The 71546-nt window shown below is 43.6% G+C and overlaps 2 protein-coding genes across 3 annotated transcripts; one reads left to right on the top strand and one right to left on the bottom strand.

Moving 5' to 3' along the window:
• The first annotated feature begins 14237 nt into the window (after window positions 1–14237).
• Cyp27a1 (cytochrome P450 family 27 subfamily A member 1) lies at window positions 14238–49658 on the top strand. Of its 2 annotated transcripts, none has more exons than XM_027941785.2 (9): window positions 14238–14926; window positions 44239–44429; window positions 46971–47170; window positions 47298–47495; window positions 47645–47817; window positions 48385–48551; window positions 48750–48828; window positions 48914–49126; window positions 49281–49658. In XM_027941785.2, the coding sequence occupies exons 1-9, from the start codon at window positions 14663–14665 to the stop codon at window positions 49398–49400; spliced, it is 1605 nt and encodes a 534-aa protein (XP_027797586.2). In that variant the 5' UTR covers window positions 14238–14662; the 3' UTR covers window positions 49401–49658. The 2 variants fall into 2 exon arrangements, with proteins under 2 accessions (XP_027797586.2, XP_071475710.1); XM_071619609.1 differs by lacking the exon at window positions 14238–14926 and adding an exon at window positions 17002–17020.
• Window positions 49659–59017: 9359 nt separating this feature from the next.
• Prkag3 (protein kinase AMP-activated non-catalytic subunit gamma 3) lies at window positions 59018–66090 on the bottom strand. The gene is made up of 13 exons (XM_027941863.3): window positions 66058–66090; window positions 65694–65733; window positions 65129–65284; window positions 64374–64780; window positions 62969–63050; window positions 62786–62844; window positions 62624–62669; window positions 62361–62415; window positions 62055–62181; window positions 61740–61905; window positions 59764–59801; window positions 59453–59599; window positions 59018–59134 (listed from the first exon to the last, which is right to left on the bottom strand). The coding sequence occupies exons 1-13, from the start codon at window positions 66088–66090 to the stop codon at window positions 59018–59020; spliced, it is 1473 nt and encodes a 490-aa protein (XP_027797664.2).
• Between the last annotated feature and the right edge of the window lie 5456 nt (window positions 66091–71546).

Raw genomic sequence — 71546 nt, 5'->3', positions numbered from 1 at the left:
ATAAAAGAATGTTTTTTCTAGAATCCATCTCTATCCTAAACAAATGAACTTTCTAATGAGCTGTGACATGGACAAGAACTTTGGCATTGACAATCTCATCATGATATATTTCAGAAGTGAAATAGGAGTCATTGAAAGAAATATTATCAATAAAAGTATAGTTCTCTCTGTACAGTGGTTGCTTAAGCAAAACAAATAATCGTGCTTAAGCTATCATGTAGGAGTTTCTATTCTAGATTCAGACACTGTTCTCACTATAGATGCATACACTCATTCTTCCATAAAATTCCTTCAATGTTGGTGTTGTCCAAAGTTACCGAATGGCGGCTATTATGAAGACAAACAGCAATAAGTGTTGGCGAGGACTTGGGGAAAAAGGTACACTTATACACTGCTGGTGGGATTGCAAATTGGTGCAGCCAATATGGAAAACAGTATGGAGATTTCTTGGAAAAATGGGAATGGAACCACCATTTAATCCAGCTATCCCTCTCCTCGGTCTATACTCAAAGAACTTAAAAACAGCATACTACATGGACACAGCCATATTAATGTTGATAGTGAATTTGCTTTTTATACATTTTCTTTCACTGGGAATTATGAAATAGTATGTGTCTGAATAAAAACCTCTGTTAGTTCTCAAGTAGGGTTTCCAACATTATTCTTCAGGTATTTCTGTACATCCCCAAATTGTGGACCTGGAGATGGAGGTGGGTCCCTTGGTTTTATTCTTAACCTCTTATTTGCTCTAGTGAGTATACTTTGCCTGGGTCTAGCCAAACCACTCACTTCATTTCTAGCACTAGCTTCACCCATTTGTGGTGCTACAACAGAACACCATGTTCATTTATAAAGAACAGGAGTTTCTTTCTCACTGTTCTGGAGGCTGGAAAGTCCAAGGTCGGGTATAAGGAAATTTGTCTATCTGGTGAGGGCTGCATTCTTCAGAGGAGAGGAAAGCTGTGTCCTCACATGACAGAAAGTAGAAGATCAAGAAAATGAACTCCCTCTGTCAAACCCCTTTAATCCCATTCAGGAGAGAGAAGCCCTCCTGGCCTGATCACCAAGTAAAGGGCCTGTCTCTTACTGTTTCATTTGCAACACTGAATTTTGGAGGGGACACATTGAAATAATAGCAAGTGCCATACATTACTTTCATATTTTTAGACCTTACTTTTTTTGGGGGGTGCAGGATACTAGGGATTGAACTCCGGGGCACTCAAACACTGAGCCACATCCCCAGCACTATTTTTGTATGTTATTTAGAGACAGGGCCTCACTGGGTTGCTTAGTACCTTGTTATTGCTGAGGCTGGCTTTGCACTCCTGGCTTTGTTCCTCCTGCCTCAGCCTCCTGAGCCAATTGGATTACAGGTGTGCACCACTGTACCCAGCTAGCTTTTAGATAAATGGAATTATATGGCATGTAGTGTTTTTGTGTCTGGTTTCTTTCACTCCATATTATGATTAGGAGTTTTGTCTAAGTTGTGTCTAATACTTGCAGTTCATTCATTCCTGTCACTATATATAATATAAAATTCCATTGTGTAGATAAAGCACAATTTGCTTTTTCATTCTACTGTCAAGTATTTGAGTAGCTTTTAGTTAGGGCTATTATAAATAATACTACTTATTGTTTGGTGAGCATAGGTGCACATTTCTGTTTCATTTGTACTTACTTAGGAGTGGAATTTCAAGGTTATAGGATAGGCATATGCCCAGCTTTCATAAGTAGGACTGGATCTCTATAGCACCTGTAGCATTTGACACTCCTAGCAGCCATGCATGAAGGTTCCATCAGAAGTGGAGAAACACTTGCATGTTTTGTAATTGTTATGCTTTTAACTTTACTCATGTGTCTATACTTTTAGAATTAAGTTACATTCTAGTGGAAGTGTAAGGTTTTCTCATTATGGTTTTACATTGCACTTCCATGAAGGCCAGTGGGGGAGATGGGATTTTCCAAAGGTGGCTGCAACTCACATGCAATTCTATAACTGGCCTTGCCATTAGGAATTAGAATCTAATTTTCCTTCCTTTGAATCTGGGAGGGCATGTGACTCTTCTGACCAATAGAATAGAGTGGAATTGATACTGTGTCCCTTTTGGGTCATGGAAGACCAGGTACCTTCTGCCTTATCTATTGCAACATTCAAGCTGGAATCCTAAATTGCCATGTGGTAAGTCCTACCACCCTGAGGCTGCCATGCTTTGAGGAAGCCATGCCACATGCAGAGGCCATGTGAAAACTCCCAGAGAGTGATCTTAGTCTCTGGGTTATCTAGTGCTTCCAGAGTTTTCTAGTCCTTAAGCTGGAAGTTATTTGAATTTTCCTAGCTGAGGTCTCAGAATTAGAGAACAAGTCATTCTCACTGTGTCCACTCTAAAAGTCCTTATTATTTTAAGTCACTAAGTATCTGGATAGTTCATTATGCCACAATAGCAAAAGTCTAATACAAAGGACTGGTTTTAGGACATAATGCTAGAATGTTAGATCACTGCAGCCCCATTTAATTCCTTCTTGACTTTTGCATCATCAACATACATTTTAATTCTAGTTAAATTGCAAGATTAATGAAAGTGCCACTCTGCTCTTTGGAGGCTCTTCTCAGATTTTCAGTCTTTTGCTCTGTGTAACCACAAAATTTGGCAAATGTCCTGAGTAGACACCTGGCTGGATACTTGAGGTCTCCCAGATTTCTGCCAAAATTTCTTCTAGCTTCACTGCCTCCTTGAAATAAAGCCTGCACTTTTCACCTCCTGCTCTCCCCAGAATTGCTAAACATTTTTTGCATGAAAATGCCTATAGTAGTCAGCTAAAAGTTCTTTCTCTTCTGTGCCTTTGACTTTCTAGATCCTTGTTCATCACACTGTGGTCCCTGGGCCATATGTCTTGTCATTAACCAGGAGCTTGTTAGAAATGCAGAATTTCAGGCCGACTCCAGTCTTCTTGAATCATTATTTTCCATTTATTGTTAAAAACAATAGAAACAAAGTACTGGTTATAGATTAAACAAGACACCTAGGTGCATTATAATCATGGCCACTTATTAAGTGAGGAAATTTACTTATATTATGTTTCATTCTCACAGCAACTCTATTATTTTTGTAAGAGTTGAGAACTGAGGCTTATTCGATGCCTTTCAAAGTCTCACAGAGAGTAAGCAGAAAAGCCAGGATTAAAACTATGCTATATGACTTCAGGTCCATACAGTCTATGTTCTTTCCTGTTGGGAATACTTTTTTCTTATTCTAAGGAAATTCATTCAATAAATAAATAAATAAATAAATAAAAAGGGCCGACTGTGGTGGCGCATGCCTATAATCCCAGCAGCTCTGGTGGCTGAAGCAGGAGGATCGTGAGTTCAAAGCCAGCCTCAGCAACTCAGTGAGGCCCTGTCTCTAAAAGAATTACAAAAAGAGCTGGGGATGTGGCTCAGTGGTTGAGTGCCCCAGAGTTCAATCCCTGGTACCAAAACAAACAAACAAACAAACAAACAAAAACAACAACAAAAAGGTTTAAGACAACATCAGGAAAACATTAAAAAAAAAAAAAAAAGAAAGAAAGAAAAGAAACATGGTGCCATGGTAATCTCAGGGACTGGAAGGCTGAGGAAGGAGGATCACAAGTTTGAGGTCAGGTGAGGCAGACCTGTCCCAAAATAGAAAAATTAACAAGAGGGCTGGGGATGTATCTCAGTGATAGAGCACCCCTGGGTTCAATCCCCAGTATTGAGAAAGTAAAAGAGAGAGAGAGAGAGAGGAAGGAGGAGGGGGAGGGGGAGAGACACAAGTCATATAATTTATTACCATATTAATTTTGATACATATCCTTCCAAATGTGGTGGGGGGTGTTGGGGGAGGATCAACAGTTGAAATGGTTTTGTAACTTGCTTTTGTTTTTTTCTTTTTTTTAAGTTGTTGATGGACTTTATTTTATTTATTTTTATGTGGTGTGCTGAGGATCCGTGGCAGTGCCTCACATGCCAGGAGAGGCTCCAACACTGAGCCACACCCCAGCCCTGCTTTTGTTTTTTCTTAATGAAACATTGTGAGCATTTGGCTAAAGCCCCTGCTCTTTCCACCAGAGGGCACAGCCTCAGGAGGACACATGGTGGGAGTACTTCATTTCATTCCCTTTTGGGAAAAAGATAAAAAATGGACCAGTGTTTTCTTTGTAGAAATTGAAGTCAGACACATGATGAAATATTTAGAAAAAAATATTTGATTACTAGCAGCCAGTTTCCCCTGCTTGAAGAGTAGAGGAGTTGCCTCAGGTGGAGGACGGAGAGGCCATGGAGCTGGGATCTACTGAAAGAAAATCAGTGTAGCTCACTCAAAATCATGGAGACTCCTGGGACTTCATTCCTGACTCTGACCTTACTAGCTCTCTGACTGGAGAAAATGAAAAAAAAAAAAAATTAATCTCTGACCCTATGCATTTCATTCTAAGATATTGGGATAATAATATTATTAACTCTTAAAATTGACACAGAAATTAGATGAGTTAATATAAGGAAAGTGCTCAGAACAGTGCCTGGCACATAGCAAGACCTCAAGTGTTAGTTCTTCCTCCACTCCTTATTTATTTATTTTGTGTGTGTGTGTGTGTGTATGTGTGTCCTGGAGATTGAACCCAGGGCCTTGCACATGCTAAGCCTGTGCTTGACCATTGAGCACTGAGCTTTGCCCCCAGTCCTCCTTCTTTCTCCTATTCCTCCTATTCTCCTCCTTTTCCTTCTTCTTCTAGGCAGGTGTGTGTTCCTGAGATAGAGGCTGCGTCCTATACTTCTTCCTCTGATAACTCTGAGGATATGAGAACAGCCTGAGACTTCTAGGCAGGTAGGCCTGAGGTGACTTCGAACTTTTCCACCAGATGCTCCTAGGAGCCCAAGAAGGATGTGGAAGTGAAAGGAGGGGTGGAGGGGGGCGGAGGGAGAGAGAGAAAGAGACAGACAGAGAGAGACAGAGAGAGAGAGTGCACTAAGAGCTCTTTGGTCAAAATAGGGGTGCAGGGTGAAGCCAGGCAGAATCAAGGATGTTTCCATTAATGGCAGCATGAGCTAATAGCAACTGAGGACCAGGTTGTGACCCTCACATCCATTAGACACAATGTAATTCATCAGAATTACACCCGACCACAAGGAAAGGAAAAGGGAGATGCCATGGTGTCATGCTCACACTAACTACCTGGAGTTTGCAGAGACTGCACAGGTTAAGGGCACAGTCCCCATCAAGACTGCCCTTGCTTCATATCATATACTAATCCCAAGCCACTCACACCTTCAACAGATTGGCTACAAATTTGAGGGTACTCATAAACCCATCAAGTTGGATAATAATAGAATGACTTACAATTTCAGAAAAGTTCTGTGATTACTGCTATGATTTAGATGCAGTTTGTCCCCAAGAGATCATATGTTCAAAGTTTGGTCCCCAGTGTAACAATATTGAGAGGAGGTAGAACCTTTTTTTTTTTTTAAGAGAAAGAGAGAGAATTTTAATATTTATTTTTTAGTTATTGGCAAACACAACATCTTTGTATGTGGTGCTGAGGATCGAACCCGGGCCGCACGCATGCCAGACGAGCGCGCTACCACTTGAGTCACATCCCCAGCCCCAAGAGGAGGTAGAACCTTTAAGATGTGGGGATTAGTACAAGGTAATTAGGTCATTGTGGGTGTTCACACAACCTTCAGTAGAGGTTGATACTCGCCTCATGGAGTGAGTTCATTGTTCTTGGAGTGAGTTGTTATAAAAGGGAGAGTATGATGGCGGCATTACTTTCTGGCTTCCTATCTCACCATGCAATCTCTCCCTCTCACATGTGTGCCCACCATGTGCATGTGCATGTACAAATGTGTAACAACAAATCCTACTATTATGTATAAGATACCAATAAAATATGGGATAAAAACAAAAACAACTCATAGAACAATTGCATTAAATCAGAACCACTTTCAGATCAGGTCAGAATCAGACCAAATACCCCAAAGGGTGTGGCCTTGCTAGTCAAAGAGACCTCCAGCCATGTGACATAAGATAGAATTTCTGCAGCCCCAGTATCCAATAGGGGCTCTTATTTCATAGATGCCACTCAGGGACACCCTTTTGTTCCCCCTTTCTTTTATCAAAAAGGATGTTAAGATGAAGAGCCCTAGAATCTGAGAAGTGATTGCACAGAGTTTAAGAAAGGAAACAACAGGAGAGAAAGTTCTTAGAAGATCTTCATCAAGGGTGACAGGAAGCCAGTATTTACAATACTTTTATTTATTTATTTATTTGTATGTGGTGCTGAGGATCGAACCCAGTGCCTCATGTGTGCTAGGCAAGGACTCTACCACTGAGCTACAACCCCAGCCCGGGAGCCAGTATTTGAGTCAAAAGTGCACAAGGAAGAGAGACACAAAGAAAGGACATACACAAATTCACTTTACCAGAATACACAATTAAGGTCAGAACCAGTAGACACAGGTGAGACCTGTGGCATCCAAAGGGTGGAACAGTGAAGAGGGCAGGATGACTGCAGTCCAGGAACCAGCTGCAGAGAACAACGGATGAGCAGTAGCAGAAACTCAGGGTGGGAACAGGACACACACCTTACCATACCAGGAAAGTCCTTAGAGAGTAGAGCCAATGGCTCCTAGGTCCCTATCAGGAGCTCTGGTCTCACCACGGAGATAATCTTGCAAAAATGTCAACCTCTCCAAAGAGCCTCCACCACTCCATGGTCTGTCTGTTTGGGCAAGTGTCTCTGCCTTATTTAAAGTGGATCCCAGGAACCAAAAATCAATCCCCCAACATTACTTGGCTGGTGATCAGTTAGTTCTGTCCCCCAACCCCCTTTCCCAGTACTGAACACTGAACTCAGGGGTGTGCTACCACTGAATAGGGTCTTGCTAAATTGCTCAGGCTGCTCTAGAACTTGTGATCTTTCTGCCACAACCTCCTGAGTAGCTGGGAACACTGGTGTGCACCACTGTACCTGGCTCTAGCTGCAATTTTAAAAACAATAAATAGAAACTATGAACAGCATTTGTTTTGAGGGGTTGTAAGTGCAGGGGTCTTTGACTTTGTTGCCTAATTTCAAGTGGTGGAATTAGGGGTGATTTTTGAAATATTGAAAATGTTTTGCTGTGTACTTGAATACTTTAGAAATCAATGAAAATATAAAATCTCTACTCCCAAGAGGCTTGGAAAGTTTTGGTTTAATTTTCAAAATTGCAAAAATGTATGAGTTAGTTGATAATTAAAAAAAAAAAACAAGGGCTGGGGTGTAGCTCAGCGGTAGAGTGCTTGCCTGGCATGTGCAAGGTCTGGGTTTGATATCCAGCACTGCAAAAATGAGAAAAAGATACTGGGTTAAGTGGTACTTACTTGTCATCCCCGCCTCTCAGGAGCCTGTTGAAGCAGCAAGATCCCTTGACCCCAGGAGTTTGAGGCCAGCTTGGTCACATAGTAGGATCCATATCCAAGAAAAAAAAGAAGGAGAAGAAGAATGAATGAATTTGAAGAGCTTCACGTACTTCTATTACTCAATTTTTATGTACACTGTTTTATATTTATTAGATGTATTTTTTCAATTATATATTTCATGCATTGCCTGATATCACATCCCCTCCAACAGAGAGGAAGAAAGAAGTGTGATGTATATGTAAAGATTTAATTGTTTTAATACATTATTGTTGCTTTGGTAAAGTTCTGAGTTCTGTGAGGACCCAAATGACCAAGTTCATGGACAGCTAGGTATCACATTGGGAAACTAGTTTTTAGAAAGTTCAAAAGAAAATGTCCTCATGGCATTCTTTTGAATGAGCCACTTTGATAAAACAAGATATTGTGTGTACATGTTACAAAATTCAGAGTCCATAGGTCATGCTGTGAAGATATGTCTGAGTTCTTTGTCCTAGAGGCAGCTACTATCACAAATTACTTGTATACCTCCAGACATGCTCTGTGTCCATGCAGGCATTGGCCTAACTATATGGTAGTCTACCATACAGTATTATGCATATTGAATTTTTCATTTAAAATACATATCTTGAAAATTGTGGCATATCATCATGTTTGGGCTGAATTGTATAATGCTTTTTTAAATCTCCAAATTATTTCAATGTATGGATTGACCACAACTCATTCCATTAGTCCCCTATTGCTTCCAGTATTATCTTTGTATGAACAAACAATGATATGTACAAATATCCTTCTATATTTGTGCTTTTGCAAATATGCATGTATACATGTACAATAAATCCCTAGTAGTAGGATTGCTTGTTCAAAAGATGAGTATAGTTAAAAGTTTGAAAACTCTGTAGCAATTTCATTTTGCTTTCCTACTCTGAACTTTAAGATGGTATCAAATTTGTTATTTTTTGCCAAACTTATAGGTGATACAATTTTTAATGCAATTTTGATTTGTCTTTGTCTTACAATAAGGAAAGTTGAACATTTTTGTATATGTTTAAGAGCCATAGACAGGGCTGGGTTGGAGCAAGTCCTATGTAATTCCAGTGACTCTGGAGGCTGAGGCAGGAAGATCACAAATTGGAGGCCAGCCTAAGAAACTTAGTGAGACTCTGTCTTAAAATTAAAAAAATAAGGGGCTGGGGCTGGAGCTCAGTGACAGAGTGCTTGCCTAGCATGTGTGAGGTCCTGAGTTAATCCTCAGCCCTCCATAAAAATAAATAAATTAATTAAATAAAGGTATTATGTCCATCTACAACTAAATTTAAAAAAAAGAAAATAAAAAAACCTAGACTGATGGAAAGAAGATGATAAATACATATCAAATGCATGAAGGATAAAATAGGAATAAAATATTAAATCAAACTAAATCCAAGACAATTAAGTATTTCACATTTATTTTATTTTTAAAGTTATGTTGTGGGAATTAAACTCAAGGCCTCATGCATGTTAGTCAAATACTTTACCATTAAGCTCCATCTCCAGCCCAGTGTCTCTAATTTATAAATGATGACATCCATCAGGAATATATAGTAGCCATTAAGCTTTATGTACCTAACAACAGATCTTCAAAATATAAAACAAAAGCTGTTGAAAATACAAGAAAATTTGAAAAAATCCACAATTCTATAATATTTTTAGAATACTTGTACCTCTCTCAGAAATTAACTAATCATTTAGACAAAAATAAGTAAAGTTATAAAGGATTTTAAAGCAAAATTGATAAATTAATAAAGAGAGACTACATATTTTTTAAAAATACACATGAACCAGGTACCGTGGTGCACAACTATATTCCAAGCTACTGGGAAGGCTCAGCAGAAAGGTTGGAAGTTCAAGGCCAATCTGGCAATTTCGCAAGAACTTGTCCTAAAATAAAACATAAAATACACATGGAACATTTAGAAAAATAAGCAAGTTCTAGGCCATCAAAAACATTTCAATAATTCTAAAGAGTAAAACATATGTATTATCACCATAATGTAATAATAGTATAAATTAATATCAAGAGTGACCCCCTTTCAAAACAAACAAAACCCCCCAACTGTTCACATTTAAGTAAAATCACTTTCTATTTTACTCTTAGAGTAAGATACAAATCACAAACTGAAAATGAATGTAGAAGGAAATGATACATTAAATTTTGTTGCATGCATCCAAATAGTATTACATGAAAATGTACAGCATTAAATGCATTTGTTAGAAAATAAGAAAACTGGGGCTGGGGATGTGGCTCAAGCGGTAGCGTGCTCGCCTGGCGTGCGTGCGGCCCAGGTTCGATCCTCAGCACCACATACAAAGATGTTGTGTCCGCCAAAAACTAAAAAATAAATACTAAAAATTCTCTCTCTCTCTCTCTCTCTTTCTCTCTTAAAAAAAAAAAAAAAAAAGACAAATTCAGTGCAAAAGCCCTGCTCAGTAAAAAAGCAAGTTTCTGGTTTCAGCATCTTTCTAAAAAAAAAAAAGAAAAGAAAAAGAAAATAAGAAACCTTTGGGCTGGAGTTGTGGCTCAGAGGTAGATCGCTTGCCTAGCATGTGTGAGGCACTGGGTTTGATTCTCAGCACTGCATATAAACAAATAAATGAATAAAGGTCCATCAATGACTAATAAAAATTTAAAAAAAAGAAAATAAGAAAACTTCATTAAGCAGTCAATTCTTTGAAAATATTTTTAAAATGTAAAATACCTGCTGGGTGCAGAGATATACACCTGTAATCCCTGCAGGAGGATTGATTGCAAGTTTGAAGCCAGACTGAGCAAATTAACAAGACTCTATCTCAAAATAAAAAGGCTGGAGATGTAACTCAGTAGTAGAGCATTTTCCTAGCATGTGCACAGTTGTGGGTTCAATACCCACCCCCACCCCACCCCACCCCCCAAAAAAAGAAAGAAAGGAAGAAATGAATCCAGACATGGTGTAGGCTGGGTAGGGTAAAGGGAAGACTAATAAAGATAAAAGTAGAAAATGGATTTCAACTGTTGATACTAGAACTACTTTCTGGGAATAACTTGATAAGCTGAATAAAATACGAAAAACTTTTACTTGAAGACACCAGCATCAGAGAACAAACAAGGTAATGAAGAATTACCAACAATTATCAGAAAAACCCAGAGATAAATCAGGCATCTGGGAGAACTTTTCTATTTGTAGTATTTCCCATTTTCAGAAGAGGAAGCTGAGGGCAAGAACCTCTCAGGTGGGGTGAAGAAAAGCTGGAATCCAGGATCTCTAATATTTGAACTTAGGGTGGGACCCAGAAGGATGAAGGACTGAAGCCTCCCTCAGCTTTAAAGCATCGCAGGCCTGAAACTACACCAAGGGGTCCTGGATTGCAGTACCTTCAGACAACTGTCTGAAGCAGAAGTAAGTCTTCCCCCAAGGAAAACGAAGTTACCTTAAATCTCAGATAATTTCTACTAGAAACTTGAGATGTGGTGCTGAAGATCTAACCCAGTGCCTAGCACATGTGAGGCAAGCACTCTACTACTGAGCTCCAGCCTCAGCCCCTTGAATTATATTTTTTAGATACAATCAAAAGTAACCAGGCCTGGAAGAAATATGGCCATGTGAACAAAAATCCCCAGAAATGACGAACAATACAAATAGTCTTACATGGATTCCGGATATTGGAGTTATTGGTCATAATTCTTAAAACAACTGTGTTTACAAAATTAAAGGAGATATAAAAGAGAAAATTAGGAATCTTGCCCTAAAACTGAGACTATAAAAAAGGACATAGGCTTTAACAAACTAATCTAAATTGAAAACTGAAAAATACAAAAATGGAAATTAAGAATTCAAAGGATATGTATTTTTAAAAGCTGGGAGAAAGGATTTTGAATGTTTTTGCCATAAAGAAATGATAGATATTTGAGGAGATATGCTACCCTGATTTAAACATTACACAACATATACATGTATCAAGACATCACATGGGACATATGTATAATTTTTTAAAAATTTTCTTAGTTGTTAATGGACTTTATTTATTTATATAAGGTGCTGAGAATTGAATCCAGTGCCTCACACAAGTTAGGCAAGTGCTCTACCACTGAGCCACAGCCTCTGCCCTAATTTTTATGTTTATTTCTTTACTTATTTTTATTTTGGGACAGGGTCTTGCTAAGTTACCCAGGCCATCCTTGAACTTGCAATCCTGCTGCATCAGACTCCCAGGTAACAAATATATTCTACAGCGTCCGGCTAACAGGTGCAATTCTTATATTTTTATGCATCAGTTAACAATTAATTAATTTTTAAAAAGAATTAAATGAACATTGTCTCATGCCCCAAATCCCAGCTACCAGGGAATCTGAGGCAGGAAGATCACAAGTTAGAGGCCAGTCTCTGCAACTTATTGAGACCCTGTCTCAAAAATTTTAAAAAGAAAAGAGGGCTGGAATTGTGGCTCAGTGGTAGAGTGCTCACCTAGAATGTATGAGGCCCTGGGTTCAATCCACAGCACCACATAAAAATAAATAAAATAAAAGTATTGTATCCAATTACAACTAAAATAAATAAAATAAATATTTTTTTTTTTTAAGAAAGAAAAAGGTCTGGGAATATAGCTCAATGGTAAAGTGCCCCTGGGTTCAATCCCCAGTACTGCAATCAATCAATCAATCAAAAAATTAATGAACTAGAAGAGAGAAAAGGGGTTGGGGTGTAGCTCGGTGATAGAGTGCATACTTGGCATGTACAAGGCCCTGCATTAGATCTCTAGCACCACACACACATGTACACACACAAATAATAATCATGATAAAGAAGACACAGACACAGTGAAAAAGCTCTAACACAAGTATAGGTTGAGTCATAGAAGAAGAGAAAGAATAGGAAAAAGCAATGTTTATACAGAAAAAACTCCCAAAGCTGATGAAAGACGTTTAGACACAAATTCAAGAAACTTAGCTGCTAGGCAGGCATTTTTAGGTGGAAGCCCAGAAGAAGGCCCTTCAGAGAAGTTTACAAGGAACCAGCCTAAATTCTAGAGTCCTTTAACTCAACACCACCCCCAAACCTCTCACCCGGGCCACAAATAACCTGGGAATGGAACCCAGGGCCTTGCTCATGGCTCTTGCTCTACCACTGGGTCAAATCCTCACCTTTTTATATTCATTCTTTTTAAGTGACCTAATATGTCTTTGCTCATCATAATACTAAATTCTCTGCCCAGAGGTGTGACTGGGGGTGGGGGGGTTGCACTTTTTTTTTTTTTTTTTTTTTGGCAGTACTGGGGATTAAATCTAAGGATGCTCTATGTCTGAGTTACATCCCCCTCTTTTCTTTTCTTCCCTCCCCCTCCCTCCCTCCCTCTCTCCTTCTCTTTCTTTCTTTCTTTTTTCTTTCTTCTTTCTTTCCTTCTGAAGTGGTCTCACTACATTGGCAAGCTGGCCTCCAATTTGCAATCCTCCTGCCTAAGTCTCCCAAGTTGCCAAATTGCAGAGTTCCTGACTACAGCATGTACCACCGTACTCCCCCCTTTCTTTTTTGTATTAGAGATTGAACCCAGAGGTACTTAACCACTGGGTCAAATCTTAAGCCCTTTTTCTGTTTTTTATTTTGAGATAGGGTCTTGCTAAATTGCCCAGGCTGGCCTTGAACTTGCAATCCTCCTGCCTCAGCCTCCTGAGTCACTGGAATTGCAGGAGGCACCTCCACATCTGGTGGCATGTTTTCTTTTAAATATGTAGTATGATCTCAAATTGAACACGCTAAATAATGTTCCCAACTCTACATGGGATGATGAATCTTTCCTATATGTGAAAATGTATAATTTTCCCTAGTAAAAAATCCCTTGCTTTCTAAAATTGTTTGGGTAGAATACTGCTTTGAGAGTTGTCTCTAACACTGTCATTACTTGCTGCAAAAAGTCTTTGTTTATCCTTTTTTTTCCTCCTGGTTGTGCTTATTGGCTTTGCAACTCACCCTGGGGTGAACTTGGGTTACAAAACTATGCACCCTAGTATAAACAAAAAGTTTACAACCAGTCACATCAACTGTCGGTCTAATTGTTTGAATTTAAGAGGTCCCTTTTTCCTCTGGCTGGCTACAAACAATTCTTTAGATGTCTTTAAAGCCAGTTTTATTATCCTGCTGCATTCTTCATTCGTGGGCTAAATAACCTTTGATTCTGTTCTTATTTAATATTTATATGAGGTGTTTCTTCTTTGCAGTCCTGGGGATTGAACCCAAGAACTTTGCTTAGGCTAGGCAAGTGCTCTACCACTGAGCTACATTCCTAGACCTTTTAATTTTGTATTTTAAGACAGGATCTCCCAAAGTTGTGGAGGCTGACCCGGACCTTGTGATTCTTCTGCCTCAGCCTCCTGTGTAACGTGCCTGGCTGAAAACCATACTTTGAATATGCATGAAACAAAGGATTCATTAAACAAAACTTTTTCTTCTTACAGTTTTTTTTTTTTCCTTTTTGGTACTATTTTATTCTTTTCATTTTATTGAAAGTAATCTTTGTCACAACCCACTAATGCTGGTCTCAATTTGTAGTTTGAAACATCCTGCTTTAGCGGATGGGCTGGGGAGGTGCATTTTAAAACTTCACTAATATTTCATTTCTTTGTTCGTTTTCCCAGCTCCAGGGGTCAGATGACCTTGGCCGCTGGACCTTTTTGGCTTTTTCCTAGCTCAGCGCTCCGATTCCAGGATCTCTGCTGGAGACCAATAGGAAAAGCCAACGGGGCAGCCGAGCCTCGGAGCCGGTTCCAGGTCGGTCCGGGAAGTGCGGACCGCTGGGGCGATGGCGCCCGGCCCGCCGGCGAAGGCGGATCTCACGGGGTGGGGCCTGCAGCTCCTGGAAATGGAGGGCAGGACTCCCGCCCACGGTTCAGAGCCAGTAAAAAGTTTTCCTCGGGCGTCTGCGGCAGCGTGGGCTAGGGAGGAGGTGGGGGAGGCAGGCAGCGCCGGAGCGAGGTGGGTCCCGCCAAGTCACCTTGTCCCCGGGCCCGGAGCTTCCATCCGGAGAAGGTGGCTGCAGTGTGTTCGCTAGGCTGCCCTTTGCAAGGGTGGGGACCGCGACAAAAGTGAACAGGAAGGAGCCTGGCCCGCCTTTCCTTGGCCCGTCCCCCACCCCCACCCCCACCCCCGACCCCCACCCCCCGGGTCACCCCTGCCTTTGAATCCGCCCCTCAGTTCAGCCTCCCAGGCTGGCCCGGGTGCCCGGCCTCCCCAGTACCATCCATGGCTGCGCTGGGCTGCGCGAGGCTGAGGTGGGCGCTGCTGACCACGCGAGCGGCCGGCCGTGGCCTCTGCCCACACGGGGCCAGAGCCAAAGCTGCGATCCCTGCCACCCTCCCGGCGGACGAGGCAGCCGAGGGACCAGGAGCCAGTCCTGGCGATCGGCGGCGGCTGCGAAGCTTGGACGAGCTCCCAAAGCAAGGGCAGCTGCGCTTTTTTTTCCAGCTGTTCGTGCAAGGCTATGTACTGCGCTTGCATGAGCTCCAGGTAACCAGGTGGGGACATGAGACCTGAGGGTGGGAGTGGGGCAATGGGACCCAGAAGCTGAAGGTGAGGGAGACGTTGGACAAAAGTAAAGGAGACTTAGTTAAGGAAGTTAACTCTGGGCCAAAAGAGGCACGTCACAAACTGGAAGTTTGTAGGGAAAATGTGCGCATGAGTGGTATGCATAAGAAAGGCATCAGCAAGGAGGAGACTTGGAGGCTAAACTTCATGTGGATAGGCAAGGTAGCCTGTAATGCCAGCTACTCTGCAGGCTGAAGCAGGAGGATAGCAAGTTCCAGGGCAGCCTCAATCACTTGGTGAGAACCTGTCTCAAAATACAAAATAAAAATGTCTGGGGGTGTAGCTCAGCGGTAGAGCACTTTCATAGTATGTGTGAATGTTAGGTTCAACCCCTAGTACCCTCCAATAAAAGAAGGGGGACAGAGGTTGGGAGTGAGGAGAGCTGTCTTGGGAAGAGAATGACAGATGGAAGTGTACAAACTGTCAGAGGATGCAGAATCATCTGCAGTGATGTTGGCTGCCACAGTCTTCCAAAGCAACTAACTTAGGGAGGATCACAGCTGCATCCTCTGCACTTGCCCATGTGGCTGTGTCTCTCTTGAGGTCCCTGTTGGATTCACATTTCTAAGGCTTGGGGGACAGATCAGAAGGTACTGAGAGAGGGTTAAGAAATTACTCCCTGTGGATCTGACTCCTTTAAGCCCAGAAACCAGAGTCCCATGAAGTTCCCCTTCAATTCAATTCTCTAGAAATATGAAAGGCCCAGTGAATGCCCAAGGCTATGGACTGAGAATTTCTCAGAGGGAGATTGGCTCTAGATGAGCAGCTACCAAAGAAATTCTAGATGGCCTTGGGATGAGGAAGAGGAAGCTGGAGAAACCCCAGGATGTGTGGTCTTTTAAAGGAGAGCCCCCAAAGATCTTGGATCACTCGAACCTGAATTGCCCCATGGAAAATAAATTAGCCCTCCCCGTTACAAAGGCTGGTGTAAGTAAAGAGCAGAGTGTTGTACATCTGCAAAACCCAATTGCTCTACTGAGGAAGAGGATGTGTTTCAGTGACATACATGATACAAATCAGTTAGAATTGGTTTGGTTACTATTCATACTGGCTTAAAATCTGAAGCACTTTTATATGCTCATAGGATGAAAAACTTCAATAATTGAATGTCTTTCAAGGGTAATTTCTCTAGAAATTTGTCTTTGTCTTGTGTTGTTGTAACAAAGTATCCAAGTCTGGGTACTTTGTAAAGAAAAGAGGTTTACTGAGCTTGCAGTTTGGGAGGATAAAAGTCCAAGGTCTGCAGCCCCATCTGGTCAGCTCTGGTATCTCTGTGTATGCCACGGCAGATGGCATCACATGACAGGAAGGGTATGCCAGAGAGAGGTCAAATAGTGAGAGGATGCAAGAGACTAGGAAGGAGCCAGGCTTCCTCTTTCATAAAAATTCACTTTTGTAGGAACTAATTCCCCCTGTGAGAGCATCGTTTTGTAGGAACTAATTCCCCCTGTGAGAGCATCCCCCTGTGATAGTCAGGACCCAAACTTCTTCCACTCAGCCCCTCTTCTTAATCCCACCACCTTTCAGTACTGCTACATTGGGAACCAAGTTTCCAACACACAAACCTTTGAAGGGACAAAGCACACCCACTACTGGCCCGTGAAGTTCATGTCCTTTGCACAATGCATTCATTCAGGCCAATAGTTCTCGGAATCTTAATTTGTTTTGAGTATCAACTCAAAAAAGTCTGAAGTTTCATCTGAGACACAGGCAAACTTCTTCCAGATGTGAACCCGTAAAATAAAAAACAAGTTTTGTCTTTCTCCGATACAATGGCAGGGCAGGGATAGGATAAACATTTCTATTCTCTGGCCCCCAGCAAGACTGAAACTCTGCAGCATAGACATTAAGTCTTAAAAGCTCCAAGTCCTACGTCCTGTGCACACTGGGGTGGGGAATGGGCCTCTTAGGCAGCCCTGCTTCCCCCTCCCCCTTTCCTGCCCCAGACTTCCTGAATTCCAGAGGCTGATGCAGGAGGACAGCTGGGTTTCATGTAGGCATTTGTGACCTTCTCAGGTGAGTGCTGCATGTCACTGGTTGCCCTGGCTGTCTTGGGTCCTGGCTATGGCTTCATCACTTTCGTGGCTCTGTTGAGCATTTTTTTTTGAGGTACTGGGGATTAAACCTGGGTTGTTCTACCACTGAACTACATCCCTACCCTTTTCCTTTTTGATTTTGAGACAGGGGCTTACTGTATATATATTTTAAAGTACCCACACAGCTCCTTCTGTATTTTGCTTAGAAATTTCTTTTGCCAGATACCTATTAAGTCATCACCCTAAATTTGGCCTTTCACAAAGCTGTAGGGCATGGATGCAATTCAGCTAAGTTCGTTGCTACTTAATAACAAGGATGGCCTGTTCTCTGATTTCCAATAAGATATATTTTTCCTTTTTATTTGAGACCTTGTCTGCATGTTCTTTACTGTCCTCATTTTTATCATCATTGCAGTCACAACAACTTAGGCAATCTCTAAGAATATCTAGCTCCTGGGCTGGGATTGTGGCTCAGTGGTAGAGTGCTTGCCAAGCATGTGTGAAGCACCGGGTTGGATCCTCAGCACCACATAAAAACAAATAAATAAAATAAAGGTATTGAATTCATCTACAACTAAAAAATATTTTTAAAAAAGAATATGTAGCTCCTTCCAAGTCTCTTTATTTGCATCCTCACCAGAATTGCCCACAGTGCTTTGTTTAAATAAAAGACCCATGGACGACTCCAAGCTCTTCCAACCCCTGCTCATTACCTAGTTCAAAAGCCACTTCCATGTTCTTAGGTATCATCATAGCAACAATGCTACTCAGTAATAATTTTCTGCCTTAGTCCGTTTTGTGTTGCTGTAATGAAATACCGGAGGCTGGGTAACTTTAAAGAAAAGAGGTTTATTTAGCTTATAATTCTGAAAAATCCAAAGAGTATGAGGTACCAGTGACTGGTGAGGGTCCTCTTGGCTGTGCCATAACATGGTGGAGAAGTAGGAGAGGAGGCAAGTATGTGTGCGGAGAGAGGTCACATGGCAAGATAAGAAGAAATAGAGCTGGGAGAGGCTAGCTCTGCTCACTGGAACTAAGCTGTTTCCATCATGAGGGTGGTTATGACCCAGTCACCTCCCATGAAGTTTTACTCTTTTTTAAAAAATATTTTTTAGTCGTCAATTAGTCTTTAATTTAATTTATTTACTTACATGCATTGCTGAGGATTGAACCCAGGGCCTCACACATGCCAAGCAAGTGCTCTACCGCTGAGGCATAACTCTAGCCCATGAAGTTCTATCCTTAAAGGTCCCACCACTTTTTAATACTATTAGTTTCAGAACCAGGTTTCCAGCACATGAATCTCTGGGGATCAAGATATAATCAAATCATAGCAAGAGGCATGAAGTCATCAAGCTACAGTTTATTTTTCTGCAGTTCTTTTGGCTCTGCTGTCTTGTAGAAGTTGGTTGACTAGGTTGGCCTGGGTTAATTGCCCATCCTGGAGTCCATCATAATGGCCAGAACAGAGAGAGAGACACATTTTAATTAGCTTAGCCCTATGCAGCTTCACTCCTAAAGTGAGGGTTGAGGCCCCCCCACCCAAACTGGGTGGCTCCCACCCAAAAGGGAGAAGAGGAAGGGGTGTCAGGGTAGCCAACTTATGAAGTCCTCTGCATCCTTATTTTTTTTTTTTAAAGCAGAGGTGCTGAGGGCATAGCTCACTGGTGGAGTACTTGCCCAGCATGTTCCAGGCCTTGGATTTGGTCCCCAACATGGCTGAAAAAAAAATCCCCCCAAAACCTCACAAAACAAACACAGACAAAACTCCCCACATTATCACACATAAAAATAATACAGTCATCTTAGGGAAGCATTGAAACATTTAAGGGAACTGCCAAACAATGATGTTAACAGTGCCAGAGGGACAGGGATATAGCTCAGTGGTAGAGTGTTTGCCAAGCTTGGGAAGGACCTGGGTTCAATCCCCAACACACACACACACACACACACACACACAAAAAAAAAAAAGTAGAAAAAAGAAACATTGACATATGTTAAATCTCTACCAAACTTTTGTCTTTCAAAGATGTTGTTCTGAGAATTGTGAGATTTATCTGTTCTATAGCTCTGATTGTGGGATTGTGGACTACCTGGACTGGTCCCTTCTGTGGACCCCGATTGCCTGAGCACATATTTGTCATTTCATGTATCATGTTTCTTGTCATCACCTGTTTAATGGCTTAGAGACTGGGCTGGTAAAGCTCTGGGAGCTGAGCCTACATCTTTTCCACCTGTGTCCCTGCAGCACCAGGCACGGTCTTAGGTTTCAGGAGTGGCAGTGGGCAGTGGACGCTCCTAGTGGTAAACTTCTGTGACACTTGTCTTCCCAGCTCCCTGCTCTGGGTAGTTTGACCTAAGATAGAGTGAAGGAGATACAGTGAAGGAGGAAGGCAGACCGGTTGAGCCTGGCCCTTCAGTTCTTAGTGTTTCTAGTGCAGAAATTAAATTGTCGGGGTGGGGGTGGGGGAGATTGAACCCAGGGGCATTCTACCAGTAAGCTATACTCCAAGCCCTTTTTATTTTTTTTTTTCTTTTGAGTCAGGGTCTCACTAAGTTGCCAAGGCCAGCCTCAAACTTGGCAATCCTCTTGCCTTGGCCTCCCTAATAACTTGCATTATAGGCACATGCCATCACACCTGGCTCAGAAGCTAAACTTTGTCAGCACAATCAGCATGGGCAGATTATTGGGGATTGACTCACATTGACCAAACCCACAGAAACAACTGTGTGGACTGGAGTGCCCCCGTGTTTATTTTGTGAGGTGATCAGTCCCCTCAGGGTCATATTACTCTGTCATGCAAACATGCCCTGTTCTGGTTCTGTATTATTGCATAATGAACTATCCCCAAATATAGTGGCTTAAAATAACAAACATTTTGCTGGAGTTACAATCTTGTGGGTCAGGAATTTGAGCAGGGTACCATGAAGAGGACTTTTCTCTATTTCATGAGGGAGTCGAGGGGGGTTCAGTTCAAATGGCTGAAGAATTGCTCAAGTGGAGCCTTATGTCTGGACTTCAAGTCTGACTTTTGACTGATATGTCACATCTGCTGGGGCTGGAATGACCAGAAAGCCTTCTTCCATGGCGTGATTGGTGGCCAGGCTGGTTTGGCCTAGAACAGCTGGGTCTCTGTCTCTCGCAGGGCTGGCTTGGGCTTCCTCACAGCATGGAGGTGTTAAGATAGTCTTCTTACATAGTGCTAGCAGTCCTGAGTAAGTGTTTAAGAGACAGAAAGTAGAATTTATCCATTTCTTAAGGCCTGGGCCCGGAAATGGGCACAACAGCATGTTCACTATATTTCATTCATCAGAGAAGTTGCAGCATCCACAGGCTCTAGAGAAGACGTAGACTTTCTAAGGGAAGAGATGTCCAAGAATCTGTAGCCATGTTTAATTCACTACATTGTCCCAAGGATCCAGGTACCTAGGGAGAAAAGTGAATGACTACATTAGTAGACTGCTTGTATGCAAGGACCCAGAACTAAAGGAGTGGAATTGTATGGAAGGAAATTCCACTTAGACCATGGAGAAACCTGGTTGAATGAGCTTCTCAGATGCCCCTCCCTTGGGTGAAGTGGGGCTCTCCCTTGGAGAGTGAGAGGTGAATGCTGCTACAGCCTTGCTGTTTGGCTCCCTGTCTTCTGCATTTAGTAATGATCACCTCTATTCTGTTAACACATTCTCTTTTTATTGATTGAATAGATCTTCTTCCCCGACACCTTTACGCCGACCAGAGCTTATAGGTGTGTTTTTCAGTGTCATTTGGCAGACATGAACAGGTTCTCTATTAGGCTGTGGGAGAATGGAATCCACTGCCTTTAAGCCTCAAGAATGGGAAATTTGAGGCTAGGTATGGAGGTAAAAAATGCAGGGCTCATACCAGCTTAACAATTGCGCTGCCAGGGTTTTATCTTACAGCACCACTGTGGTCAGTGAGGTACTGAAGAATGTTTAAGGCAGCATTCTATGCGGCTGGGAAAGATTAGAGTGACTTAAATGTTCCACAATAGAAGCCTAATTAAACTATGGCCCATCCACAAGATGGGGTTTTAGGCAACCTCTAAAAAGAATGGGGCAATCCATTGTACTACTATGAATTGTTGGAAGAAGGTAAGGTGCCAAAATATGTAATGTGCCATCATTTGTGGATAAAGAAAGAGTATGAGGCAGATATGATTATATGTATATTTGTGTATGCATGAAATACCTCTGGAGGGCTGGGGGTGTAGCTCAAGGGTAGAATACTTGCCTAGCATGCACTAGACCCTGCCCTAGGTCCTTGGCACCATGAGAACAACTACTAATGATGACAAAGAAAATCTCTAGAAGAACACACAAGAAATGGACAACAAGGGTTGCCTCTGTATAGGGGTTTTGGACTCCGGACATGAAAGTCAGGAGGAAGACATCCTTGCCATCAACACCCTTTTACATTTTTTGGATTTTAACTGTGTCCACATATTTATTACCTTTTGTGATTAAAAACAAAACAAAACAAAAACAATAGCAGCCAGGCAAAAAATCCCAGTGACTTGAGAGGCTGAGGCAGGAGGATGGCAAGTTTGAGGACAGCCTGGACAACTTAATGAGACACTATCTCAAAATAAAATTTAAAAAGGGCTGGGGATGTAGCTCAGTGGTACAGCACCCCTGGGTTCAGTACCCACGAGTGTAAAAGAAAACAAAAAAGCAAAGAAATTGAGAGCAGGAGATAAAACCTGGTTGACTATATGTATCTCTGTCCAACATAATATTTTGGGAATCTTTTGACACCCATTCCCATCCTGTATCCCTGTTGGGCTCTGAGTCTTTACTTTTGAATCCTCTTTTGACCTTTGCCTCTTTTTTGATATTCTCACTGATCAGCCTGGCAGGATTTGCAGGCCACGTTGTGTTGTTCTAGCCCCCTGAAGTTTCCCTTGGTTGCTGTGGGAGCTGGCCGCAGGGGTGGACAGTGCTTTTGGTTTTCTGAGGGTCTCCCTGAGGGCATCCCAGGTGCAGCTTCTTCTTGAATCACTTTGGGATGCTCCCCTACCTTCATCCCATTATATCCCATTGTTTTTCTAGGTCACAAAATCAGGGGAAATTATTATTTTTTAAAATATTTTTTTAGTTGTAGATGGACACAATATCTTTATTTTTATTTGTTTATTTTTATGTGGTGCTGGGGATTGAACCCAGGGTCTCACACATGCAAGGCAAGCGCTCTACCATTGAGCTACAGCCCTAGCCCTCAGAGGGAAATTCTTACTATCCACCTCTCTGGTACACATCTTTATATTCTTTCAGAGAAACAGAAACTTTTCTGAGTGTTGAAGTAATGACATACACAAAAATGTCTTTTTGTAAGCTTTGTTTATAAAATAAAATAAAAAATTATGGCTGGGCTGTGGTAAAGTCCTTGTCTAACATGCACGAAGCCCTGGGTTCAATCCCCAAACCAAGAAAAAAAAAGATCAGAAGTGTGAAATGTCCATCAACAATATGGAAAACTCAAAGCAAAGTTGAGTACAGAATAATATATACAATAGAAGACCACTTCTATGATTTATTTTTTGTTTGTTTGTATTTTGTAGTACCGGGGAAATTGAACCCAGGGGTGTTCTATCACTGAGCTATTCTTCCATCCTTTTATACTTTATTTGAGATAAAGTCTCACTAAACTGATCATTCTGGCCTTGACCTTGTGATCCTTCTGCCTTACTTATATGAATTATAAACCACATAGAAATTCTATAAGTTATCATTAGATAACTACATACATATCCATGTGTACCTACATGTTGATATGTATATGTGCTTTCTGTGTGTGTGTATAATAAAGTTATATAATCATTTACGGGAAGAATGCACTTCAAATTCAGGGTAGTTGTTACTCTGGGGAGGAAGGGCAAAAGGACTAAGGAAGACTAAAAAGGGGACTTTGTATGAAATTTTTCATTAAAAAATATTTGAAGAATATGGGCTGGTGATGTAGCTCAGTGGTAGAGCCCTAACCAAAAAAAAAAAAAAAAAAAAGAAAGAAGAAAGTTTCCACCAGATATTATTATATATGTATAAACATATATGTATAAAGTCTTTTTAAAATATCTAGTTTCTACTATGTAATACTTAAGTTCAGTAATTCATTTTATAATTTTAAAATAAATACATAAGTATTGAAAAATACTTAAAGCAAATATGATAAATATGAACTTGTCTTAATTTGAGAAAAGTGGGTACATGGGTGTTTTTGACTGAATTTTCAACACTAACATATTCATAATAAAGAATAGTGGGCTGGGGTCCTGGCTCAGTGGTAGAGCACTTGCCTAGCTAGCATGTGTGAGGTACTGGGTTCTGTCTTCAGCACCACATAAAAATAAAATAAAGGTGTTGTGTCCATTTACAACTAAAATTGAAAAAATAAAAAAAAGAATGTAAGTAATTCCACTCATCCTGAGTCCAAATTGCGCCACCAGCTTGCTCTGATCTTGGAGAGCTCCTTCACGGCAAGGTGCAGAGCAAGGAGAAGCTGGGAATGCTGTTAATTATTTGGCACCTCCTGTCACTTGGAGCTGTGGATTGCACTTGTGTGAGGGGTTGGGGTTAACTCCTGATGACACTTTGGCAGCACTCAGATGGGCTTTCCCTGCTGTATTCCCCTGCCTGTGACCCAGAATGGGCCTTCTTTCTGTCATCTGTCAGCCATATAGACACTGGTGGCCTGTGCCTGGAGTTAGGTCACTCTTGTTTATCCAACTGCTGGCTGCTAGCTTTGGGGGCCTGATTTGTTGACCCTGGCAGAACAGTGCTGGGCGTTGGTGAGTTCGCCCTAGTTGTCAGGGCTATTTCTTGTGCTTTTCGTGTTTAGCTGAGATGGGAGCTTCCCCAAGGAGCCTCTATTGCTAAACCAAACAAGCCCCCAATTAGTTTAACAACCAAGAGCAGTCATCAGATTTTTGGTGGGAAGTAGATTTCAGGTAACTTAAATGTTCCTTTTTGTGTTTTGTGGTAACAGATTGAGATAATTACATACTATGCAATTCACCCGTTTACAATAATAATTATTATTATTATTATTTTGTATTTAATTTAATTTTTTTTAGTTTTATTGATTTTAGTTTTTAAATACATGACACGTAATGCATTACAATTCTTATTACACATGTAGAGTACAATTTTTCATGTCTTTGTGTATAGAGTGTGTTCACGCCAATTCATGCCTTTATACATGTACTTTTTTTTTGCATTACAATTCTTATTACATATATATACCATAATTTTTCATATCTTTGTTTGTATATAAAGTAGGTTGACACCCAACTGGAGTCTTCATACCTGTACTTTGGATAATGATGTCCATCACATTCCACCATTCTTGCTAATCCCCTGCCCCCTCCCTTTTCCCTCCCCCTCTGCCCTATCTAGAATTAATCTATTCCTCCCATGCTCCCCCTCCCTACCCCACTATGAGTCAACCTCCTTATATCAGAGAAAACATTCAGCATTTGTTTTTTTGGGGATTGGCTGACTTCACTTAGTGTTGTCTTTTTCAACACCATCCATTTACCTGCAAATGCCATGATTTTATTCTCTTTTAATGCTGAGTAAAATTCCATTCTGTATATGTACCACATTTTTTCACCCGTTTATAATTAAATGTTTTTTAGTATATTTACACATTGTGCAACCAACACCCTAGAGAAAAACCTGGTACCCCCTTAGCAGTCACCCCTCATTTACTCATCTCTCTCCCAGCTGCTGGTGACCCCTAATCTACTTCCTGTCTATGGATTTGCATGTCATGAACATTGCATGGAAATGCAATCTTGCAGCATGTGGCCTTTTATGAGAAGCTTCTTTTACTTAATGTTTGCAACAAGCTTTATCCATATTGCAGCATCAATACTTCATTTGTTTTTATGGCTGGATAATGTTCCATTGTAGGGATACATCATAATCTGTTTAGCCATTGTCCATTGATAGACATTTGGGTTGTTTCCACTTTTTGGCTCTGTCACTTCTTGAGTTCTAAAAGTACACAGAATTCAGAGCTCAGTTGTCTAAATTTGGGGGTTCCCAACACTTTGAACAGCTGAAAGCTTTTTATTTTTCCTACATCAAAAAATAAATAAATAAATAAAATTTAAAAAGAGAGTTTGTGCGTATTACGTAAGATTTCAGTTCTACTCCCTGACTCCCAGCCTCTGCACCTCTCCGATTACAACCCTTTGCCTTGGAGGCAGATTAGTGCTTTCTGGACACCATCCTTATCATTTAGTTAACAGATTCCAGGGCCCACTTGGGATTATCTACCCTTAACACGTAGGCTAGCCACCATGTATCTTTGGGGTCCACTAGTATTATAATTCCTTCTTTTAACTGATGAGAAAATATAGGTAAGCTCATACACACAAGACACGTCAAAGCCAAGGCCTGAGAGATTCAGCCAGTAAAGATACAAAGAGCCACTCTTAGATTTAGACAGTTTATTACCTACATAGATAGTGAAAAACGAATAAGCCAAAGGGGTCACCCACCTTGTCCCACACACCCCAAATGACAACACCAAAACACAAGGAGACAGATGACTTCAGCATGGATTGTAGGGTGTCCTTGCTGCCATCAAGCCCCTTCCAGGCTGCAGCTAAGGGACTGTATGCTCTGTAGCTCTTTTCTGAGGCAGGCCGGGTTGGAAGGCTCATGTCTTGTGGGAACTCACAGGGAGGCAATGAGATGCAGTTTCATGACAGTCTCCCAGGTGAGATGAGGGTTGAGTAGAAGAGGTGGCCTCAAGCAGCTCTTTACAGACCTCCCATCTGTCTTGTTGCAGAGGATCTCAGTTCCCCACCCACTCACCACTGGGGATTGAACCTAGGGCCTCGTGCATGCTAGGTGAATGTTTTACCACTGAGCTATATCCCAGACTCGAGACAGGGTCTTGCTAAGTTGTCCAGCCTGGACTTGAACTTGCTATCCTGCCTCAGCCTCCTGAGTAGCTGGGACTACAGGCATGCACCACCGCACCCAGCTTATTCTGTTTGTTTTAGGCAACATTAGATGAAAGTGGGCACGGCCATGACTCCATGTAGGTTGGTCAGGCCTATTTGGAGGACAGACAGCAGCTCAGCACCATTTGGAGTGCAACGAAAGCTGTCATCACCTGCACCTAATCAGCCAGCCGGCAGGAACTGGCTGACAACCTTGGAACAACCTGTGACAAGTGTCCAAAAGAGGCCAACAATAACAGGAGGAGACCAAAGAGACCAAATCAGAAAGTTAATAATGTTCTTTTTTGGGGGAGGGAGGCACTGGTAATTGAAAGTAACTCACTTTACTTCTGAACTATAGCTCCAGCCCTTTTTATTTTTTATTTTGAAACAGGATGTTCCTAAGTTACTGTGGCTGGCCTTGAACTTGTGATCCTCCTGCCTCAACCTCCCAAGCTGCTGGGACTATAGAGGTGCCCCACTGCGCCCAGTACTTGTTCTGTCATCTTTTGCGAAGGGGACACTTTCTGTGGTCAGTGTCTGTAGGAAGTTTCTATGTATTCTCAGATTCACATTCTTTGTTTGCCAGCAATCAAGTTGAGAATGGTGGCAGAGTGTGTTAGGTACCCTGTGGATAAGAGCTGACTGAACTCAAGGGTGTTCTATCACTGAGCTACATCTCCATCCTTTTTATTTATTTTTAATTTTGAGACAGGATCTTGCTAAGTTGCTGAGGCTGCCCTGGAGCTTATGATCCTTCTGCCTTAGCCTCCCAAGTAGCTGGATCACAGGAGTGCTCCACTGCACCTGGCTCAGTAGATTCTTCTTGTTTGCCTTCTAGCATCTTAGATGGTCTCCCACCCTCTGATGTGTGGACCACATGAGGATCATCTTAGGAATTATCACCTTCTACACATGATCATTATCATCACTATCCATGATTGCCCAAGACAGCAAGCATAGCTGGTGGAAAAGAAGCACCAAGTTTAAGCCATTCACTTCTTAATTCTGTTTGCTACTTTGCAAATTCCAGTAGCTTAGTTTCCTAAGGAGAAGGAATGGGAAGAAAGATAGCAGAATGAGAGGAGTTAACTATCTGGTTTGTGTCTCTTACAGCCAATCAGGTTCTCTTTCCACTTCCTCAATCTCATACTTAAAAATCATGCTCAATGTGAGTTACTCTTATGATGAATTGCCACATTCATATCCAAATCGGCTTTCTTAAGCATGTGATCCAGTGGCAGTTGAGTCTTGGTGACCTAGTTAATCTTTTTTAGTTTCTCTTTTAACTCATTAAGTCCCAAGTTTTCAATTCTGCAGATATCTCAATGAAATTGACATGGATGCATTAAAATAGGTTGGAAATCATAATCTAGAGCTTATTGCATAATTTATTATCATTAATTATATCAATTATGTCATTAATATTATGTTATATGAATATTATCATAATCATTTGCCTATTTTCTCAAAAGAATAGAACTCTAAATACATAAATATTTATTTCAAAGTTATTATGTGGTATATTTGTTGCTCATTTTTAAGTTTTTTAGGTGTACCATGAATGAGATGATGAAAATAATGAGTTAAGAGTCCATTTGTAACTCTTAGCTCGAGGAGATAGTACATGGCTTAGAGTCCCCTGACTGTCCTCTGAAGATTCGAGGAGCAAAGGATGGGTGTGACAGGCTCAGGATTTCTGCACAAGTCATGTCCTTTCTTTGAGCTCTTCAAAGAAGAGCACTTGATATGATGATCTGCATATGCATTTTGGGTCCCTCTGCACTTGACTCTCAAAAGATGGTAGAGGTACTCACTAGCACCACTTTAGGAAGGTCATATATGGGTCAAGTTCAGGGATGTTGCATATGTTGTGGTTTGGGGAAAGCTTATAGGGAGGAGTCAGCAGCTCCTTAACCTGGTCATTGGTGAGAACTTTTTATTTTAAAAAAAATTTCCCTCAGGTGGAAACCTTGGGAGAATCAGGGTCCTACCTGCTCTGTCTTGCTGCTGCCCAAGGATAATATAGGGCATGAAAGGTGCAGTCAGTGTCTCAGATAATTGCCACTTCTGGATTCTTTTTGCTATCAAGGTGGCACCATCATCTGATTGGATGCTTTTGGAGAATCCACATATGTACTGTAGTCCATCTAAGGGTCTGTGAATAATTTGCCACATCTACTGTGTGGATGAAAATAATGGTGCCATATTTATAACAGTCAATACCCAGCAGTAATCTTGAGAAAATGGCAAGGGATCTAATAGTTTATTTACAGTACAGGTTAATGCCAGTGCCCTTCACTATGTGTCACAGGGTTTCCCTTACCACTGGCCTGTGTGGCTTGCAATCTGGTCAGATCTGCCAGGCTTTCTTGAACTCATGTGCCGTAACCATTAGATTTTGTTTTGGCCCCCAATCTTGAATTGTACATGAGTTACCATACCCTGTGATGGTGTATCCATGTGACTATTGTCTAACCAGCTTGTTGATTCCACTGATGTTCATCCCTAGGTGACTTTTTCTGTGGGCTTCTGTTTAGATCACGAAGGTAGGGAGAGGTGTGGTGGTCTTGTGTGATTTGCTGCCATAATGTTTATCTCCAGAGAGGCTGAGACTTGCTCAACCAGTTGATCCTGCTGCTAGGCACCAATCCATACTGCCATGAGTCAGTGAAAATGTGATAAAGTGCTTTTCAGTGTTTTTTCTTAAACCTAGTGCTACAGCTGTGTTCACTGAACAGAATTCTCTTTTCCATGCCAATTTTTTTTGGGGGGTGCTGGGGATTAAACCCAGGGGTGTGCTACTCAGCTACATCCCAGCCCTTTATATTTTGTTATTTTTGAGACAGGGTATTACTAGGTTGTTGAGGTGCAATCCTCCTGCCTCAGCCTCCCACACGGCTGGCATGTGCCACTGTTCCTGGTTTCATGCCAGTTTTGAACAGTTTTTGTTGGGACTGTGCAGTAGCAGTAACTCAGTATACCCCACATGCTTTCAACTTAGCTGATCCCTCCCTGAATCAGGCCCAGGAGCCATCAATAATTTCAGGGCAATGAAGTGCCCAAGAAACCCAAGGTGCTGACCTAGACCCTGAATCTGGATCAGCTCCTAGAAAATGACTAGCTAATGTTTGGTTTACTTCTTTTTTTCACATAATTTTTATTGGTGCATTATAGTGTACTTAATGATGGTATTTGTTACATGTTTGTATATGCACACAATATAACAATATAATTTGGCCAATATCACTCCCCAGCCTGTCTACCTCCCTTCCCCCACCTCTTGATCTCTTTCCTCTTACTGATCTCTCTCTTTGATTTTTAGGAGATCCACCCCAACCCGGTTTACTTCTTTCGTAGACATACCACTTCCGCTTAAGAAAGAGGCTTAATAATAGTCCTTCCTTATCTACAGGTATTCATTCCCAGACCCCTAGTGGATGCGTGGAACCACAGATAATGCTGAACCCTATATGTACCATGTTTTTTCCCATATGTAAATATCTATGATAAAGCTTAATTCATGAATTGGCACAGTAAGAGATGAACAACAATAAGTAAGATAAAAATATAACAACTATAATAATATATTGTAAAAAATTTATATGAATGTTCTTTCCACTTAATGTTTTTGGTCTGTGGGTCCACCATCAACTGAAACCATGGAAAGTATGGCTAAGGGAGAATTCCTGTGTGTGTGTGTGTGCGTGTGTGTGTGTGTTTTCATCATACATAAACATGCATTGCCTCCTTTGTTGGTATTCTCATTTCTGCCCATCCCAGATAGTGACATCAGGGCATGACAATACTTGAACATCATCAGTCTCTTGGTGTCTAACAGTGTTCTATAACAAGTCAGTTATTTTCTCTCAAATGCAGCATTTTGTGGGGGAAAGGGGTGACATCAGGCAAGATCCACCTCCACAACCTTAGAGAGCCATTAGGCTACTAGCCACATCTTTTTGTCACAGATTCCAGCCTCCAAGGTTGTTAGTCACTGACACATTAGAAGACAAAACTCTCTGGGGCTGAGTGACTCAAGTGGCCTGAGTCTCTTCACTCTGAGGGAGAGTGTCTCTCTTTTTTAAAAAAATACTTTCTTTTAGTTGTAGATGGACACAATACCTTTATTTTAGTTACTTTTTTTTTTATGTGGTGCTGTGGATCGAACCCAGGGCCTTACACGTGGTAGGCAAGCACTCTACCACTGAGCCACAACCCCAGGCCTGCTGGAGAGTTTCTTTAAGCATGATGCCTCTACCAGTTCTCTAACAAGGTGGTGGTCTTCCTTTTACCCTCCTCTCCCCGGCATCCTGTACTACTTTATTGATAGTTTATGGCTGTACTCAGGGATCTGAGTGGCCTCCCCATGGTTGACTTGACCCCCTATTACTGTTTTGTGACATTTCTCCATTAGGAACATCCCTTACAATCAAGTTCTGTATTCCATGTACTTAACATATCCATTCCATAGTACATTATATTGGCTCAAAAACACTTATCAGCTGTGTCCATTGATTTTATGTGTTCACTTCCATGGCAACCAATTGTTTGGTCAAATGCCAGTCTAGGTGCAACTGCAAAGTGTCTTTTAGATGTGATTAACCTTTAAATTGCTGGACTTTGAATAAAGCAGTTTATCCTTCATAAGGTGGGTGGGCCTCATCCAGTCAGTTGAAGGCCTTAAATGAAAAGACGGAAGTCCCAGAAATGAAATTCTGCCTCTGGACTGTTTTCAGACTCTGCATGGACTCCTGCTGGAATCCCCAGCCTGCCCTGCAGATTTCAGTCCTGCCACCTCCATATCATGTGAGCTCCTTCCTTAAAATAAACCTCTCTGTATGCAAACATCCCATGGGTTCTGTTTCTTTGGAGAAGAAATACCCCCAAATTATACCTGTCCATTGACCAATTGGAAGAGTTGCTTCCAAAATCAGTTAAAGTAATTTTTTGACGACACCTATGGAAATTTCTCGGCACCCTAGTGACTTGTGCCTCAGTGTCTGAAAAGGCTGAAAAGGTTTTTAACAACCTTGATTGCCCACAATTCCCCAGCATACCTTGATCAGGACATGAGTCCTCTGATCCTTCTTAGGAAAGGAGGGACTTGGGCCTTTGCTCTAGCACTGTTCATTTTGAAGGGAACATGAAGGGTCAGATCAATGCCAGTTCCAATAGCACAGGCCTCAGCAAGGGGATCTGGGTCCTCTGGGTCACCTTTTTTGTCCACAGTAAATTCCCAGCTGACAGGATTCTCACTATTATGACCCAGAGCTTTACATTGTGGGTCCTTCTCTTGGCCTGATAAAGGGAATTTCCCTCATAGGAAACCATCAGTCTCCTCTTCAGGGATCCTTTGGTGTAATGGCCAGGCCCTATAGTCTTGTAGTCAATATTTGTGTCCCCCTAAAATTCATATGTTGAAACTTAACCCCAAGGTGATGATATTTGGAGATGGGTCTTTGTGAGGTAAATAAGGGCAGACCACTCATGAATGGGATTAATGCCCTTTTTTTAATAAAAGGCCCAGAAAGCTAACATACCCCTTCCACCATGTGAAGACACAGCCAAAAGATAGAACCAGGAACCAGGAAGGCGGCCCTCACCAGACACTGAATCTGCTGGCACCTTGAACTTGAGTTTCTGTTGTTGATAAGACACCCAAGCTATGATTTATTTTATAGCAGCTCAAATAGACTGAGACAAGTCTGGATCCTCAGTTGGCCACTTTTCTCTCTGTTAATTTGTTCAGGTGGCCCTAACAGTACCACAAACTAAGTGGCTTAAACAACACAAGTGTGTAGTCTCCCAGTTCTGGAAGCTGGAAGACAAAAATCAAGGTGTTAGCAGGGTTGGTTCCTTGTGAGTGCTGAGAGCAGAGGGTCTGTTTCAAGCCTCTTTCCTGGGTCTGCGGATGTCTGTCCTGTTCCCAAGGCATGCTATCTGCATGCACGTGTGTCTGCCTCCAAATCTCCCCTTTTTGTGAGTGTGTTGGTCATACTAGGTTAAGGCCCACCCCAGGGATCACATTTTTACTGGTTACTTCTATATAAAGTTCCTATCTCCAAGGAAGATCATACTTGGAAGGACGAGGAGTTAGGACATCAACAAAGGAATTTGGGGGAGGGACACAATTCAGCCCATAATACTCTTCTTATCCTGAGGGGCACTCATTTTGTCCTGTGTTTTCCAGAGCCTATCTCTGGGATCTAATGTAGATTCAACTGTCCCCAATGTGCCCTTTGAACAGACTTGTCAGTCTAGCTGAGCATTTGAGTCCTTGTGTTTTCTATTACAAATCCAGATCAGATTACAGTGGCCTTAAAGGGAAGTCATGGTTTCTGTCTTGACATCCGAGGGGACTCCCCAGGTGCTGGACACTCCTCTCAGGTGGACTGCTTCCTTAGGTGTTTTCCCAGCATTTCTTGAAGCCTCACAATTAAGGGAAGAGGCGGGAGCAAGCGCTGCCCAGTCTCCTGTTCCTCCTCCACTCTCGCTTCCTCAGCTAAGGTGTTCCTGGCCAGGTGTAAAGGGGACCTCAGTGCATCTCTGAGGATCTGATTACCTTTGATGGCCAGGGAGGATTCTACCTGTGGTCACAGCCATGGATCCCAGCAAAGCAGTTTTACTTTCCCAGTGACATAGAAGGGTGCAAAACCACAGAATGCCCCTCCTGACTTTATAAGACCCTCTTTCTTGAACTCTAGACACCAACACAACTTATTGGTCATCTCAGGGACAATGGTCAAGGACTGCTAGCCCCTCTGGTCACTAAACGCATCAGCAACTGGATATGTGACTACCTGCTAGGATTCTGTCCCCTACCTTGCTAGTTGGTTTCTTGGGTTATGCTGTCCTTTTTCCAAAAGGACACTTCCCTCAGCCTTGGGGAAAGAGAGGGTCAAAAACTCCACAGACTTAATCTGTAGTAAATCTGTTAGGAGCAGGTGGGCAGCTCCCCCGACAGTGTGCCCCCTTTGGCAGGCACAATTTCTGTCTGAGGATCATACTAGGGGGTTCTTTCTTTCTTTTGTTTTAGTTGATAAAAGACAGCAATTTTCTTTGACTGCCAGAGATTCAGTGTCGTGACTCCAGCGTTGTTTAGACAACATTGACTTGGCAAGCAAGCCCTGAATCTTGGCAAGAAGCCTCTGTTTGCTAACAAGATATCATTATGCAGTGTAAACTTGGCACACCAAAGGTGTCTTCCCAGCATTTCTTGAAGCCTCCCAATTAAGGATTTCAATATTGATCATACCTTTTTGCAGAAGCGCACAGGTGGGATTGGCTCACAGGTCTGTCACTCAAAGACTTGCTTTTCCTTTGGGGTTCCCTTTACTGTTTTTACAGAAAGAGACCAAAGGGCTTTTGCACAGCCCCTCCAGGAGGTCTGCAGTGGCTGGAAGCTCAGGGAATTCTGGGGACCCAGGCCGGGAAGAGGCAACTCAGAGGGAGCAGGTCTACCAGCAAATGCAGATTGACACAGATTTGAAGTGGCAGTTTGTTCAACAAACTTAAGGTGCCATCATGAAGCTGATTTGATGCTCCTTTTGGCTGTGTTGACAGAGTGCGTAGGAAGTTGGAAATTCCCTACTCCTCTTCCCTCCTGGACCATCAGGGTCCTGTCTCCTAATCTGGCTTGTGCAGTCCCCGAGAAGGAGGACCCTGGCCCATCTCACTGTTCACCCCTCCTATCCACAGCATGTGCTACTAGATCCTGGGAATTTATCTCTTAACTTGGCTCACGTCTTCAAAAAGGACATAATAAGTTTATGGGTCCCACATTGGGCACCAGATATGTCAAGTTCAGACAAGCCAAAGCCTGAAGCGGTCACAAAAAAGATACCATGAGCACTTTGAGATTTAGACAGTTCATTATTTACACAGATAACAAAAAAGAAGCTAGAGACTACGGCTCTGCAAGATCCTTGTCCTATACACCCAGAAGGACAACACCATAACAAAGAGGGGCAGATGATTGCAGTGTAACTCCATTGCCAAGAAGCCCCTTCTAGACCACAGGCAAATGCTTTATATTCTGTAGCTCTTTTCTGAGGCGGGCAGGGCAGAGAGCCTGTATCTCCATCAGAACCCAGGAAGGAGGCAAGGCGTCATGGTGGTCTCCCAGGAGATATAGGGAGGCTAGTGGGGAGCAAGAAGCATCCTTGAAGCTTCTTGCAGGCCCTTCTCTCCTGTCCTAGGAGGATTGCAGGGTTTCAACCATCAAGACTCAGGGAGGCCTGGGTCCAAGTCTCTGTGTATAAGGACAGGTGCACAGTCCCGAGGGTGCCATGGAAAAGTCACGCAGGCTGGTAGTGCTGGGCTGGAACTAGAACAAAAATCTCATGCCAAGCACTTCCTGACCCTTTAACTGATACTGCCAGCTATGGATGACTGAGCTGAGATAAAAACACATGGTAATGACACAGGCACTTGTTGTTTTCTATAAAAATTACCCTTGGTTGAGGGTGTTGCTCAGTGACAGAGCCCTTGTCTAGCATATGTGAGGGCCTGGGTTCCATCCCCAACACTTTAGGGAAGAATATTATCTTTATTTAAAAAAAATATGTAAATATGAGTACAGGTTATTTTGTGCTTTTATACCACATTTAAGAGAAAATATATTTAGACTTATTTGAAATAACTTGCAGAAGTAATCCATGCCTATTATAGAGAAATCAGAAAATATAAAGAAACTAAAAGAAGAAACTCTAATCTTCCATAATTCCAGCCCCCAGCACAAAGCATAGTGCCTGTGTTTGAAGGTGCTTAATAAGCATTTGTAAAATGAGTACATAAACACATCCATGGTCTAGCTAACAGTAGTCGTTGCCCACTTCCCATGTGTTGTTGACATATATGTCTGAAGCTTGATAAATACATCTGTCACTCAATATTAATAATTCTCGATTATTTCCTTAGAATAAAACTACTAAATGAAATTGTGGTAAAGGATTTTCTTTGTGACTTTGATATGTATCACTGCCAAAATGTCCTCCTTAGGAGGATTTTTTTTTTTTCTTTTCTGAGATGGATCTCACTATGTCACCCAGGCCAGCTTTGAACCCATGGTCTTGCTTTGGCTTCCCAAGTAGCTGGGATTACAAGCATGCACCACTGCCCCTGGCTATACTTCCTTCAGAAAAGTTACAAAGGGAGTAGTTTAGTGTGTGAGAGAGAGCATGCTCATTAAAAATAAACCTGCAGAACTGCACATGGTGATGCATGCCTGTAATCCCAGTGACATGGGGGAGGCCGAGGCAGGAGGATTGCAAGTTCAAAGACAGCCTCAGTAACTTAGTGAGACCTAAGTAACTCAGTGAGACTATGCCTCTAAATAAAATATATAAAAGGGATGGGGATGTGGCTCAATGGTTGAGTGACCCTGGGCTCCATCCCTGGTACAAAAAATAAATAAATAAATAAACCTTCGAATATCATAGTTGAAATGCTCTGTCTTTGTGATACATATTCTACATGTCTTTGTGTGAAATTCACATCACCTAAAACTGACTATTTATTGATTGATTGATACTAGGGATTGAACCTAGGGGTACTGTACCACTGAGCTCATATATCTTCTGTTGAAAATTCACTATTCTTACTTTTATATCTACTTTGACAACATGTTTTTCTAATTTTCACATGGATTTCAGCTCTCTCTTTATATAGGAAAGTTATTAATCCTTTCTTATATAAAGTGCAAATATACAGTCCTGAGTCACTAATCACATGGGTACATTCTGAGAATTCATTATGAGGCAGTTTTGTGGTTTTGTGAATATCATAAAGTGTATTTACAGAAACCACAATGGATACTATCTCACTAGGCAATATAATTTTGTGGGACAGTGTCACCTATGCAGTCTGACATTGACAAAAATAATATGTGGCTCATGAATGTTTTCTTGGGCTGATGTTTTTATAATTTTCTCTCATCAGATCAATCTTTGTACTGTGTTCTTTGAATCTGGGTGTGGTATTACAAAGTCCTTGCCCATTGGAAGATTGTACAAATAGAATGTTCCTTTGCATTTCTTATGTAGTTTCTTTAACCCATCTGGGATTAATTACCAAGTTTGACCTGAGGTCTGCAGGGCGTAGGCTCCTGACCAAGAGGATAAAGAGCAGAAATGGAGTCTGCCCTGGGCTGTGGCCTGGATTACAATGGCATCCTGGCATCCTCTCAGATCAGGTGCCATCCCCCCTCTCCTTTTCTAGTGCTGGGCATTGAACCTAGTAGTGCAAGGTCCTGGGTTCCATCCCAAATACTGCAAAAATATAAAAAAATTAAAAATTACATGTCTGTAATCCCAGCTACTCAAGAGGCAGAGGCAGGAGGAGTTTAAGGCCAGACTGGCCACTTCAGCAAGACTGTGTCAAAAATAAAAACAAATTAACAAACAAACAAAACTCTGAAAAATTCTTCTAGGCTTAAAAAATGTTGGGAGTGAAACTCACATTATATTCAACTATTTATTTATTTATTTATTTATTGGTACTGGGAATTGAACCCAGGAGTGCTTTACCACTGAGTTACATTCCCAGTCCTTTTTATTTTTTATTTTGAGACAGGGTTTTCCTAAGTTGCTTATTTTTTTCCCTGAACTGCTGATGCAATCCTCCTGCCTTAGCCTCCGGAGTTTCTGGGATTACAGGCATGTGCCACATTTAGCAACAGTTGACCCTTTTAAAGTGTACAGTTAAGTAGCATTTAATGTATTTTCAATGTTGTGCAACCACAACTTTTTCAATACTTAGAAAAGCATACCATGTCCATGTTTTTAAAAAATCCAGTTTTTCAAAGAAGAGTGATATTCATCTAGGAAGAGCAGAGTGCTGCAGTAGAAATACTCACGCCACAGTAAACTAGGTATCTTCAAAGAGGTTGGGGCAAGAGGATTTGTGGGGAGGTACTGGGGATTGAATCTAGGGTGCTTTGCAACTGAGCCACATCCCTTTCCCTTTTTATTTTGAGATAGGATCTTGCTAAATCACCCAGGATGGTTTTGAATCTGTTACACTGCCTCAGCTTCCTGAATTGCTGGGATTATAGGCATGTACCACTGCACTTGGTCTTTTTGGCTATTTGTATATCGTTGCTAGAGAAATGTCTATTCAAGTCCTATTTTAATACTGGGTTGTTTGTCTTCTTGTTGTTCAGTTATAATTATTCTTTATATATTCTGGATATTAAACCCTTACCAGAAATATAATTTGCAAATATTTTCTCCCCTCCTATAGGTTGTATTTTTACATTCTCAAAAACGTCCTTTGATGTACCAGTGTTTTAATTTTTTTTTCAGTCCTCAGGGATATTTAACCATTGAACCACATCCCAAACCTTTTTTTTTTTTTTTAATATTTTTTAGTTGCTGATAGATCTTTATTTTTTTAATACGTGGTGCTGAGAATTGAACCCAGTGCCTCACACATACTAGGCACGTGCGCTACCACTGAGCCCCAGCCCCAGCCCCAGCCCCCAAATCCTTTTTAATATTTTATTTAGAGATGGAGTCTCGCTGAATTGCTTAAGGTCTCGATAAGTTGCTGAAGCTGATTTTGAAATTGCAATCCTTCTGTCTCAGCCTCCGGAGTTGCTAGGATTATAGGTGTGCACCACCACGCCCAGCCAGAGTTTTAATGTTTATGAAGTCCTATTTATTTATTTTTTTTCTCCTTTTATTGCTCATGCCCTTAGTATCAAGTTTAAGAATCCATTGTCAAATTCAAGGTCATAAAGATTTATTCCTGGGGCTGGAGTTATGGCTCAGTGGTAGAACACTTACCTAGCATGTTTGAGGCACTGGATTCGATTTTCAGCACCGCATATAAATACATGGTCTATCATATTACCACATATAAAGGTCTATCAACATCTGAAAAAAAATAAAAATAAAAGATTTATTCCTATGTTTTATTCAAAGAATCTTATAATTTCAGATCTTATATTTAGGTTATGTCTTTTTTTTTTTTAATGCCTGCTGGATTTATTTATTTTTTCTTTTAGTTGTCAATGGACCTTTTCTATATTTATTTATCTGCCGTGCTGAGAATCAAACCCTGTGCCTCATACATGCTAGTCAAGCACTCTACCACTGAGCCACAACCCCAGCCCCATATTTAGATTGTTGATCAATCCATTTAGAGTTAATTTTTACATGCGGTGTGAGGAAGGTTTCCGACTTCATTCTTTTGTGTTTGGTTAAACTGTTTTCTCAGTGCCACCAGTGAAAGAGACTTTTCTTTCCTCATTGAATTGTGTTGGCTTTCTTGTTGCAAATTAATTGGCTAGAAATGTTTGGGTTTATTTCTGGACTCTGAATTGTATTCCACTGGTCTCTATGTCTATCCTTATGCCAGTACCATGCTGTTTTTTTTTTTTTAATATCTTTTTAGATGTGATGAACCTTTATTTTATTCATTTATTTATATGCAGTGCTGAGAATTGAACCCAGTGCCTCACACATGCTACAATCCAGCCCCTACCATACTGTTCTGGTTACTGTAGTTTTGTAGTAAAATTTGAAATCAGAATGTGTGGGCATTCCAACTTTGCTTTCTTTTTCAATATGACTTTGGCTATTCAGGGATCCTTGCAGTTCCATATGAATTTGAGGACCAGCTTTTTCCATTTCTGCAGAAAGGTCATTGGAATTGTATGGGCTTTACACTGAATCTCTAGATAGCTTTGGAGAGCCCTGTCATCTTAACAGTATTAAGTCTCCCAGTTCTTTCTTTTATAGTTATCAGTGTATAAATGTTTTACTTCACTGGCTAAATTTATTCCTAAGTATTTGCTGTTGTCAAAGTTGTCAGAATCAAAATGGTGTCACTTTTGTCAAACCCTGACCAAAATAAATAAATGCAAAATACATGGAGGGGATCTCATGTATGTTTGCCTGGATAACAAGAGCTACTCATGAAAGAGTCTCCAGAACTATGCTGCCATTGCAACCTTATACAAAAAGAATACTTCTGTAAGAACATCTGCCCAACAACTGTCTGTTTAATCTTGGGCTGATGACACTTTATTTGTTTTTGTAGTCAGGATAATTATTTGACAATATCTTATGCAGTCCTCCCTATTTCACACCTAAACATTCACTCTTTCCTCAATCTCTTTGAGTACAGAGTAAACTGTGTGCAGCCCCATCACAAGGCTGTGCTGTTCCCAAATAGTTATTATTCTTTGGGGATCTCTCTCTGATTATTATTTGGGTTAACACTATGTATTTATCTGCCTGGGCTGTCATAACAAAATACCACAGACAGGATGGTTTAAATAACAGAAATTAATTTTGTCACTGGGGAAGTGACTCAGTGGTAGAGCATTTGTGAGGCATGTGTGAAGCCTGGGTTCAATCCCAGCTCAAAAAAAAAAAAAAAAAAAATTCTTTTTCTCCCAGTTCTGAGGGCTAGAAGTAGAGATCAGAGTGCCAACATTGTTGGTTCCTGAGTGAGATGGTTCTTCTAGGCTTGCACACAGCTGCTCCCATGATCTTTCCCCAGTGCTTGTGAATAGAGAGGGTGCAAGCTTTCTGGGCGTTAATCCTATCAGATCAGGGGCCCTGTCTTTATGACCTCACCTAACCACAATGACTTTTTTAGAGGCCCCATCTCTAACTGGAGGTTAGACTTTCAATATAAAAATTTTGAGGGGTTACAAATATTTCGTCTCTAAAGAGACTATTATACTCTCTTACTCTTACTCTACCCCTCTTACTCTCTTGCTCTCACTCTCTCTCTTACTCTCCCCTCTCTCTCTCCCCCCTCTCCTCTCTCTCTCTCCCCCCTCCTCTCTCTTTCTTCCCCCTCTCCTCTCTCTCTCCCCCTCTTTCTTCTCTCTCTCTCTCTCTCTCTCTCTCTCTCAACCCCCTTCTCTTCTGCGACTGACCACTACGGTCCTGCTAATAAAATCTCGGACAGGTTAAAAAAAAAAGAGAGACTATTATAAAGGGAATTGTTTTCTTTTTTTAAAAAAATATTTATTTTTTAGTTGTAGCTGGACACAATACCTTTGTTTTATTCATTTATTTTTATGTGGTGCTGAGAATCAAACCCAGGGCTTCGAACACGCTAGACAAGCGCTCTACTGCTGAGCCACAACCCCAACCTGGGAATTATTTTCTTAATTTCCTTTCCAGATTATTCTTCCAGGTTTTCAAAACAAATGCCCATCCTGGAAGAGCCATTGTTACCAGGGTCCTGGCATTCATTGTCTTTCCCAACTCAGGGTCTATCTGTCTTGCCTATTCTTTGTATTGTCTGCAACTTGGTCCCTCCCCACCCTGCCCCCACCCTGGTTTACTGACAACTATTAAATATTTTTGCATCTGTTTTATCTATCTATTGTATCTAAGTATTTATTAAGTATCTATAATATCTAACATTTTGGAGTCAAATAATATGGGAGGAAATAAAGAAATATGACGTGGTTTCTGCCCTCTAGGATTTTCAATCTAGTTGAAGGGACAAGACACCCACAAAAATCATTAGAAAATCATTTGGGAGCATATGTAGTCAAATTCTCACCTATCCAACATGCACCAAGATTGGAAACTCTCTAAAGCTAGGTCTTTTCTGTTATGTGCTGTGTCCTTGTTCCCTCAAATGGAATAGAAGAAACAAATTGGGAGTTTAATAAGTAAATGTTGAATGAATTCAGCACTCACTCCCCGGGTTTCACCAGGTCAGGGCTAGTTCTCTCATTCATCCTAACAGTGGATCTCCATTCTACGGAGAAGCTTGGGCACAATAGTTTTTTTATTTTGTTTATTTTTATGTGGTGCTGAGGATCGAACCCAGGGCCTCCAACATGCTAGGCAAGAACTCTTCCGGTGAGCCACAAGCCCAGACCTGAAACTTGGGCTTTTTAACTGGCTCAGGTTACCACCTAATGGCAGGCACAGAACAAATCTCTCATCGAGTATCCCAGTGTCTTTCTAAAATAACCTCTTGCATAAGTTGATCCTTGGTAAGTTCCACCAGTAAACTGAGAAGAGAAATATGAAGGAAGAAGGAAGAAGACATGGCCTGGACAAAGGGACAAACGTCCTAGAAATCTCCACACTGACAGCCAATAAGTGGTCACAGAGACCATGGATCCCAGGGAAGAAGCTAGTACCCAAGAAAATGAGTCTTTATCCAGTCTTTTTAAATGTGACTTTTTTTTTTCCCTGATTCTCAGATCGTGATAGAAAATTTGAAAAACAAACCACAGTATAAAGAAGAAAATAAATTTATCTACTGATTTACAAACCGCTCTTTGCCACTGCTGAGATCACCACTGTTCACATTTTTATAAAAATATTAAATGTCATTTTACTTAAATGTTGAAGGAAAAGAAACCAAAATTTGAGAGAAAGATTTCTTCAAAAAGAGTCCTCTAAAATTAAAAAAAAAAAAATTAAGAGACATTTTAAGAGGTTGGGTTTGCTGTAAAGGTTCTCAAATTTAGGTGAACTGGTATTTTGACAATGTCTAGAGACATTTTTGGTTGGTTGTTGCAACTTGGAAGCTACTACTATACCGAGGCCAGGGATGCTGCAAAACAGCCTACTGGTACAGGAGCTTCCCAGAACAGACTTATCCAGCCCCAAAGGTGAACAGCTGCCCGAGGGAGGAACATGGATATTGCATGGTCACTGTGGTTTCAAAATTGCAGGTGTCTTTAAAGGGTTTAAGTTTGTTTCCATTCAGTAGGACACAGTCAATTTTCTCAGGGACCAGTGGAGTAAGTGGTTAAGAGTGTGGCCTCCAGCCAGGTGGTCCGAATTTGAACCCCGACTTCCACTTACTGGTAAGTGAGCTTGAGCAACTTCTTTGGGCCTCAGTTTGCTTATCTGCAGATTGCGGTAATATTAAACCCAACTCATGTAACTGTGGTGAGGATTAATGCGCTAATTTAAGTAAGGTTCTTGGAACAGTGTCTGGTTTATGGTCAGCTTCATAGAAATAGGTGCAATTATTATTATTAATGTCTTAAACCAAACTAGAATACAAATTAAGCCTACTTTTAGCATAAGTCTCCTAAGGAATTTAATAGAAAAAAATAGATATGTATGTAAAACATTTTTAAGTGGAAATTTTATTTTTTAATGTATTCATTAGAGCTTTATAGTTATACATAGTGATTGGGTTCATTCCAATTAACTCATAATACATGGAATTCAATTGCAGTTCATGTTCCCCTCCTTTTTCTGTCCTTTTTCCCTCCTGTCCTCCTTCCCCTCCCAATTCTCCTTCTTCCATTATACTAGACTTCCTTTTGCTCATCTATTTTTTCATTTGTCCTAATTAGTTATACATGACAGTAGAATGCACATCATACATAAATGGAGAATAACTTCTCATTCTTCTGGTTGTACATGATGTAGAGTTACACATATATGCACATATATGCACGTAGCATAATGTCTGATTCATTCTATTCTCCTTCCTCACCCCAAATCCCCTTCCCTCCCTTCACTCCCCTCTGCCTAATCCCAAGTACCTCTATTCTTCCCTAAGTCCCCCATTCTTATTGTGTATTAGCATCCACATATCAGAGAAAACATTCAGCCTTTGGTTCTTTGGGATTGGATTAGCATGATATTCTCCAGTTCCATCCATTTACTGACAAATGCCATAATTTCATTCTTCTTTAAGGCTGAGTAATATTCTTAAATGGAAATATTAAGACAAATAAAATAAAACTCGTTTATTGGAAAATAAATATGGCTAGGGTCTACTTATAGATCTAAGAAGTTTATATGTGAGTTCAGAGGTTCAACAAGGTTTTCCTGCTTTCTGAAATTATCTGATCAATGCTGGGTGTATTGCTGTTTCAGAAAACATTGTTTTGTTTTCTTTTAGGTTAAAATAAATTTGACAGGTAATATATTCTCATAGGTAATATATTCACACTCAAAACAATATAACATAATGTACACTGAGAATATTCTTTGCACTCCACCCCCATCCTCCTGTAGGTAGTCCTTCAGTTGTCACGGCTGTCTTCTTGGGAATGGGCAGAATCAGCCTTTATTAGTTCAGGATGGATTCCGAGCAAGTGGGTGATATATCAAGAGTAATTATGGTCCTAGGACCATGCAACATAAACAATATTGGCCAATAGTGAAAGCCAGTAAAGACTGGCATTTTTCTCACTATAATTTGGGTGACGTTTCCTTCTATAATCTGAATGATAGATCTCTACAACTTCAGTGTCTCTTTATAGAAGCCCTTAGGCCTTATTTCTGTACTGCAACAGACTCTGATTCTCTTAAAAACAAACAAACCCACACACACACACAAAAAAAAAACCAAACAAACAAAAAGCCAAATCAAAACAAAAAAAGTCTTCAATAACGATTATGAAAGAGGAAGTACTTGGCAAACCCCTGTGTTTCTTTTTCTCTCAGTCTGTGGCTATGACTTAGTAAATTTTTGTTTCAGATTTGTGGATTCTGTTTGTTTCACCACCACTCCAAATACCAAAATGTGCTTCTTTCTGTCTCATTCTCAGCAACTATAAGTACATTGTGGCAATGTCAGTTTCATAGATGTGATCAGTATTAGTTACCAAGTGCTTTAGAAATTCTGGATAGTTTTTTGGTTTTGTTTCATGCTTGGGATCAAACCCAGGGCTTTGTGTACTCTGGGCAAGTGCTCTACCACTGAGCTACATCCCCAGTCCTTAAGACCTGAAGGTAAAATATTTGGGAGTTATGTAATACAAACAATAAATGCTTTTGTTTAAAAAATACACACTACATAGTTTACTTCATGCCTTTCTCATCCAGTTTCTTGGAATTTCTCATCTTGTAACGTTCCTTTTTTTCTTGTCGATTGCACAAGACATTTTTATTTGTCACAGAGCTACAAGCTGCAGTAGATTTAAATGCTAAGAAGGAACCATAGGCTTTCTACCTCACTCACTAAAGGGGTCAGTTTTCCTAAAATGCTGTGTCCCAAATATCTAAACTTCAACATCCCCCTTTCCCATATATTTTCATTACTTCAAGGACCTTATTCCTCCAGTTCCACCAGATACACCTTGCTCTCAATAGCCTTGTTCCTTGTGTGGTCATTTTCTCCAGAATTATGCTCCCGGAACCACCAGCCCTCCCTCTGCCTGCCTCTTACACACTGCACTCACTAGTGCGCCACGCCCCATCTCCTGCCCCAGAAACCCTGCCTGGTCGGACCTCGGTTATTCAGTCTTGGTTGACTCCCACAGGTGATGAACAAGGCCAAGTATGGTCCGCTGTGGTTATCCAGCCTTGGGTCTCAGACCTTGGTGAACCTGGCCAGCGCGCCACTCATAGAGCAAGTGATGCGGCAGGAGGGCAAGTACCCCGTAAGGGACCACATGGAGCTGTGGAAGGAGCACCGGGACCATCAGGGCCTGACGTATGGGCCCTTCACCACGTGAGCTGGGGCCTGAAGGGACTGGAACAGGGCCTCACAGGACCAGGTCAAAAGAGAGTGGACACAGGGCAGCCAATGGGGTGAAGGGCAGAGCGGCATCTCTGCATCCTCTGAACCTGATACTCAGTATGGAGCAGTTGCTGGGATGGGCTGAAGCCCAGAGCCATTCATTGGCTTTTCCTTTAATACATTGTGTGACTTTAGACAAGTGAATCTGAGAATGATATTGACTCAGATGCCAATCAAAGTAGATAAATGGGGCTCATTGGTGATGAGCCATTCCCGGTGCCACAGGTTGTAACTGGGAATATTACAGCCTTCTTTTTGCTATAGTCTGTTAACAGAATTTCAAAAACAGTGGATGGTTTTCCCCATTTATAATCAACTTGACAACCATGTTTTAGTTGCTTCTCAAGGGATGAAAGTTGATCCCGGTGTAGATGATCACACTGCTACAATGGTATATTTGTGACATGGCAGACACCAGGCTGGTCTCTTTACATCCATTGTTTCTTTTTATGTTCACAACAAACCCATGAGTGGGGTGTAATTTTAGATGAAAAAACTGAGGCCCGGAGAGGTTTTATATCACATGCCAGAAGGTGACACTAGTAACCATGGTGGAATAAGATCTTTCTGGTTCTGGAATTCAATAACTGGAATTATTTGGAAAGAAAATAAACCGGGTAGCGGGGTCATCTCACCTATCCCTGATGGTCACACAATCACTGTCCCATTGAGTGTTATTCTTTCTTTTTCCTGGTTCCTTCATAGGAGGACAGTTTCAGAACTAAAACAACCATTCCTGAGCCCTCTATTCCAAGTTCTGGGAACTGAGTAGCAGATGTCTGGTCTTTAAAAAGACCTCTTTAACTTGACATCTGATCCAGAGGCCAGATTTGGATCCCAGGTTTTCATCATTCCAGGCTACCTCTGATTCAGTTGAGCACCAAGTAGACCCCTTTGTGATCTAAGTACATTTTTTTCCTCTGAAACCAATTTGCTAAATATATTTAGCAAAATACATCACCTGTAGGTGCTTAAGAGCTGTTTTGCTAACCTATGATACTTGGGGTTTGTTTTGTTTTGTTTGAGCATATACATTTTTGAAATCTCTTTTTATGAAGCATTTTCTCTCAATAAGTGGCTTAACAATCACAGAAATGCTCTCATTTAAATTCTGAAAATCTGATTTCTGCTATGGGGAGAATTTTACTATTGTAAGAGCACTTACAACCTTAAATTCCAACAAATGGGTTTTTTGGTTTTATTACATTTTTAGCAATATTTCTATTTATATATTAATGTATTGATTAATTAATTATTTTATTTATTTTTGCCATTGGAGATTTAACCCAGGGGTGCTCTACCACTGAGCTATATACCCAGCCCTTTTATTTTGAGAAAGGGTCTTGCTGAGTATCTCATTAATTTGCTCAGTCTGGCCTCGAATTTACAATCCTTCTGTCTCAGCCTCCCAAGTCACTGGGATCACAGGTGTGCACCACCTGGTTTTTCTTTTATCGTTTTCTAGCTTTTTCCCAACACAGTAAAGAAAGCTCCTGGGAAAGAGGGTTAAGGTTCACTTAAATAATTTTTTAAATAAAAAAATGTGTTTTATTCCTTAATACTTACTGTAAAAAATTGTATAACAAAATACTAAGTCTCCTCCTCACTCCCATCCCATCTTCCTAAGCTATCAGTAGTGACAATTTGGAGTGTTTTCTTTACTTGGAAGTATGTAGATATACATATGGATATGTAAGGATCTCCTCTCTTGCTCTTAAAGTTGGACCATATTGCATTTATTGCTCTGTAAACTAGCTTTGGAAAAAAATGGGACTCTCACCCAGCTTGCTTAGGAAAAGTAACAGGTTTGGGCTAGCTGAGGATGAGACAGCCCTGAAAATGAAGCTTCCATGCAGAAAGCACGTTCCCACCCATCTGAGCATCCCTGCTAACCAGAGTGGGGGCCTGACCGTCTACTGAATAACTGTGGCTCAAGGGCTGTCCTCCTGTCCTCTTGATACTCTGAGCCAAGCAGAGCATACAGGTCCAGAATCTTAGCATCCTAGAAACATTGCTCCAATTTTATTCCTCAGGATGGGACATCTGCAGCTCCCCTTGTTTCAAATATAGTAGATTCAGGAAAAAGACACTCATTGGCAATATTCATTACGCATTCACCACATGCTGGGAACTGACCTAAACACTTTAATGATCTGCACAACCCCACTACGATGATAGGCATTATTATTATCCCCAGTTCATAGATGGAAAAGCTGGGGCACACTGGAGTTGAGTCACCTGCCTAAGGTAATCCTCAGATCTATGATTTGGTTCTAGAAGTTTGGTTATAGATGTCCACCTTACCCACTTAAACTGTGCAGTAGTGATTCTGTCATTGAAAGCTTGGTGATTGTGTAATTCTAAATTCCAGGAGCCAGATTTCCCTCAGTTCTGTGGAGGCCTTGGGTGGGAAGATAGCATTTAACCAAATCCCTGTCAGGATTACATCTGTGCTGACTCTGTGTCCCACAGGCAAGGAGAGCATTGGTACCAGCTGCGCCAGGCTCTGAACCAGCGGATGCTGAAGCCAGCAGAGGCTGCACTCTACACAGATTCTTTAAATGAGGTGATAAATGACTTTATGGCTCGACTGGACCAGGTGAGAGCTGACAGTGCCTCAGGGGATCAGGTGCCCGACATGGCTCACCTCTTCTACCACTTTGCCTTGGAAGGTACCCTTGCTGGGACAGGGGTTCAGAGTGGGAAGGGGGCAAGGGAAGGCTGTGCTCCTCCTCTTCATTTCCCCTGGGTTTTGTGTCTCCTGGCTCTGTGTTCTCTAATGGCTTCTGTTCTTCCCAGCTATTTGCTACATCCTGTTTGAGAAACGGGTGGGCTGCCTGGAGCCCTCTATCCCCAAGGACACTGCGACCTTCATCAGCTCTGTGGGGCTCATGTTCCAGAATTCAGTCTATTCAACCTTCCTCCCCAAGTGGACCCGTCCCCTGCTGCCCTTCTGGAGGCGATACCTGGCTGGCTGGGACACCATCTTCTCCTTTGGTGAGGACTCCCAGACCGGGGCCAGGGAAGAAAGTTGGTTGGCTCTCAGGCCTGTGCATCTCCAAATCTCTCCCAGGGCTATCTCCCTCATGTCACCAACCATTGGAATGGTTTGACCCATCCTCTGTTGTTCTCCATTGTCCCTGCAGGGAAGAAGTTGATTGATCAGAAAGTCAAGGAAGTGGAGGCCCAGCTACAGGCTGGGGGGCCAGATGGGGTCCAGGTATCTGGCTACCTGCACTTCCTGCTGACCGGTGGACTGCTCAGTCCTCAGAATGCTCTAGGCAGCCTGCCTGAGCTGCTCCTCGCTGGAGTGGACACGGTGCGTGAGCCGGGCTGACAAGGAGACCCAGGACTCTCAGCTCCCATCTGAACAAATCCCCCACTACCCTCTGTCTGATGCTGACCTTGATCCCTCATGTAGCTGCTGTTTCTATAACATGGATGCGACTGCGAAAGGAAAAAAGTCATCTAGCCCAGCTGAGGCAAAAGGGCCAGTCCTTTTGTAAGAGGGATCCCATCACCTCTGGGGGCTCTTTGCTCTCTGATAGCTTGGGAGGGTCATCACACACCTATTCCAACTCTCTTTTACTGCTTGTCCATGGGCACCTTTGTCTCTAGCAGATTCCTTTTGAGCCCCTTTGTCACATGGGGCTTCTCCTTGCTACAGTCACCTGTAAGGTGCAATTCTTCATTGTATCAGTCCTTATTCCACTCACATTTAGCATCAAGGTGATGAACCCTCATCTGTTTTTCTGCTATGTTTGTGGCAAATTAACTTTCTCTCACATTTTGCATGCTCCCACTGTGTAAACCCTCGCCTCGCCTCGCCTCGCTGGGTACTTCTCTAGAAATCCCCTTTCACTTTATCTCCCATTCTACCCTCTAGACATCCAACACGCTGACGTGGACTCTGTACCACCTTTCAAAGAACCCAGAGATCCAAGCGGCCTTGCACAAGGAAGTGGTGGGTGTGGTGCCCAGTGGGCAGGTGCCCCAGCACAAGGACTTTGCTCGCATGCCCCTGCTCAAAGCTGTGATTAAGGAGACTCTGCGGTAGGATGTGATTCCCACAAGCTCAAGGTCTTTGTGTGGGGGAAAGCGTGAGAGACAGGAATGGGTAGTGGAGGCTGCTGGTGGGCCAGAGCCAGGAACAGGGGTGACATGGGAAGAGGGGCTAAGGCACCAAAAGGCGAGGAAGGAGTGGCCACTCTGTCCCTCCTTGGCAGACCCCCGGCATTCTGTTCCTTGCAGCCTCTACCCTGTGGTCCCCACAAACTCCCGGATCGTGGATCAGGAAATTGAAGTTGATGGCTTCCTCTTCCCCAAGAATGTGAGTGGGCCCAGAGTGCCCAAGTAGCCAGGAGTGCCCAGAGCCCTTTGCTGAGGGAGTCACGCTGTCCATTCCTCCCTCGTAGACCCAGTTTGTATTCTGCCACTATGTGGTGTCCCGGGACCCCAGCTCCTTCTCTGAGCCTGAGAGCTTCCAGCCTTACCGCTGGCTGAGGAAGAGGGAGCCTGCCATTCGTGGAAACCAACACCCATTTGGCTCTGTGCCATTTGGCTATGGGGTCCGGGCCTGCCTGGGCCGCAGGATTGCCGAGCTGGAGATGCAGCTGCTGCTGACGAGGGTGAGCTGGGACAATTGGGAGCTCGTGTGGGCCAGGGAAGGGTGAGGGAGTCTGAGGGGGAGGAGAGCCAGGGAGGTTCAGAGTCAGCGTCTGCAGAGGGGGGCAGTGGATAGAGATCAAAGCTCCAGTCCTACCTGTGCTCTTTCTCTGTCAGCTGATGCAGCACTATGAGGTGGTCCTGGCCCCTGAGACTGGGGAGGTGAAGCCTGTGTCCCGCATTGTCCTGGTTCCCAGTCAGAAGGTGGGCCTGCGTTTCCTGCAGAGACAGTGCTGAGCTGGGCACTCACCTTTCTGGGGCTGGTCCCAGAGGCCTTGTTTCTGGCATAGTAGCCCTCGCACACTGCCAGGTCTTAGATGAGGAGGAAAGGAAGGGGACTGTCCGACTCAACAGGCTGGAAGAACTCAGCACCTTCCCACAGAACCTGGAGCTTTTGACACATCTATATCATTGTGAGCAACCCTCTCTCAGATGAAAGGCCATCTCTTACTGCATTGCTATTCTTGGTACAATATAAACTAAAAGGACTTCTAATTCTTTGGAGTCTGTTTTTCTTTTGGACCACTCAGCATCTGAACCCTTTTCTGTTTGGGGAACACCCTTTCTGTACTTAGGAATCATGATGGGAGGCCTTGCTGCCCGCTCCTTGGAGACAGAGACCCTTGTGCGTTTCCCCAGACCTCACAGAGAGGCCTTGGCTTCACATAGTGAGGGCTGCAGCAGGGCAGCAGCGGAATGATTCCAGGTGCCTTAGAGAGCAGCACTTCTATGGTCCTGCTCCCACTGCAGATAATAGAAGCCACCAGCTGGGTGTGGTGGTGCACACCTGTGGTCCCAGCACTCAGGAGGCTGAGGCAGGAGGATGGCTTGAGCCAAGGAGTTTAAGACCAACATGGGCCACAGAGTGAGACCCTGTCTCAAAAGGAAGAAGAAGAAGAAGGAGAAGGAGAAGGAGAAGGAGAAGAAGAAACCCTCCCCTACCCATTTTTAAGGAAAATTCTGAGAGAGAGCCAACAGAATTCCACACGATTTGTTAGAGGAGGTCTAGGCTGGGCTGCAGTGGCCTCTAATAGATATGGAGCTGAAAGTCACAATCAAGAGGATGATAGTCAAGAAACTGTTGCTACAACTGTGCATCGCCTTAGTTAAAATAAAGGGGGCGGCTGTCCCCAAGCACAACCACCTTGTCATAGACCCGACTGTCATGCCTCTCAGTACTCAAAGAACCAATACTGATTGGCTTGCCTCCTGACTGCCCCTGAGAGCAGGAAAAGAACACTATTCGGCCTCATTTTTCACCTTTCAAATCCCTCAATACAACTGCCTAGAACCTCAGCTGCAAGGCAGGCTGGGGATTGTAGTTTTTACATTTGTAGCCTCTTTAGTAAGAACAGGGGTTGGTATTGAGATCAAGAACACCACACCATGGGCCTGGAAACTCATCGAGTCCCAGCCCCAGCGGTACATTCTTCTGAGTCAGAAAACATAAGAAACTTCATTTTCTTACACTTCTGGGGATAAAACTGTTTTATTGTATTTTAATTTTTTTAGTACTGGAGATTGAATCCAGGAATCCTCTACCACTGAGCTACATCCTCAGTCCTTTTTATTTTGAGACAGTCTCACTATGTTGCTGAGGCTGGCCTTGACTTGTGATCCTCCTGTTTCAGTCTCCCAAGTCACTGTGCGTGCCACTGTGCCTGGCTTGAAAAAATTTTAAAAATTCAGTCATTACCTTGATTCAAATCCTTCAGTGGCTCCCCTCAGTCATCAAACCAAATAAAAAATTCTTCCTATGACTTATAAGACGCATCATGCTCAGGCACTGTCCACCCCCACTGAGGACACCCTTGCCCTAGCTGAGCTTGACTTCTTGCATCTTCCAGAGCACATTATGCTCTCTACTGGCTCACAACTTTGTAGTTACTGTCCCCTCTCTTGGCAAAACACACTCTTCACCAATTGTCATGTCCTCCTAGGGCATGTACTTAATGTCCCTTCTCTTGGCACAATCGCCTCTTCATCAACTGTCACGTTGCCCTAGGGAATTTGCTCTTCCTTAGATCAAATGTCCTGGCTACTGCAGAGCCCTCCTTGACCCCTCTAGGTGATTCCTGTGCCCTCCTCCGTACAGAACTGCGCACCAACATGTCCACCTCACTGTAGACCCGAATGTCTTCCTGGACAGCTGTGAACTCCCTGAAGGGCACAAATCACCTCCTTTCAGTTTGGATCCAGTCTAACTGTCCAGAATCTAAGAGGTGTTGAATAAGGTTGGTTGACCCTGATGCCAGTAATCTTGGCAGCTTGAGAGGCAGAGACAGGAGGCTCACAAGTTCCAGGCCAGCCTCAGCAATTTGGCAAGGCCCTAAGCAATTTCATGTTGCCAAATCCTGTCTCAATATGAAAAATAAAAAGGGCCAGGGATGTGGTTCAGTGGTTTAAGTGCCCCAGTACAAAAATAAATAAATAAGTAATATTTGTTAAATGAGAAGAGACTGGAATAGGAGGAAGAAGGAGAGGAGGAGGGAGGAACACAGCACTTTTCACATTGAGTAGAGAAACCTAGAGGAGATTGGGAGGGATTTCTGATCACAAGGACATGGCCCTTGACTTTACTGGGGCAGTGGGTTCACCTGTGAGGGCTCTTTATAAATTCAGAGGATGGAGTCTTGGATCAAAGAGTGCTAGGATCTCTGTTACAAAGTCAACCAGAGGAGACTTCTGCCTTCCCCAGTGTGTTGCTCCTTGAAACCAGCAGGGCCCAGCTGCTGAAGCCACGTGAACCTCCAACTGCTGGCGCTTGGTGGGAGACACATGTGTGATGTGAACTGGGATTGGGGTTTTGTAACAACTGTGCAAGAGCATTTCTGTGCTCATGATCTCGAACTTGATTAATGATCTCATGATCTCATAATTTGACTAATCTCACATCAAAATCCATGAAGGTCCCGCCATTACAGAACACAATATGAAGATTCCTCAAAAAATTAAAAAAAGCTACCATATGATCTAGCAATTTCAGAATATATACTTGATATATAGTCAAAGGAAATGAAGCCAGCATATTGAAGTGACATTTGCACTCCCATGTTGCTGCTTTGTTCACAATAGCAGAGAGACAGCGCTGACCTAAATGTCTACCGGTGGAAGAATGGTTAAGGAAAATGTAGTGTAGATACACAATGGAATACTATTCAGCCTTTAAAAAGAAGTATAACCTGTTATTTGCAACAACATGGATGAACCTGGAGAATATTATGTTTCATGAAATAAGCAAGCCACAGAAAGAAGTACTTATTATATGTGGTATCAGAAAAAAGTCAAACTCATAGGAAACAGGGAATAAAACTGTGGTTATCAGGGATGGGGGCAAGGGCAAGGGATTAGGGAGTTGTATGTCAAAGGACACAAAATCTCAGGAGGAGTAAGTTCAGGAGATCTATTCTACATTATGGAGACTAGAGTTAATAGCAATATAGTGTATACCTGGGAATGAATGAGGAATTAGACTTTGAGTGTTCTTACCACATACAAAGCATGATAAGGGACAGGGTGTGGCTCAGTAGTAGGGTGCTTGCTTAGTATGCCAAAGGCCCTGTTCAATATCCAGCACGACAAAATCATCATTATCATCATCATCATCATCATCATCATCATCATCATCATCCTGTGCAAGAGCACAGGATGTGAAGTGGTGCTTCCACAGAATGAATATCTTGATTTAGCCATTCCACAATATATATAAATATCAAAAAGTATTTTACACTATAAATATATATAATTTTCATTTGCCAGTTAAAAATATTTTATAAAGAAAACAAATCCGACCAGGTACAGTGTGCACATCTGTAATCCCAGCAGTTCAGGAGGCTGAGGCATGGGGATCATGAGTTCAAAGCCAACCTCAGCAAATTAGTGAGGCCCTAAGCAACTTAACTCTAAATAAAAAAAATATAAAAAGGGCTGTGGGTGTGGCTCAGTGATAAATCTCCAGTTCAAACCCTGTATACAGTTCAATAGTATTACTAAAAAAAAAGAAAGAAAAGAAAACAAATCCGTATCTACAAAAACCCATAAAGACTGTATATTCATGAATGAATATTTATATGTGTGTGTATATATATGTATGTGTGTGTGTGTATCCATAAATAGAATATTATTCAGCCACACAAAAGAAATACTGATTCTTGCCAATTTATGATTCAATCTTGAAAACATATTAAGTGGAAGAAGCCAGACACAGAAGACCACATATTGTATGATTGCATGCATTATGGAATATCCAGCAGAGGAAAGAGAGTAGATTAGTAGTTTTCAGGTGCTGGGAGGAGGGGAGGGAAAATGGGGAGTGGCTGTCAATGGATCTAAGGTTTCTTTGTGAAGTGATGAATGTTATGGAATTACATAGTAGGGGTGGTTGCACAACCTTGTGAATATAGTAATACTATTGGAGTGTATACTATGAAAGGGTGAATTCTACAGTATGTGAATTATACCTCAACTTAAAAAAAAAATCTGTGAAGATAATCTTGGTCAAGATTATTGCAGAATTAACTTCCAAAGCCAGGTATGGTGGCACATGTCTGAAATTCCATCTACTCAGGAGGCTAAGGAAGGAGAATTGCAAGTTGGAAGCCAATCTCAGCAACTTGGGGAGATCCTGTCTAAAAATAAAAATAAGCAAATAAATAAAAATAAAAAGGACTGAGAATGTAGCTTAGTGGTAAAGCACTCCTGGGTTCAATCTCTAGTACCCACCCCCCTGCAAAAAAAGCTTCCCATGTAATCAATACTGTTGAGGATCAAGTACCATAGAAATTTCTGAGGCAACTCTGCCTGGTGTGTATCTCCAGGGCTTATAATCCAAACTCAAATCAAAAATAAAAAATACAAAGTAGAAACACTAGCTAAGTAGATTGGTGAGTGAGTCAAGTCCTTGAGAAGATTAATTAAAGGACATGCTACACTTTCTCACTCTTAGATGTGATATGGGCACAGCTTTAGAGGCTCCCTTCAAAAGCTTTTGCTAACAGGGCTAGTTAGTCAGCTTCTCATTACTGTAACAAAATACCTGAAATAATCAACTTATAAGGAGGAAAAGTTTGTTTTTGTTTTTGTTTTTTTGCCTCATAGTTTGGGGGATTTCAGTCCATGATCAATTGGCCCCATTGTTTGGGGCCTGTGCCAAGGCAGCATATCATGGCAAGAGTGTGTGGTAGAGCAAAGCTGTTCATTTCATGATGGCAGGAAGCAAAAGAAACCCTCTAACCACCCCCCCAAGGACATGTCCCAATGACCAAAAGACCTCCCACTAGGACCCACCTCTTAAAGGTCCCACCACCTCTCAATAGCACCAAGCTGGGGACTAAGCCTTTGAACAACTGGCTTTGAGGGACATTCCAGAAGCAACCTACAGCAAGTGCAGAACCCAAGACATAAGTGCTGAGGAGTCAATGACACAGACATGACACCTTGGCCACAGGGGCTACTAGCAGAAAGCCCAAAAATGCAGCAACAGCGGAGGAGGCGAATCAAAGACTTGCATGCCAAACCAGGAAAAACAAAATACAATGTGGCCAAGAGCCCTGCACTTTATACTTGAAGATTTTTTTTCCTTTTCTTTTTTTAAAGATTTTTGCTTATAGGTAATAGATCTACAGAAAAATAAACTCCACTGGGCTGGGTATGTGGCTCATAGGTGGATCACTTGTCTAGCATGTGTGAGGCCATGGATTCCATCCCCAATATGAGAAGAGAAAGAAAGAGGGAGCGGGGAGAGAAAGGCAGGCAGGCCGACCCATCAAAAGTGTACATGAAATTTTTTTGCTTATCTTGGAGTTGAGAATGGCCTCTGTCTATGCATACTCTGTTGCCATGCCTCATAGACTGCTCTAATGTAAACGGAGACGCTACTTTATTTGACAGTGGATAGTTCAAGCACGCATAAGTGTGACAGGGTGGATGTAATGTCATAGGTAGGTCCCTTCCCTTGCAGCTTTCTCTGTGCAGGGTGAACAGCAGCAGCCCTGTTGGAGGGTTGGCACAAAGCCCATAAGTGGCCAGTAATGGCACTCCCTTCCAGGGTCTGAGAATCTCAGGGTGCCCAAGAGTCACAGCAAAGGGATGTTACAGTGAGGCTCCCTGATGGCCCACCCTACCTGCCTCTATAAGGAAAAATATTCTGCAGGTGTAGGATAATTGCAGAAAAGTAGACATTAATTCAGCCCAGCAGATACACCTTTAACTGAAAAGAATGCACCTTTTGTTACTCCCAGTCCAGCTCATTGGAATTTGTTGGTCAAAGTGGGATCGATATTTTGAGTAAGGTTTTTAAGAGAACAGCTTGTCTTCTTAAACACCTATGCAACACTCTTGTGAATAAAAATAGACAGGGCGTCGGCATTGCCTGGATGTCTGCTTTATTAAAACACTCATATTCTGTAGACATTTTAGCTCTGAATGCATCTTGGTTTGATAATAGAAATTTTTTTCCAAATTGTTGTGTATGATTCTAGTTTTAATATGTCTGTCAAGTAAAAACTTTGACAGTTGTCATCATGGAATGAACAATAATAACATTATACTGAAAACTGTTGTGCTTAAGGATTTGGGGAAGAGGGCTGTGAGGAGGCTAATAAATTATATGTCCTTTATAGCATGCTGTCATTCTTAGCCATTGCTTCTTGTAGACTTTAGTCAAAATTTAATAATAGATAGACCCCATCATGTGACAATAGACAGGGAACCGCATTGACTTTACTATGCAATGAGACATTCATCCTGCTTTCTCAGCATACTCTCATGCTCATCATGTGTTAGTAATTGTAAGTTTCTTGTTTTTATAGAAAATAAACATAGATGCCCAGGCTACACTCCAAAATCAGGAAATGGGTATATCTACGAATGAGTCCCTGGGCTCTGGATTTTACAAAGCTTCCTTGGTGATCCTGAAGCACACCCAGGGCTGAGAACCATTGAGAGGGTTGAGAGAAGAGATGGGGAAAGCAAAGGAGGCCTGAGAGTCCAGCCCTGAGGGCACAGAAACGCAGAGAAGCCTTGGGGGACTGAAGAGGAGCTGGGGACAACAATGCTTGACTCCTACTTAGGCACGAGGGGACAGCAGGGCAGATTGCACTTTAGGGAAGGGTTATTCTGAGCTAGGGTGGAAGTGCTTGCAGCCTCCCTGGAAATTCTACATCTCTTTTTCTGGTAGCCATGATGGCTGCAAGGGTGAGCCAGAAGCTGAGGGTGGAGCTTGATCAAAAGAGACAGTGAGGTGGGATGGTCCCCCACAAAGCGCCCAAGGAGGAGGTCTGCTGGGTCCTCAGAATGGTGACCCCACACAGGTAGAGATGTACATATTCTCAGGAAAGTGTGAGGGGAGGCAAAGGGTACCTGATGACTTCCTCAGCCTTGCTGTTACCCCTGAAGGCCTGTCTCAAGCACAGCAACTCAGAGTCACACCATCAAGGTTATTATTACATCCTCCAGAGCCAGCGCTTGCTGGGGGCAGCCCACCCTGAACTCCCCAAGGACATTGTCACTTGAGAGATCTTCCTTTGGCCCAGATGCAACTGTTGCCCCTATCTCATCCTCCCACTTGAGCCAATACCTCACACCTTCCTAAGGGACAGAGCAGAGCCAGCAGTGACTCTGGGATCTGGCAAAATGGCTAGTGAGAAAATACCTTCATTTACTGCCTGACAGAACAAGCACAAATGTCTCCACTCTGCAGCTCTGGGAGGTAATGGGGGCAAGATCATATTTCAGAAATATTAACCTTACGCTTCCTGCATGAGTCAACTGGAGCTTCAGTGTCCATTGCCTCAGGGGAGGGTGACAGAGGAGAAGCCTAGTCTTGGCTTTGGAGTTTCAAAAGGCTGATCCTCAAAGTGGGTAGCAAAAACTCAGGACACATACTGTGGATTTGGCAGAATATATATATGATGGGTCAGAGAACCAAGGCCTCCTCTCTCCCCATTGGTAAAGGTTCCATAGGCTGGGATGGGCTGGAGAAGACAGTGGACATTTATGGGGTCCCTAAGAAAAGGGGAAAAGTCTGAAGGGGAAGGGATATGTATGATAAATACCTCATACAGGTGAGGAGAGTCTAAGGGTAGAAGAGCCTGGTGCCCCGTTTCCCAGTAGAGTCTGGAAAAAATGGTAAGATGTAGGGTAGAACAGGATACTAGCTGTACAGCTCAGCACATGGGCCTGGAACAGCCTCATAGAGCTTCCAAAGCCCAGAGGGATGCAGGGAAAGGAGCTAAAATGTCTTGCTTGCCCCAAGCAGTCAGGCCCCAACAGGCTTTGGGAATAAGGGAGCACATGGCAATGTCTGTGACTATGCACACCAATGATCCACCAACTGCCAACAGGGATGTTTCAGCAGGTACTGGCATGGTGGGTGCCGCACTGGGGAACAAAGGCTTATGCTACTTAAAGTTTTCCAAACTTAGTCCCAGGAAAAGATGGGAAGAGACTCCAAATTGACTAGATCAATTTCCACCACCTGGTATGGGGTTCATAATAGAAATTGCATTCAGTGTTAGAAAAATAGCTATTTCTTGCAAGCTCAAGTTTTATAGACTGGGTTTTACCTACCATGTAGTAAATTAATAAATATTTTATGATTTTTGTTATAAAGAAAAGATTTTTTTAAAAGTCAGTGGAATAACATTCTATGCACAAAAGAAATGCCACTTGCTGCTTTTGTCAATCGTAGACTTTTCCTCCAAGTCTTACATTCAGAAAGCAGAAGGATCTTCAGAAAGCTGTAAGTTCGGTTAAACAACTAGCATTTTGAGTGGAATCTATAAAAATCCAAGTTCATGGCTTGTTCTTTTTGCATTTGTCTTTTTGATTGCTCATTTTCAGGGATCCAAATACAAGGCCATCTGTCACTGATGAGAGAGAAGGCGTTTTCTGGACTACCATGGAGAGAAGACCCCACACCATCAGACAGTTCTACAAGTAACTGCTGTTCCATTGTGACCCTAGCAGCCCTGAAATGACCACACCAGGAGGGTAGAAGGGCAGCGACAAAGTTATAGGGAACCACTAAAGTGGTCCCCATGGGGAAAGAACAGTTGGGTCTCCCAGGAGCGAGCCAAACACAGTCCAGAAGCCCAGGAATCCAGAGCCCTTGAATAAGCCTGCGGCTACCAGCTCACTACCGCATCCCAACCAGCCCCGATCCAGGTAGGGGAAAGGGATATGAGTGCATATGGGGCACAGGTGGCCCTGGGTTAGTCCCAGTGCCTGTGCTTCAGGGACCTCCAGCCTTGACTCAGTTGTTCTCCTTAATTTCATCATCCCACAGTGCACTGGGCATGCCCAAGAACTTTGGGGAGTATAGACAGGGCAAGGACAACCAGGGAGGCTGGAGAAGCCTGTGAGGAAGAGAGAAGGGAAGATAGTGACCAAATAGGGAGGGGAGTTGTCTTCCCAATAGGAGAGTTGTGCCATCCACTGTCAATAGGTGAAAACTGTCCCCCATCCCTCTGCAAACCTCTAGCAAATGTTACGGGGAAAGAGTCTGCGATCACAACAAATTTACCAAGGTGAGCACTAGGTGTAAGCACCCTACTTTAAGGGAACTTAGTTCTTACTGAGGATAGAAATTCCATTTGACAAAGGTTTATTAGCTTGCTTCCCTCCAGGGGTTCTGCTCAGCTATGAGAGGGGCCATTGCTATCTTCATGGTGCCCCAGTCTGAGATCTAGGAAACTAAAAAGTTATAGGGGCTGATCCAAGGGCCGGGGGCAAAGCCTACCTGGAACAGAGCTGACTTGGCAAACAGATGGGGAAAGATGAAATCTGGGTCCCCTGCTCCTTTCCTTGTCTTCAGGGTATGGAAGGTGAGGGGATAGGAGTGAGGACTCGTATTCTCAGGCACCGAGGGCATCAATGCCAGCAGGGCTCAGCACCAGCGCCTGAAGGATGTCGGAGAGGGAGACCACGCCCAGGAGATGCTGGGTCTCGTCTACTAGCACCAGCCGGTGTACCTGTGGGTCACATGGTTCAGTGACTAACCAGGCCCCACCCCACCCCATCCCAAACAAGCAGGGGAAATAGTTTGACATAGCTGGGGGGACAAGAGGGTGTCTCCTGGGAACCAGCTGGCAATGTCTCTGAGCACTCAGTTGACTGGCCCTTGGCAAGAGAACCTCATAGACAGGACCAGGTGCATACCAAGGTGAATGCCAAGAATTGGTCTCGAAATAGGAGGACAGGCCAGGTGTCCACTGTCCAGGGATGGCTGGAGCCAACATGGAAGAACTGGGCCATCTCTATGGGGGCATTCCTGGAGAGGCACAGGGTACCTGTTCTCGAGCAATCCTGTCAATGACTTCTCCCAGGCTCTCATGGGGCTGGCAGGAAAGAACCCCCTCCAGACACAGTGTCCTCTGTCGCAGGGCTTCTCCCACACTCATGTCTAGGTGGTTGTAGGTTTTCTGGGCAGCCAAATGCTGGGGCAGGGAGAGAAACAGAGTTGCAAGTCACCGTTTTGCTCAGACTCCCACCTCACTTGACAGCACCCCTTACACACTCGTGAAGTGTGTCCACAGATACTCCCCCATCCATCCTCATACCACAGCCTCCCTAAGGCACCCCAAGCCCCAGAGACACTTACAATCACATCAAAGCGGGAGTAGAGGCCCACGACCTGACCTACAAGGGGAGAGAGGAGAAAGACAGGGAAGAGGGCCGCATCAGGACCAGGTGCTGTGCAGAGGGCCTGGGCCAGGTCTTGGAGTGGACTCCTCCATATCCTCCCAGGTTGCAGCTTTATAATGAGGCATCAGGCTGCTCCCTCTGAGCCATGAGTCAGCCTGGCATCACAGAGAGTGAGACCACCTCATCTCCTGCCCCCTGAAGAGATGCAATACGAGAACAGTGCATCACCTATGAAGTGAGTATTCTAGTCCCCAACATGTAGGGCCAACTCATCAGGTTTCCAGGAAACTAAAGCAGAGAATAAGGTGAAATCCACCTCTAGGGAGCAAATGGGCAAATCTGGAGAGGAATATTCTCTGGATAACCCATTCAGGCTCTTCAACTCACCTGCGTCAAACAGTCAGGGGAAAGGGAACAGTTCTAGATGTAAAGAGACTTAAGGGACAAAAGACAGAAATGCAAAATCTGGACCTTTAGTTGGATACTGGTTTGAACAAATCAATTATAAAAGAAAAAAAAATCTTGGGAGAAATTGCAAAATGAGAATAAGTATTGAACATTAGATATAACATTAGTAAATCATTCCTGGTTCTGTTAGGGTAGAAAATTATACTCAGAGACATAATATTGTCTGTAATTTAAAATGCTTTAGAAAAAAAGATAACTGATTATGGCAATACATTAACAATAGTTAATCCAGGCAACATATATATGAGGTTCATTATACAATTTTTTCTTTTTTTAAAAAAACCTTTCTTTTTTTTGAGAATTTTTTTTAATATTTATTTTTTAATTTATCGGTGGACACAACATCTTTGTTTGTATGTGGTGCTGAGGATCGAACCCGGGCCGCTTGCATGCCAGGCGAGCGCGCTACTGCTTGAGCCACATCCCCAGCCCAATTTTTTCTTTTTTTAATAATTATTTTTTAGTTGTAGTTGGACACAATACCTTTATTTTATCTATTTATTTGTATGTGGTGCTGAGGATCGAACCCAGGGCCTCGCATGCGCTAGGCGAGCACTCTACTGCTGAGCCACAGCCCCAGGCCCTAATTATACAATTTTTAAAAATTTATTTGAAATTTTTCCAAGTCAAAAATAAATTAAAAGTAGTTCTTGACAGGCACGATGGCATACACCTGTAATCCCAGCAACTGAGGAAGCTGAGGCAGGAGGATAACAAGTTCAAGGCCAGCCTTGGTAACTTAGAGAGACCTTGTCTCAAAACATAATAAAAATGGCTGGCTGGGGATGCAGCTCAGTAGTGGAGCACCTCTGGTTCAAACCCCAGTACTGAAGGGGAAACCAAACCAAATAAAACACTTCTGGATATCTAGCTTTATTATGGTGAATTTTTTTTTTGGGGGGGGGCGGTGCTGGGGAATGAATCCAGGGGTACTATATCACTGAACAACATCCCCCGCCCTTTTTATTTTGAGACAGGATCTCACTAAATTGCCCAGGTCAGCTGGGAACTCACGATCCTCCTGCCTCAGCCTCCTGAGTCCCTGGGATTACAGGTCTACACCACCACACCCAACCAAAGAAGAATTCTTGTTGTCCCTCTGGTCCTTTCTAAAACAGGAAATTGACTCTGGCTGGGGGCCCAAGATCTCATGGCCCATTTTAAGATGAACTGAGACCAAAAAAAAAAAAAACTGGTCCTGCTGTCTCACCTCACTATGCTGATTTTATTGCAACTAATCTTGTAAATCCTGTGAAGTCAGATGTATGGATATTGTTAAGATTGCCATTTCACAGATAGGAAACTGAAGCAAAGAAAAGTTAAGTGACTGGTCCAAGGCTCAAAGCAGGTGACTTCTACCCCATTCCACCCTGGGCACCCAAGTTGGTGCCACATGGACTCCTGACACCCCACACCCCACCTCATGTTGTCCCCCCCACCCTGCTCTTGCTCTAGTGCAGATACCAGATTCATTGATCACAGGCAGGGCAGACACACGCCGGTCCACGAAGATGTCAAGTGCGGTAAGGACAGGCGCCGTTTCCAGTACCACAGCCAAATCTCGGAATGTGCCGATGCCCAAATCTTGGATAGTGCGGTAGAGGAAGGAGGGCCGGGGCAGCAGGGCACCCTGGTGGGGTGGAGACAGAGTGATGATCAGTGGTCAAGCAGCCCAAGAGGGCTCTGGGTTCCTCCGTCTCCCGCGTCCAGGCTTGAAGACTTAGCCTCTTGGGTCACCTTCCTGTGGCTCCCCCTGCCTCCCCCTGGCCCTGGGCTCACAAAAATGTGCAGGAACTTGAGCAGCCGCTTGTGTGTGAGGATGTAGAGCACCGTGCCAGAGACAGGGTCCAGGACTGGAAGGCGATGGATCCGGTTCTTAATGAGGACATAGACGGCTTCGAACAGGCTGCACAGGTGAGACCAGAGAAGGCGGAGCAGCGTGGGAAGAGACGCCTTCTACTCCAGTCCCCCCAGATAGGAAGGAGGATGGGGCACCAAAGTTGTCTCATCTGTCTGCTTCCTAGGATGGGTCAGGGGAAGGGACAGGGCAAGACAGGGGCTCAGGTAGTTGATGGGGATGCTTACCTGTCATTGGGAGAGATGGAGACCAGAGGCTTGAAGCAGCCTTGAAGGTAGATCTCTGTAGAAAAAGCCAGAGTGAGGCTGAGGGAGTGGCTACTGCCTCGCCTGCAGCTGGACTCTTTTCTTTCCCCAGGCACCTGAGGCTCCCTATTGCTTGCACCCTGCAGGAAACCAGACGGAGGAACCCAGAGCCCTCTGAGCTGGCCCTCCCTCTGCCCCAGGTCCTGGGCCCCACCCTCGACCCCACAGCCCCTCTCCCCACTCACCCCTCCAGGTCTCGATTTTATGTTCTTCAATCTCATAGATCTGGACCTAGAGGCATCGACAAGATTCTGGTTTCAGATGTGGACTTGGCAGGCACCAGGCTCCCTGAAGACCCCCTTCCACCCCAATACTACTGGCACCCAGGGCTCCCGGCTGCTCCTTACCAGGGGGGACCTGTAGTATCTGTGAAGCACCAGGATGAAGTCTGTGATGGTGAGCATCCCTACGGGCAGGCGGGACACAGGGGGGACCATAAGCTTTCTGTCCTTGGGTGTGAGGGAGGTTCAAGGTGCCACTCTCCCAGCGCCCTTGCCATTCCTCACCCCCCCTCCCCAGCCTCTCCTCACCCACAAAACTTTGCTTCTTGCTGTCCCACAGAGGTGCTGCCCGCACACCATTGGCCACCAGGGCAAAGAAGGCCTTCTTGATCTGAAGGATGGGACAGAACAGTGGATGGGTGAGTCCCAAGAGGCCCACATACTCCCCTCTTGCTGCCCCTCAGTGGCCACTCCCCTGTCCACCTGCTGTCCTCTTTGCTGTTCCCACCAGTGTCCTTCCTTGGGATCTTCTCCCAGGTTCTCCTCCACAGGAGCCTGCCTGTCTTTCCCATGTCATGGCACACACTAGACCAGATCCCACTTGGGCACATTTACAATTATAGACAAGGTTGCTTGTGGCGGGAGGTACAGGAAGACCCTCAGCAGTTACAGCAGGTTAGAAGCCCTAATTCAGAGTCTCCACTTGGAAATCATGCATGTACAGACACAAGCATAATTTTTTACTAATCTAAATAAGTACTAGAGATAGAATTATTTACATAATATTTACATAGTTTTTGTCTCTGAATAAACTATAAATTGACTCATATTAAACAATACACTCTGTACATGCTGGTTGTATTTTTCTAATACACATTAAAATAAATACAAAGCTATTGAAATGAAAGTATTTGTTCATGAACTACTAGAACCAAATTGTGTACTGTAGGTGACATACAAACCATGCTTTAAGCATTTTACATATACTGTCTGCTCGATGGTACCAGTAATAAGAACAGAACCACAGCCAGGCGGGGTGGTGCACGCCTGTAATCCCAGTGGCTCGGGAGGCTGAGGCAGAAGGATCATGAGTTCAAAACCAGCCTTAGCAAAAGTGCTAAGGTGCTAAGCAACTCAGTGAGACCCTGTCTCTAAATAAAATACAAAATAGGGCTGGGGATGTGGCTCCGTGGTTGAGTGCCCCTGAGTTCAATCCCCAGTACCAAAAAAACAAAACAAAACAACAACAACAACAAAAAAAAAAAAAAACCAGAACCACAGACGTTTGGTAGCTTAATCTAATGAAAGAGCAGGTACCAGAGATCTTCTAATTTTTTCTGTTACCAAGAGTCTCCTGCTCTTCTTTCCTAAGCAACTCTGCAATGTCTTAGACATACTTCAAAGTTTGTTTTCACTTTGTACTGGGTTGTCCTGATACTCTGAAACACAGGGGGCAAAGCAGGCATTCTGATCTCCATTTTCAAGATAATGGAGATAAAGTGATCAATGCAAAGTTTTGTAGATAGTGAAATTGAAGAGTTGGGATGATGGGATGCTCCCAAAGAACAGAATCCCTCCCTCTCCCCACTGGGCTCCGTGGTGCTAAAGAGCTCTTGAAGGGGACTTGGCAGGGCATGCTGGAGGGTATGAATGGTGGTGACAAGATGGCGTTGAGCATGGAGACCGAGCTCTGGTGTGGCAAGCTGGGTCTCACCTCCAGCGTGGTGTCAAAGATGACCAGCTTGGAGCTGGTTGCCATCGCATCATAGCAGGTGTGCTCCTGCATGAAGTGCATGTAGACCTGGGCCCCAGGCTTCTGCAGCTCGTCCTCCCAGCCCAGGCTGAGTAATGGAGCCTGTGGCGATGGGCATGGGGCAGGCCTCTCTTCCCCAGGGCCTTCAAGTTCGAAGCCCCAGGCTTCTGGGGCTGGGAACTCCATGGCCACCTCCAGATCATCTGTGCTGGAGCTGGCGGCTGAGGCTGCAGAGTGCTGGGGGAAGAGTTCCCACCCTGTGGGCGGGGTGCCCACCCGGGCCAAGGGAGCAGCTTTGGCCAAGGGTGTGGCTTCTGGGAATGTGGCCTCCAGCCCGGTGGACTCAGCAGCTGGCCTGGAAGGGGGACCTGATGGGAAGAGAAGGGGGATAAGATAGTAGCTCCATCTTCAAGCACGTTCTCATCAGCTGTCTCGGTGACCTCGTGGCAGCCTTGGGAAGCTTGGATGCTGTGACTTCATAGTGCAGTGGAGAAGCCGAGTCACCCAGGTGGCTGCTCTGTCTGTGGGTCCTAGCTGGCCACAGGGCCCTTGGCTCTGCCCTGCAGTTGTTCTCTCCCGTGTGGGGAGACAGAGGTCACAAGATGAGGATTGGGCCCAACTCTGTGTTAGGAAGGGATCCATGGAGTCCCGCCACCCAGGCTCTGGGCTTCCCACTGCCCTGGCTGTCACCTCTCCAGAACTGGCCTTGGCCTTACCTTCTTCCAGATCCGGTGGTTCTCCTTCCTCCATAGCCTCCTGCCTCGTCCATCTTGATGCCTTGGCCCCCCGTTTCCCATGGATTATTTCTGAACTGGTGGTCATGGCTGGTGAAGGCCATGAGGAACTGTCTCCTTGCTCTAGGAAGCTCATCTCTGGAAGGGAGAACAGGGCCTGTTTGGTTAAGTGGGTAGTACAACAAAATCAGTTAAAATGTTGTTAATAACACTATTGGCAAACTTCCAGGGGGCTTTTTCTCCATCATATTTCTTATTCTATGCTCATACCAGCTATATAAGGGAGGCATTATTATCATCCCTATCTTACGTGCAAGGGACCAGAAATTCAGAGAGGTTAAGCAATTTGCCACAATCACACAGCTAGGAGGTGGTAGAGTCAGGAGTGGGGTTTAGGAGATGAGAGAAACACACTGGGCAGAGGAGGAAGAAGGAACCTCTCCCAACAAAATTCAGGCTAGGGGCTGGGAATTGGCATACCAGAAATGTGGGGGACAAAGGAAGTGGGAGAGGATGCAGACCCACAGAAAGGGGGCAGTCTACCTACCTTGGTGCTCAGGCTCCCCTAGGCTGCTCCAGGACGGGGTCTATGGGGAGAAGAATGTCTGAAGGGGTGGGAAAAAAGCCTTGGGTTCCCGAACCGCAGGTCTTCTTCCCTCTCACTGTACACATAGGCACACACACAAACACACACAGAAACATCCAACCACTCCTAGACACACACAGGACTTATACACACTCACACACTATGTATATACACAGGCACCAACATACTCACACAGAGAAAGTGTAGACCAAACAGCACACACGCACACAACCACACATACACACACATTCACACGTGGTGCCCTCTGTGCTCTCCATCCTTGGGCCCTGCTGCCCCGGTGCCAGCCCCACTGGGACCCCAGTACCCTGCGCAGTGCGTGCTCCAGCTCGGGCTCCATGCAGCAGGCCCCAACCAACCGTGAGCAAGTGCCGACTCCCCGGCTGGGCAGCACTATTCTGGGCCCGGCCTCTGGCGCCCTGCCTTGCCGGGATCGGTTTCTCTGATTGGGTGTCAGGCAGCCGGGAGGGAGGGGGCCACCCGCAGCTGCTCCAGCCCAGGAGCCTGGGGGCGGGCTGGGGAGGCGAGGGGCGAACCTGCGAGTCTTGGTGCCTGGTCTTCGGTGGCCTCCAGGTCTCCCAGGACAAGCTAGATGGACCCTGCTGCTGAGGAAGCGGCTTGGCATATTGTGGGGGCATGAGCACTAGGAGAAGTTGGGTTCTTGCAGTCCCAGGGCCCCGCTCAGCTTTATCAGGCACCAAAGTACTGAAAGTGGAGGCTGTTGAGCTTAACTTTCTTCCCAGTACAAATTTTGGTGGGGGTGATGCTGGCTTAGAAAGAACCAGTGGAGGCCACTGTGCAGGCTGGGGATAAGGCAGGGAGCTCATGGGTGATCCCGGCAGAGCAGCCGGTCTATGCCATGATGCCCTCCATTTGAGTCTGGGATCCTCTCCTTCTCTCAGGTGGAGGAGGTGGAGTGGGTGGGTCAGGCAGGTGGGGAGCTCTGCAGGTCACCTCCAAGGCTTGAGGTGGGCTTCAGGGCTTGGGGCCCAGGCTTGTCCACAGAGGGAAACACCTGTTGGTGTCTTCCTGTGATTAGGAGATGTCTGGGTGTTCCAGAGCCCCAGCCCCCACCGCTGTGTGTACTGTCCCTATATCTCCTGGTGCCAACGGAATCCCAGCCTGGCTCTGGTGGCTCCCTACCCCCTTCCTTGGCATTCCAGGAGCCTGAGTCAGCGTCCAAATCAGGAAAGCTGACCCAGCTGCTCCTGCTCCCTTCTCACTCCCCCTCCCTTCCTCCTTCCAGCCTCTTCCATCCCAGTCTTTGGCTCAGGAGTGGACATTCAGTAATGGACTACTGGATTTCTTGCTGAATTTATTAAGCATATTTCCCTCCCTCCCTAGGAGTACCTACACTGTCTGTGGGGAGGGTGGAGGAGAACAGAGCAAGAAGGGGACTTTACCTTTTCTTGTGGGCCTCAAATAGCACAGGATCCCTGGAGCCTGTCTCTCTGTGGTTCCTGATGGTGGAAACTTCCAAGGCACAGCTAATGGGGACATCTCATACAATGGACAGACCACCAGCATATGATCTATCAAGGCATCACAGATGACAGATATTCCCTGCACTTTGCAGACATGCAACAATGGTCCACAGCTCACCAGCAGGCAATATTTATCCTTGTCTGATGTTCAATCTCTAATCCTCTGACACTTATTTTAGGATTTTAAGCAGTACCATTTCCAAATATCAAATTCTGCATTAGTTTGCAGACTGAGAAGCTGATAGAGTGGTTCTTCCAAGCATCTTCCATCTTGGGCACAACATGGCTACTCTAGCTCTTGGTGTTACATGAGCATTCCAAGTAGGAAACGGGGAAACTTTTTCTTTTAATGTCTAACCTGGAAGTTGCTACCATTATTTACACTCACATTGCATTGGCTGAATTTGGTCAGGTGGTCACAACTTCACTTCAAGAGATGTTGAGAATCAAAGTCTTTATTATGGTCAGCTGTGTCAGGCAGTCTTTCATTCCTGTGACAAAATACCTGAGAAAAACAACATAAAGGAGGAAAGATTCATTTTGGCTGATGGTTTCAGAGCATTGTCAGATGATTCTGTTGTTTCTGGGCCTGTGGTGAGGCAGAGCATCATAGTGGTTAGGAAAGAGAAAGAGAGAAAGAGAGAGAGAGTGGGGTAGGGGGAAGGGGCTGGGAACAAGATGTAATCCCCAACAGCACACTCCAAGGGACCACTCCCTTTGACTATCTCCTACAGTCTCCACCACCTCCCAATAGTCCGTTCAGCTGTGAATCCACCAATGGATTAATCCAGTGATGATGTCAAAGTCCTTCTGATTTAATCACTTCCCAAAGCTCTGCTGCTGAACATTGCTGCATTGGAGATCAAGCCTTCAATATATGGGCCTTAGTGAAACATTCCAGATGCAGATCCAAACTATAACAGCAGCCCTTTCAGCTGAAACTCAAGCCATTTTATTACTAAAGAAAAAAAGAAACAGACGTTAGGAGGCAACTGGCAGTCTCTGTTACAGAAGCTATTAGAGAAAACACATGTGGGTGTAAAAGAAACTCCCTTTTCATGATTTTCATCTTCATGCTCATAGGAAAAGACTCAGAGAAATCAAGCAAAATTTCCCAAGGTCATTGGCAAGCAAAGGACTGAGCCTAAGCTGGAATCAGGTCTGTCTGTCCCCAAAACAGACTTTTCATCACATCCAGCCAACATATTTTGACCATCAAGGGGCCCACAGTTGAACTGGAGATGAATAACATTTGCTTATGAAACAGTTGGGTGAATACCAGCTCAGCTCTACTGAGATGGACACGCACCGTAAGGAAATGCAACTTGCATAATAGTCAGGGAAGACTTCCCGGAAGAGGAGGCCCTGCTTCTGACCCTGCAGGAAGTAGCACAGAGAATGGAGCATGGCAGTGGTGTGAGCTGAGTCTGCTCTGTGCCTGTGAAGGTGACTTAGAGCATAAGGGGGCAGTGGGCAGAAGCTGGAGGTGTGGGCTCTCTGCGTCCACTGCATCGTGTGTCCTTGTGGATGGTTCAGAGAACCTGTAACTCATGGAAACTGGTAGGAAACACTGAGACCACTGGTGCATGTTGGCTGTAACTTACTGCTTCTAGCAAAGTTCTACAAGAGCTGGCACTAGGGCTACCTTTGGAAGAAGGTGGTACCTGGGCTCCCAGCCCATTCTCGAGCCCATCCTTTTCAGCAGACAGTGGGAACCAGCTCAGTGGGCAGACATCAGAAGAAGGGAGTTTCCTTTACACCCACGTGTGTTTTCTCCAATAGCTTCAAGATTGCCACCACCTTACGGAGAATAAGAAGAATACAAATCCAGAGTATTCCTGCAATAAATATTTGAACCCAGTGGTAGAAGATGCAGGACCTCCCCATCCTACCATGGCCTGCCTACCTATCTCTGTCAGTTTTGTGTCACTATAACAGAATACCACAAACTAGGTAATTTACAAAGAAAAGACATTTATTTCATACAAGATCAAGGGTCTACATCTGGCAGAGCCCTTTTGCTACATCATCCTGTGGCAGAAGGCAAAAGGCAAAATAGCCTGCATGGAGAGAGAGAGAAAGAGAGGGCAATCTGTTCATAACAGATCCACTCTTGAGAAAATGTTTTCCACTCCATGAAAACACCATTAATCCATTCCTGAGGCCAGAGCCCTCATGACCTAACCACCTCTTAGAGGCAGCATATCTCAACACTGTTATTTTGGAGATAAGTTTCCAACATAGGGTATAAATATGTCAAACTAAACTCTTCTGTCATCTATAACTAAGAAGAACATTTAAAAATATTTCCGACATATGAACTTTTGGGAGACACATTCAGATCATAATCCTCCCCCACCCCCACCTACTTCTGGACTGTTATGTTAAAAATAAACTTCTGTCTTGTGTAAGCCACTGACAAGTGGGACCTTTGCTATAGCATCTTTCTCTAATTAATCCATTTACACTGCAGGATTGGTGTAGCACCAGAATTTACATATGTAGATACTGACCCTTATTTATAGAGAACACTGAACACATCCTAGGCAGTATCCCACGTAATCCCTTGCAACATTGTGAAATAATGATTTTATTACTGTAGTTTTACAGATGAGAAAACTGAGGCATAAATAGATTGAAGTAACTTGATCAAAGTATCAAAGCTAGTGAGATGCAGCCAAGAATCAAATCCAGGGTTTCTGAACTCCAGTGCCCATAAGTAATCACTGAACTTTAGGGGGAGCACAGGCTTGGCATGTAATATGTGCTCAGTAAGTGGTTACTATTGTTATTACCTTGCCACCTGCTCCCAGTGACCCCAGACCTCCACTTCAGAGGTCCCAAAGGCAGGCAGGCATGGGAGGGCTTCAGCACTTTAGGGGTCATCTCAATCTCACACTGCCATCAGAGTCGGAGGTGTGCTCCGGCTGGAGTCAGACATCAGTGCTGCTTAGCACTGAGACCAGAATGATTTGCTAGTTTAAAGAGAGTGCTCCATCCTGACCTTCCTGCCCCTGCCCTGCCCCTGCCCTTTGCCTCTCCATCTCCCACACCTGCTCACTGCCAGCCCAACTCCCACCTGTCGCCTCTGGCAAGGCAAATCGGCAGAACATACTGGCCTCAGTTGGAAATGTATACTTCTTGGGTGATTGATTTTAACCTCTGGCCATGATATTATGTTTCTTGAAATCCTGCTTCATGACTGCCTCAGAGACTGTGTGGATAATAAAGACCCTGCACCCTGACTCTAGGGTGAGTTTGGCTGCCACCTCTGGAGAGCCGATTTGTCTAGTACATGGAGTTGGGGATCCTGTTTAAGTGTTATTTTTATATCAGAGGGAGAAAAACAGCTTAAGGAGGCCAAGGGAGTAGCCCGGACGAAACCATGTACTGACAAATCACAGATGGGGTCCCCTTCTGCCAGAGCAGTTGAGAGGCTGTGAGAGTAGCCTTTGTTCAGTGGCCCAGACACATCAGCTCATCCTTCCTGGGGGTGCTGGACACAGCAGCATGTGTGGACTGGACAGAACCTCGGTGACAGATTTCCGTTGGTCCACAGGCCCATTGCTGAGCTTTTCCTGTGAGCTGCTGGGGATGGTAGTGCCCAGATGGTACTTTTGCCTCCCCGCCCCCACAGTATCCTTTTGCCCCATTTTTGGCACACCTCCAAGATTTTCTTCAGAAAACCCCAAGTTCCCTGATCTCAGAGCACTTGATTTTTGGAGGGCTCAGCTATGGGTGGGTTCCAAGAAGTAGACCTCCAATTCAGACTAAGCTCATCCCACACTTAGTACCTCTGGCCACAATAAGTGGGGCATTGGCAGAATCAGTCAAATAAGGGTGAATCCTGGGACTTTTGCTGGAATTAATAGGAACTCTTTTCAACTGGTTTGAAGTAGGAGGGTATAGTGTGGAGAATCTGGGGGCTACTATGGAGAGCGGGGCAGATAATAAAGACCAATCCGTGGGCAAGAGTCATGATATGATGGGGAAAGACAGATCCTCCTGGCATTCATTGCATCCTTGGATTAAATTGTACCTGAAGACCTACTGCTGGGCTTTTTCAATTACATAAACCAATAGAAACGTTTGATTATTGGTTGGTTTAAAGAAATTTGAAGTGTGTCATTGGTCATTTGCAGATGAAAGTGTTGTAACCAAGAAATAGTGCCCATTTGAGAAAGCAATTAGAATAAATCAGAAGGTTGTCATGGGGACTTTTACAAGGTGCTTGAAGAAAATAAAATAAAAGGAAGATTGAAATGGAACAAGGTTATTGAAGGAAGACTTCATAAAGATGGTGAGTTTGGGC

Source organism: Marmota flaviventris, chromosome 11, assembly GCF_047511675.1.
Source record: "Marmota flaviventris isolate mMarFla1 chromosome 11, mMarFla1.hap1, whole genome shotgun sequence".
Lineage (NCBI taxonomy): Eukaryota > Metazoa > Chordata > Mammalia > Rodentia > Sciuridae > Marmota > Marmota flaviventris.
Note: the sequence above shows the minus strand (reverse complement) of the source record. Positions and strands in the feature narration are given on the sequence as shown.

Coding starts and splice junctions, on each gene's coding strand:
- Cyp27a1 (XM_027941785.2), top strand. CDS start 14,663: ATGGCTGCGCTGGGCTGCGCGAGGCTGAGGTGGGCGCTGCTGACCACG. Junction 47,818..48,384: donor TCCTCGCTGGAGTGGACACG/GTGCGTGAGCCG, acceptor TCTACCCTCTAG/ACATCCAACACGCTGACGTG. Junction 49,127..49,280: donor TGCAGCTGCTGCTGACGAGG/GTGAGCTGGGAC, acceptor TTTCTCTGTCAG/CTGATGCAGCACTATGAGGT.
- Prkag3 (XM_027941863.3), bottom strand. CDS start 66,090: ATGGAGCCCGAGCTGGAGCACGCACTGCGCAGG. Junction 64,781..65,128: donor ACCACCGGATCTGGAAGAAG/GTAAGGCCAAGG, acceptor TCTTCCCATCAG/GTCCCCCTTCCAGGCCAGCT. Junction 59,802..61,739: donor GCCTGTGATCAATGAATCTG/GTATCTGCACTA, acceptor CTCCCCTTGTAG/GTCAGGTCGTGGGCCTCTAC.